Consider the following 72089-nt stretch of genomic DNA (forward strand, 5'->3'; position numbering starts at 1 on the left):
AAATGTGTTTCGATCCGGTTTTCGATTTTTCGGTAAATTTTGTACACCCCTAGTACAACATAGTTCAAAACTTCAGTAACTTGGCTCACGTAGAGCAGTTTATGGGAAAGAGAGGGAACAAACAAAGTATTAGATAAGAATAAAGTGGGTGACAAATTCACGGTTCCTACCCTTGTAACTAGACATATGACCCATTGGCATTAGCAATGCAGGTGCATCAAGGTTGAGATGTTTTGGAGAAATCATTTTCATCAAATGTCATGATCGGTAGCTCCTGAGTCAAGTATCCAAAAACTTCTGTCACCATCACGAGACAAACTAGAAAGAGCAGTACCACAGTTACGTGGTTCCGAGATTGGTGAATCACCCTGGGCGATCTCCATGTGGTGCGAGAGGGAGAGTTTGGGCTCGGATGCAACTACTGCAACCTGACCTATTCCTTCATTAGTAACGTCTCAATGTTTTTTTACCTGAAGTTCATTCCACCAATCAGGATATCCATGTAGTTTGAAGCAATTATCCCGGGTACGTTTCAGATTACCGCAATGGGAACACTTTGTGCCATCCGAGGGAGAGACTTTCTTCCTAAAAGAGGTTACAGTCTTCCCATTGCCTAGAGATAGACATTGGGTAGAATTTGAAGTTGAATGCCTAGTCTTGAAGCCTTTTGAGGCCAAAATTGCTCCTTGAGTCTCGGCGGATCCACCGGTGATCATAACAGCTTGCCAGACAGCTTCTCGGTGAACATGAGAATATGCTTGTTCAATTGTAAGGAATGGTTGCATCTGTAATATATTGTTGCGAATGTTATCAAGTCTATCATCTTGGCCATCCAAGAAGGCATACACTTGGTGTTTAAGAAGCATGTCATTAAAGTGCTGAATATCAACAGTGCATTCCATGGGGTTTGGGCGACGAAAATCAATCTCACGCCATAATGCTCGAAGATCACTGAAATATATCTAAGAGAGCTACCCACCTGTTTCAAACGAGTTACATGCCACCAGAGGTCATATACATGAGTCTCTTTCATCAAAATAAGTAGTAGCAATGGAGTCCCATACCTGTTTTGCAGTTAGAAACAGAATGAAGTTGCCGATTAGTGATGAGTCCAAGGAGTTAATTAGCCATCACTTGACAATGCTGTTGTTTGTGCGCCACTTTCAGAAGTATGGATCAGTATGTGGAGGTTGAGTAACATCGCCATTGATAAATCCCAACTTGTCTTCGCTGGAGATACATATCTCGACAATTTGGAACCAAAGAGCATAATTGGAACCGTCCAATTTAATACCAATTGGAGCAGCAACACCTTCGATGGTTTGGGTAGGGGCTGAAGTTCTATTCAAGACTTCAGTCATTTTTGTGGTTAGTTCTGCGATGATGGTAGTGGAGTGAGGGTTGTTGGATTCGGCTATGGGCGCGATAGAGGTGTTAGGTTCGGCCATGGGTGCAGTAGAAGAGAAATACTGCAACAGAGAAGAGAAATACCGCAGCAGCTGAGAAATACCGCAACAGCAGAAGAGAAATACCACAACAGTAGAGAAATACCGCAACAACAGAAGATAAATACTGCATCAGCAAAGAAGGAAAAAAAGGAATCTTCGTCAGGGGTTGGGTGCGGCAGAATGAGTGCTCTCTCTCAACTGGATCGCATGGCGAATCGGGTGGGCACCAATGTGGCTTTGGCCTTCTTCGCATCGCTCGAGCGCTGTTACTGTATCAAAAAATAGCACCGCTGACGTTGATGACGAGGACGGAGAGGAGGCCAAGGATCGTCCTCTCAAGCGTTCAAGAAACTCCTTCTCGTAACGCCGTCGATGCCTTGCTCGTCTGATCTTCACATCGTCGGGAGTCGAAGCATTGTTGCAGATGGTCGAGGATGAGTTGCTAGAGTCTATCAAGGGATTCAAATTTTCGACCCTCAGCAGATGATGACCAGAGTCACCGAGGCTATAGACGACGCCAATTGCTAAAGATTAGGGAAAAAAGTTAAGGTTGGAACCTTGCTCTGATACATATTAAAATCTAGGGAAAAATTCACTCTTTATTTCACAAAAGCTAATTACATGGAATAGTAGGTAATTATATAAAAAATTAAATTTTGGACTACACTAATTTTAAGGTTAAAATTAGGACTATCCCTTGTATCAAGGGATTTACAATCAAAGTCTTGATATAAAGGATTTACAATTAAGACTTTTCCTAAAGTCTCTCTAATTAATAATAACTCACGCCAACAATTAGTTTCCTTGTCAACAAAATGAAATTGATTAGGGCTAAAACTTGACTAATTTTTTTATCTTCTTAATGGCATGACCATATCTCCCGCTTGGAATTCCATGGTTTTGTTTAATTTCATCAATACTAGTTTTGGCATCTTCTTCTATTGCCACCCTTTCACCCTCAAAATCTTTTGCTTTACTTATAGTAAAGTTCATAACAAAAGCATAATATATTAGTTCTATAACTTACATGATTAAATGTAAGATTATGAGTCGAACTTTCACAAGCTATTCAATGCTAAACTCAATAAAACTTGTTCGACCTTGTTTGTTGAGATAATTGAGTCAAGTTCAAACTTAAATTTTAAATTCAAAAACTAAATGAGCCGAACATGAACTAGAAAATTCTCCACTTGCTAAGTTTGCGAGTAAGTTCATTTAAGTGGCTTACAACTTGGATTTTTAAAAACTCAATTAATAGTAGAAGCTAATTAATAAAGTAAGTTTATTGACTTTTTTTAGTACATACAATCTCTATTTGCTTGTTAGGAGGCTCATTAATTTATATGTTTGATTTCAAATTTATTTTAAATTGACATTATCTTACATACACATATATATTTTAAAAAAATTTTGTTTAATCACCACTAATCACATTTTTCATTCACCTTTTTATTTTTTTTAATGACATAATATATTAAACATAATCAAAATATTAATTTTACATTTTAAATCAACTGAATCATTTGTTTGTTTATGTCAATGAGCAATTTTAGATTTAAATTTTAAAGTTCATTAATATATAATTAAAATTTTATTAAGCTTAGTTTTGACTCGTTTATGCTCGTTTTAAGCTCGATCAATAAATGAGCCACATACAAACAAGCTTGAGCTTGGCTCGTTTACAACTTGAGCTTGATTTTATATGCTCATTTATTAAACAAGTTAAGTCTGAACATATTAAAACTTATCTTGACTCGACTTAATTGCAGTTCTATGCCTATTAGAGGTCGTTTGGTATTTTTGTCAAAAATTGTAGAAACGAAAACTTTTACAAGAATAAAAAATTAGAAACAAAAACTAAAAACTAGAAATTAGAAATCACCTGTTTGATTAATATTTATAAAACTAAAATAAATTAAAATTTTAATTTAAAAATGCTCATTTTTGCCTTTAAATTAAATAATATTATAAAAATATGATTAAAATAGTAAAATTTTAAAAAATAATACACGTTAAAAAGTACTATAATAAAAATAAAACGTATTATGATTATTTTATTTAATTGGTATATTTTTAAATTTTATTTTAAAATAAAAATTTTATTAGACACGACAATTGGAAAAATAGTAGAAAGATTTTGTAGTTGAATTTATTATTGTATCCAGAAGAACTATTTTGGATATTAAAATTTCTAGCAATAGGTTGCTAGAAAAATTGAAAACCATAAAATCAGATTTTTAATTATTTTTCTTGCAAATAGTGGAAAATCGACAACAAAAATAGAATAAAACGTTCATTTAAATAATCTATTTATTCACTATATAGAAAAAAAACAGAAAATAAAAAATAACAATGATATTTAATAGACCCTTAACTATTTTTAAAGTTTAATTAAAAAACTCACTCAAGTTCATATTTTGAATTTAAAATTTTAATAATACATGGCTTTAGTGTGTGGTAATTTTGGCAACAACCCTCATATATTTTGGACATTCCAAAATTTATTAAATACAAATTTCAGAAATAAAATTTAAAATAATCCACCTCAACTTTCAAATCCCTATGCTCAAACTACTATCACAAAATAAACCCATCAATTATTGGAATATAATTAAACTTTTAAAAACATTAAATATTAATCATGTGTAAAACCTATAATTTTATTTATTGATTTGCTGCATGCATCTTATTTTACATTTTTACTTTGTTTATTCCAAGTATATAAAAATAAAACCCTTATGTTATATTTGAGAGCATAGATATCGAGTCTCAAATTTAAATTTAAGTGGATTTGAACAAATTTTAATACAATTTTATATTACATTTTATCTAATTCAAATACAACTTCTAAGACCCCGAAACATAGGATTAATATTTTTTCCTTTATTTCAGATTTTTCAAATTATAAACATGCATTAGGGCTCTAAGTAAAAATTTATTTCAAAATCATTAAAAATAAAAAAAATTAAATAGATGTATAAAATAAAATTTATATATTTTATTCTCTTTTTTATTTTTCTTTAGAATGAATTCCTTCAACTTTTTAATTTTCTTTATGGGTTTTGTAATACAACTATAAATTTAGGATCTATTTGATATTGTTGCTGTTTTCAATATTTTGTTTCTCCACATTAAAAAAATATAATATAAAAACATGTTTACGTTGTCAATTTTTTGTTTTTATTGTTAGTATTCATTTGTTTACCAAAAAACTAAAAATTAGATTTTATAATTTTTAGTCATTTTTGCAACATGTGAAATTTTAATATTTCGGAATAGATTTTTTAGATTAAATTATTTATTTCATATACTTTTAAATTAAAATTAAAATTAAAAAATCATATAAATTTAAATATATTTAAAAATATACATAATTTTAAAAAAAAATAAGAATCTAATTACAAATATTATTTAATAAAATTTAAAATAAAACAATTAGGTAGAATAATTAAAATAAAATTTTTAATTATAGTATCTTTTAATTTGCATTATTTGTAATTTTATTTTTTTAATTATATTTTTATAATATTTTTTAATTTAAAGATGAAAATAGGTATTTTTTAATTAAAATTTCAATTTACATTAATTTATAAATATGTACCGAATATCTTTTTGATTTTTAATTCTTAGTTTCATATTTCTTTCCGTTTCTCAAAAATTTGAGCCTTAAAAGTTTTAAGACAGTACCTTCTATTTCTCTTTCCCCGCGCGCAGAACCCTAGTCGCATCCCATCGTCCCTCCTTGGCGCGCCGGCTCTGGTTTTGTTCCGTTCAGTAATGGGTCGTAAATTAGAAGAAGCTCTCACCGTCAGTGAACCAGAGTCCGTGGGACTCACCAACAACTTCCAAACCAAAACTAAGAATAAGACAGAAGAAAAAATGGGGAAGGCGAAGCTGAAGAGGAAGCTTGAAGTGACGGAGCTCGTAGTAGAAAGTCCAGATAACGTAGAGCCCGACGAGGAGAAGAAAAAGAAGAAGAAGAAGGATAAGAAACACAACAGAGAGAAGAAAGAGGAGGGTGAAGGAGATGGGTGTGTAGAGGAGAGAGCAAGTGATGGGGGCGAGAAGGGAACGGAAAGCCCAGGTGCTATAGAGAAGACGAAGAAGAAAAAGAAGAAAGAGAAAGGAAGAGAGAGAGAAAGTAATGGGTGTGCCGAAGAGAGAGAAATCGAAAACCCATATGGTATGGGGGGCGAAAGCAAGAAGAAGAAAGAGAAAAAAGAGAAGAAAGAGGAGAGTGAAAGTAATGGAATTAGGGAGGAAAGAGAAACAGATGGGGCTGCAGAGGAGAGAGAGTGTGATGGTGAAGTGGTGGTGACTGGGAAGAACATTAAACAATCGAAGTATGCAGCTCTGAAGTCGTTTGAAGACACCGACCTCTCTGCAGAAGTGCTTGAATGCTGTAAGGGTTTCAGCAAGCCGTCGCCGATACAATCCCATGCGTGGCCGTTCCTATTGGACGGTCGGGATTTCATTGGGATTGCAGCGACTGGGTCAGGTAATCTCTTGGGAATTGGGATTGTTCGCAGTTTGTTCTGTGAAATATACCCTTTTGGTGTGTGGATTGATTGTTTTTCCATGATTCTGTGATCAGGGAAAACTTTGGCGTTTGGGGTTCCGGCACTAATGCATGTTTTAGGCAAGCGGAAGGGCAAAGCGTCAAAGAAGGTGAATCCACTTTGCCTAGTAATGTCGCCGACGAGGGAGCTTGCTCAACAAGTATGTGTCCCATTACACAGTTCCATGTTGCGTTCCATACTGAGCTCTGTTAACGCCTTGTTTATAGCGTGTGATGCATTTTCAGTTTTCCTCATTAATTCAATACTCAAATTTCTTGCTTCTGTTATTGGCAAATTTTGGATATGCATTTGTCTTTCCAAGATAGGATTTTGGACCTTTGGAGTTGGCATTTTTATTATGAACTCTTGCAATACTATCAAAAAATTTGTAGGTCAATTTTAGTAGCCTTATATTGTTGTGCATGATGGAAAGTTTTTTGGGACTGATTTTTTGGGAGATAAATTCTATTCAAGCATAAGTGATGTGGTGGGCTTCAAGAGGATAAAATTCAGAACTTTGATGGTTTTTGCTCTGTGTAGCCTTAGGGAATAAAGGACATTATGAAATGTGTTTTTCTTTCAAAATCTTCATTTAGGTGGCTTGTTCACTTAAATATTAATTTTAAACTAGCTTCTTTTATTTTTAAACTACGTAGTTTTGAGTCTAGGTGCAATGGTAGAGTTGTCGTCGTGTCACCTAGAGGTCATGGGTTTGAGGCGTAGAAACAGTCTCTTACAAAAATGTAAGGTAAGTTTGAGTACTATAGACCCATCATGATTTGCCCCATTCACTGGACCCCACATATGCAAGAGCTTTGTGCATTGGGCCGCCCTTTACTATTTTGAGTCAAGGATGCCTTGATGATGGTCTCGGCCTGTAGCCTCAGCTGTTTGCTGTTTTCTTAATGATTGACAGAGTATGGAATTCACCTTGTGATGCAGAGCTGGGCAGTAAAATTTGCTGTCTAGTGATGTAGCATAAAAGTCTAGCATAAGTAAAGCAGAGGGGTAGCCAAATAATGCAAATGGGAATGAAAAGGGAACTAGAATAACAAGTTACTAGGATTTCTAATCCCAATAGAGAACTCAGTATGAATTTTATTTTAGTTTTTTCATCAACAAAGAGAGAATTCATAAATAGGGCATAAGAGGGTACGACCCATGTACAATCAAAGAAAAGATAAGAGTAAAACAAAAAAGATGGATCAATTGGGTGATAATTTATCCAAAGGGTCAAGAATTGCATGTGTTCAGCCTGTACTGCAGCTACTGCCCACTGAATTACTTTGAAAGAGTGGTCAGCCATCATTGGGGATTAGGGGAGAAGTAGTTGTTCCTTCAAAAGCTCTGGCATTGCTCTGTCTCCTCACAATCCAGAAGCTAGGGGATGGGATCAAGGACAGGCTTTTCCCTTTTTGTATTCATAGAAATAACCTTTCGTGCCCAGATTACTTTTCCCACAGTTTTAACAGTGAACCAGTTAGTTCTGTAAGAGCAGTGACGGTATTTCAAAAAATATTCTGGTCCAGGGCAGTGGAGCAGTAAATGGTCTACAATTTTAGCATCTTCTTTGCATAGAAAGCATGTTTTGACCAAGGAGAAACCCCTTTCTTTGATGGTTAAAGTGTGGATCCTCCACAAAGTTGCCTCGCAAGAAAAAAAGTGGTTTTGGTAGGTGCAAGAGTTTTCAAAATGGCTTCCCATGGGAAATTAGGCGTGACCTCGTAGGGGCTGTCTAGCCTGGCTGCTTGTAGTAGGAGCTGAATGTGAGGTAGCCATTATGTTTAGCTTCCATAAAGGCACATTTGGATTGGATCAGACCAATTGGGGACATTTCTGCAAAGACAGCTGTAAAAATCGGCAAAAGAATCAAGTTCTCAATCATGGGTATTTCTAGTAAACAAGATGCTTCAAATGTGCCCCATACAGTGGTCCACATAAATGCTCACCAAAGCATCTTTTTTGCAGGAAAGATTGAAAATGGCAGGAAATTGAGAACTGAGAGGAGATGAGCTGCACTGGCTATCATGCCAAAAGAAAGTATTGTTCCCATTTCCAAGATGGAAGTGGATGAGTGTGAAGAAATCCTCCCACCCTTTACTTCCAATCACTTACCCCATAGGATTGCATGGGCTCTTTGAATGCCCACCCATTATTATCGAGGTTGAACTTGAAGGAAATAATCTTTCTTCATAATAACTACCTTGTTCGTGAATCTCCATATTCATTTACCAAGGAAGACCTGTTGAAAAGCATGAGAAATTTGGCTCAACTTACTTCTTGGAATTGGTTGCTGAACACAGCGCATCTAACTAAATGGAACTTAACAAGCTTCCTGTATTTCCCCAAAGAAATCATATTTGAATGTCTTCCAATCTTTTGGTCATAGAGCAATGTATAGGAATAGAGGGATGTGAAGTAAATTGGGTGGTTGGAGCAGGTGCTTTTGATGAGAATGAGTCTACCCCCTAAAGAGAGGTAATTATGCTTCCAATCAGTCATATATATATATATTTCAAATCTTTCAACAATAGGTTCCAAAATCCTCCCCCCCTCCTTGACAATTGCACAAAAAGGCAGACCAAGATAGTTCAAAGGAAAGGTCGTTAGCTTGCAACCTTGCAACCCATGATACCATTGTTACAAGGGTCTCCATAGAATGGTTTTACTGTAAAATTCAGAAAATGAGAAACTCTACAATCCTCACCCTTAATCTATCTTGAAAATTTTTAATCTTAGGCTTCTGTTTATTTAATTGGTCACATACTAGTCTATAGTCATGTGGCTTCTCAGGAACATTAGGGCAAAATAGCCCATATAAGGAATTAAATTAAATGCTGCTAAAAGGAGAAAAAAGAATAAAATGCTCCAATAGCATATATAGTATTCTGCTACTTCAACATGAATAGTAAATAATGGGCTTTTTGGCCTTTAGTTTGGATCTAGATGCTCACGCATCAAACTCCCAATGTTGCAAGAAAGAGCTTGTCCTTAAGTTTGAATTGATTTTCCGTGACAGAACGTTATTCCTTGCCATCCTTTCCGTTTATCTACAAAAGCAACACTGTATGCTTCCAAGAAATTTGAATGTGGTTATGAGGCTCTTGAGAATTGGATTTCCATTGAAGCTTTAGTTTCCAAACTTTCCTGCAAACTCGCTTAATCATGTAGCAAACCACTCCATGCACATAAAGTAAACATAAATAGTATATATATATATATATACATATATTTTGGGGGTGGGAGTGGGGGAGGATTTGGTGGAAAACCCCTTCTGCTTTTTTTTTTTTTTGTCTTGGAGTTAGGGATGAGCATTTGGTCGGCGTAATTAATTCAGTTAGTTAACTGAATTAACCAAAAAATTTCGGTTAATGAATCTTGTTAACTGACTGAACCAAAATTCTATATTAATTGAACTCAGAATTGATTGAATAGAATTTCAGTTAAATCGGTTAACTGATTTTATATTTTAATATATATAATATATAAATAATATATATAATTTTAATATATATAATGTATACAAAGTATATATCAAATTTTTAGTATATATAATATGTAAAATATTGTAACATATATAATTATTAATTATTTATTTATACTATTTGGTTAATTTGATTAATCGAACATATAAAACTATAAAACCGGACTGAAAATCAAAAGCTGAAGTTCAATGAAAATGAAAACCGAACTGAGCCGAATAAATTTTTAACCGAACCAAACTGACCGAATTTACTTAGTTAATTTGGTTAATTTGGTTTTGACCGAATTATGCTCACCCCTACTTGCAGTAACACTGGAGGGGGAGGGAAGAACCTTAGCTGCCATCATGGATGCCCACTGCACAGGTTCCATCTCGCTGCCATCACTCTGATGCTGCTGGTGAGTCTCTCTCTCTCTCTCTCTCTGCTGTGTCTTCTTCTTTTTCTCTTTACTTTTTTTCTTTTTTTCTCTTTTCTCAAGAAACCAGCACCCGCTATCAGTTTTTTTTTTTCCCCTCATTTTTTGTGTTCTCTTTCTTGGTTTCCAAACAATTCAAGCCCCCTCTTTGTTTTTTTTTTCTTCCTTCTTTTCCCTCATATTTTCTCTCCATGCTTTTCTGTTTCATTCCTTTTCTTACTCAGTGATCAAATACGTAACCCCTCAAGACCATACCCCTAGTTCCTTTACCTTTTCTTTTCCTGCTCTTTCTCTTAGAACCAAACATCCTAGGCAATGTTAACCTGTACTTATAGATTTACGGTTGGGGGACATGTAATTGATGGCTCTCTCTTGCTCTCCTTTCCTTAATCAGAGCCAAGGAGTTCTCTTTGGCATCTATAACAGACATTAATTTGCCCCTCCCCCAGGTTTTTGCTTTCTTCAATTGTTAAATTTCTCCTTAGTTTTGCAATGGCAATTTTTATCACACATTAGACCAGACCTAAAGTTGTGCAAGCAATTTCAAGGACCCTCCCTAGAGAAAAATTAAATTTTCTATATTAAATTTCAATTTTTGATTTTGCTCAAGTTGTAAATTTTTGTGCAGTCAGAGCAAAATTAAATTTTCTGTCTCCAATTGTTAACTCTCTCTCTCTCTGATTGCTTGAATTTTAAAGAGGAATCATTTTGCATAACAGCACATGTGGGTTGCAATTTTAAGGATTAAGATTAGCAACCCACACTTTAAATTTTCCATGGAGAGATTGTGTGAACAAGACAGATTTGTGGAGTTCTTAGTGATATAATTAATAAGACCTAAAAATCATTTAAGAGTCGATAATATTTTGTATTTTTTTTATAATTTTAATTCAAAATTAGGGAAAAATAGGATTGTTTGTTGGAGGATTCTCAACACAGTTGACATGAACTGCCTTTGGTGCACATATATGCATGTGCAGACATACATACATATATATATATATATATATATAATTATATATATATAACTGAAATTTGTTTTGTTTTATTCCTGAATATTGAAGCTCGGCAGGAGGGTGGTGGTTGGACTGTTGGAGTGCCTTGGGCAATTGGTCCTGGCTATACTAGATCAGGGATTGGAGAAGCCTAGCATTTTCAGTCCTAAAGGAGCTATTGGTCGTTTTGTCAGTTTTTATAGAGGTGTTAAAAATGGGGAGGATGACTCAATAATGCTCTTAGTAGTATGGAACGGCAATGATGTGGCTGAGTTGATATTCCAATTATGCAAGCTCTTTTTTCCTTTTTGTGATAGGTGAGTGAAGAAGAGGTATGGTAAGGTTTGAACAGCCCACTCATATGTAGGATGCAATGAGCAGTGAGCAATGATGATACCTTACCCACTGTTTGATCCAATACTTACATATTCCTTCTGAATGGATCTATTGAATATTATTTTGCTCGGTGAAATGATCCCGGATTAGGGATTCCACTTTCAGGTTTCTCAGGAATGAAGTGATGTGCTAATGAGATCTAAATTCCTTGCCTTCTCAACTATGATATGAAACTATTGCATATGCTTGTGATAATTGTTTTGCCAGGCTGCACTGTTCTCACTAAAGTTGAACTTTTTGTCCTATACATTTGTGTGTGGTTTTGTTTTGAAGTTATATGACACTGGTGTGCTTTCGGGATATATGTGTGTGTGTGTGTGTGTGTGTGTTGTATACACACACATATTTACATGTTAGATGATTAATTTAATTGGTCAGGTGAATTTTTTTTAATTGTGTTACTGCTCTTACTAACTTCTATTGCCATTTTTTTTTTTTATAATTTTGTTGCATTATGTATAAATATGGTCATTTGATTCATATAGCTTATGTGTTGAAAAATAGGACCAAATGTTGACATTTGGCGCTGGTTGCAGATATCAGATGTTCTTTGTGATGCTGGGAGACCTTGTGGTGTGAAAACAGTTTGTTTATATGGGGGAACTTCGAAAAGACCACAGATTTCTGCTCTGAAGTTTGGTGTTGTAAGATATTTCAAATTTTTATCCCAGTGATGTTTTAGATTTTAAGATGGATGATTTTATTTATTATGTACTAAATCTTCGAAGAATGGTTCAGAATTTTAGATCAAATGTATAATTTCCCATATGATATTCTGAATAATGAATGACTGTATTTACTGTCCTTAATCTCTAAGAATGTTTCAGAACTCTAGATCAAGTGCAGTCCTTATTTTCAGTGGTAGATGCTCCAACAAGTAGGAGGCTGTCTTCTTCAAGCGCAGTTAGAAAATAGAAGGATAATTATATGAAGTTCTACAAGAAAATTAGGATATGGTCTCAGAATTTTAGGGTTGAAAACCTTTTTCATTTTTAAGCGCACTGCATTTTAAGTTAAAGTAACACTTAATATGTCTTACTTTAGGACTGTTTATTGGTCACTTACCCATGAGGCAGTGGGTTGTGAATTGCTGTGAGGAGATGATGATGTGATTTCTTCAAGGGGTCTCCAAGACTTTTGAATTCCATTAGACTGAGTTTGGAAAGAGATTTGGATTATCAAACAAATGAAAGATAGGGTAAATCATTTAAAGCTGACAAAGAATGAAGCAAGATGGATGGTCTAGGTCTTGGGTTAGGGCTGCTCATGGGTCAGGTTTGGCACAAAATTCCAACCAACCCAACCTGGTGGATTTGATGAAAAGCCAATTCTAGGTTGAACTGTGAAGGGTATGGTTTGGTCGATTTGTATGACTGGGTGGGTTGGGTCACATTGGCGGTTTGATTGGATTTTTTTTAATGAAAAAAATGAAACTTTAATCTGAGTAAGATTAAAATTGTAAAGCATTTTCTAGCTTGAAAATACTAGTGTCATTCTGCACTTACCCAAATGGCAAACCTTGGGCCATTGTTAATTTGAGACCAAAAGAATTTTTGCAACATTCATGACTGCAAAAAAAGAGTATTATGGGAGAGACAGTTGGACACTATGACACACATAGACTTTAATCTGAGTAAGATTAAAATTGTAAAACATTTTCTAGCTTGAAAATACTAGTGTTACTTGTTGCTTACCCAAACGGCAAACCTAGGGCCATTGTTAATTTGAGACCAAAAGAATTTTTGCAACACTTATGATTGCAAAAAAAAAAAAAAAAAAAAAACAAGAGTATTGAGGGAGAGACAATTGGACACTGGGACACAGATAGTGTAGATGTATGTAAGAAGGTTAGAGAGAGAGAGACTGTCTTGACTTTTACTGTTGTCATCATTGTCACTGGCTGATGGTTGCATAGACTGATGGGTTGCAGCCTTGCCTTGCCTGGTTGCGCTAATGGGGAACAAGCAACTTGATTTGGTGGAGCAGGAAGGAGGGTGGAGGTGTGGAATTGTGGAGATTGTGTTGGGAGTGGAAGCAGTGTGGAATGTTAGAAGAGAATGAGAAGTGAGAACAAAGGGCTCTGAGCCCTAATTTGAACCTTATTCCCTTCCCCCCAACTCACAATTTTTTTTGGAGCTTCCCCACCGCCTTCACCCCCCTCCCCCCAATTATATGCGGTTTGGGTGTTGCCATGTATTAAAAAATACTGGCAGTCTGCATGGTGGTAATGGTTGTGTCCATCATGGATTTTATGTAATGGGTGATTGATGGACCTTGTGTCCATGAATTCATTTTTTGCATTAGTAAACTTGTTAAAACATATGGATTCAAATGTTTTGACCCTAGAATCCTACATATTAATGCACTAGATGATTTAAAATAAATTTTAATCAATTTAAATATAATGAACATGCTACATGCATTTGCTACTTTTTTTTTTTTACTACTTATTATTGTCAAAAATTATAGAGACGAAAACCAAGAAACGAAAACTAGAAACAAAAACAAAAAACCAAAAACAAAAATTAAAAATCAGAAACCAACAACATATTTGGTTAATATTTATAAAACTAAAATAAATTTAAAACTTAATTAAAAAATGTTGTTTTTGTCTTTAAATCAAATAATATTATAAAAATAGGATTAAAATAATAAAATTGCAAAATTATACACATTAAAAAAACATTACAATAAAAAAACTATTATAATTATTTTATTTTAATTATTATATTTTCAAAATTTACTTTACAATAAATTATTGGGCATGACAATTGAAAAATAGTAAAAATATTTTGTAATGGGCTTTATTATTATTTTTTTAAATTTATGTATATTTTTATTTCAATTATATTTAAATTCATATAATCATTTATTTTAATTTTAATTTAAAAGTGTATAAAATGAATGATTTGATTCAAAAGAACTATTTCTGAATATTAAATTTCTGACAATAGGTTGCCAAAACAGCAGAAAACCATAAAATTTGGTTTTCAATTTTTTTTTTGCAAACGGTAGAAAACTCATAACAGAAATAAAAAATTGGCTACATAAACAAATGCATTCTTATAATCTGTTTCCTCAATATGCAGAGACAAAAACAGAAAACAGAAAACAATAACGGTACCAAACAGGCCCTTATTGATTATAAGGTATTAATGTTGAAGTGGTTAATCCTGTTCTAGATCAGTTCTAGGGTTTCTTGTTGCTAACAGGAGTAGAAGGAAAACTAAGCTTTTTATTAATTGAAAAAATGGTGTCCCTGGCCCAGCAGCCTTACAACTGGCCAGCAGCCTTACAAGATTATTTATAGCTCCCCACTAAGGAACTTCTGATCTCGGTCAGCTGTGATCGACATGACCGCTCCTTGCAGTAGGACCAACTCGCGAAAGAATAAACTGGCTACCTTCCAATGTTTTCTTACATGATATGAAGTGTGCCATCATTTAGTCTCTGTCGACCACAACAAAAATATAGTTCATGCTGATTTCGCTGAAGACCCAAAACAAAATGTACAGAAATATCCTCCCAAGGTCTGGATGGGATAGGTGTGTGGCATGTAATGTATTCTGAGACTGTCCCTTGGAAGTCTGACAAATCACATGCTTCTGGATTTACTTGGTCACATCTCTCTTCCACTATGGTCAGAAATAACACTTCTCCACTAAAACCACTGTTTTATTGCAACCCAAGAGCTCATTAGTGTTGTCACCATGTAATTCTGAGATCCAGCTTCTCCCTCAATGAACCATGAGGGATGCACAGCCTGCTACCAAAGAACAAACATCCTTCCTGCAAGGTCAATAATTCGATTGATTGGATTGACAATTATGACACCACTCATGAAAATCTGCATATTCCAGACACCACTCTTTCTACTAATTGAAACCGACTACTTTTTTCTGTGTAAAACCTGTAGGGAAGCTCGTCAGCCACCTTGTTCTGTTGGCCCGACTTATGTCGAAGAAGAAAATTGAATTGTTGTAGGAAATTGAACGAGCATGCATCCTGCTCAAATTTTTCTGATGATTGAAGTGCTTCAAAGCAAGGTCTTAAATTTCGATTTTGACTCAAATTTCGAAGCTCCAAAAGTACGGAAATTTCGACAGAAAATAATATTTCAATGTCTATTTCAATTTCTATTTGAAAAAATAATGGAAATCAGTGGTAAGTCATGGAATTCTTTTATGAAACTTTAGAAATGGTTAATAGAGGTAATAACGTAAGTTTTAGGACTAATATATTACAAATTAAATACATCTATGCTGTGTATGAGGTGGAAAAGTTGTAATATAGTTTGTGTATAAGATAATGTGCATTAAAATTATTCAGTTAATACAAATGAAATTTCTGAATTATTTAAATATTATTTATTATACAAATAATGATAATTTAGACATGAATGCTTAGATAAAAGATGTTGTTGCAAGTTTATTTTTTCATATAATTTCAAAATCCCTTGTAATAATCTTTTTGTTTCAATAAAAAAAATACAGAAATTAAAAAAGAAATTTTGTTTTGCTCCTAAATCTTTCATTTGAATTCTGAGGAAATTTTGTTCTATAGTTAAAATTTTGACAAATTTTTCTAAAATTTATAGATTTTGATAAATTTCAAATGATTCGTTGAAATTTCGATGGAAATTATGTAAAATGGAAATCGGCTGCCATTTTGATTTCGAGGGTGACAGAAATCAGAAATTTCGACGGAAATTTCGTGGAAATTTACGACCATGCTTCAAAGCTTTGGTGGTCTGCTGAGTACGAACTTCCACTGGAATATGTACTAAGTGTTTGATGGCTTTGCCAATTGCATAGAACTCCAACTCATATGTGGACCACTTCTACATAGCCTCACACTAAACTGTAAATGCTGCTGGTGGGCCTTCTTGAGAAAGAACACCAACTCCCACAAGTGAAGCTACACAATCCACCTTGAACATGTTCTCAAAGTTCTGCACTACTAGAGTTGGAGCTGTAGAACTATTCCTTAATTTTTGTGTGACTTTTTCCTTGTTCTTCCTCCTATTGGAACTTAACCTTCGTCAGACTCTCAGTAATCGGTACCATGATTGAGCTGAAGCCTGTGAAAGCTTGTCAACCCGTGGAAGTTTCGTACATCACTGATAATTTTAGGAGGGGCCAATCTTTGATCTTGCAAACCTAATCATCATCCACATTTATTTCTGCTGCAATCACAACAAATCCTAAGAAGAGAGTGTTTTTGTCATAGAACACTTATTAAGGTCAACGTGTAGCTTACTCTCCTTCTGTCAATACTTTCCTCAAGCGATGCAAATGATTGTCTTCACTTCAATTATAAATGAGTGGATTGATAAACTGATTAAGCAAGCACATAAAAGGTGTTGGGTGTGCTGATAGATCTGAAGGGCATCACCAACCACTTGTGCAAGCCTCCTGTAGTTTTGAAGGTTATCTTTCGTTCATCTTCTTACCAAACGCAAATCGGGTGATAGCTGCTCCTTAGATCAATTTTTTTTAACACTACAGAACCTACCAACATACCTGGCATGTTTTTTGGGTGCGAAATGAGAATTTGATATTTCATTGTGATTTTGTTGATCGCCCTGCTATCAACACACATTTTCCTGCTACCATCCTTCTTTGGGGTTAATAATGCAGGCACTGCACACGGGGTTATGCTTTCTTGGTTCTTACCTTGTTGAAGTAGGCCCTCCACAATCCTGTGTTGTGCTGTATTTTCCTATGGGCTCATATGGTAGTGTGGTAGGTTTGCTTTGGGAACAAGATGGATGTGCTGTTGAATATCTCCTATAGGTGGTAATCATGCAGGTTAGCCGCCTAGCATTATTTCCTTGAGCTCATCTAGTAAAGTTCGTACTATGGTTGGAACCTTAGCTGGGATAGTCTTTTTTGATCCTTTACCACAAGATCATTACTCTGAGGTTTTCTTTACTTCTACATTGAATGTTAGACTGGGAATAATTGAGAATTCTAATCTTCCATTGGATTTTGTGGCCTTGGGATAAGTAAGATCAGTCAAAGGGCAAAGGGTAATTTTTGTCCCGTCCCTTAGAAATTGATAGACATTATCTTACCCTTTTGACTAGCATTCTTGTCAAAATGCCATGGACCTAATAGTAGGTGATATGCTTCCTAATGCCACAACATTCTCCCAATAGAAAAAGGATTAGATTGTTCTATGGAAATTGCAATTTCTTGAAGATGTCTTGGACATGATATTGCTCCCACTCTCTATCATGACATCATATATATTCTGCCTGATTTTGCATGAAGTTGGAAGAATGTTGTGGCATTAGGGGCCCATCTTGCCTGATTTGGTTTCAAATGAAATCAATCTCCTATCTTTGAAGGAATGAGATTCTCCGTCCGCATTCTACACATCATTTGGGTCAATGTACAATTCTTGTTGTTCATCTTCACACTTTCTTTGGGTTGAGTTGTTCACATTCCATGACATTGACTTGCCTTCGATCTCTTCCCGTATCTATGTTTGAGTACTTGTCAGATCAATGCCCATACTCTTGACAGAGGAAACATTAATCAAGGACTGGCTTGGCATAAGATTTCTTGGTGCTTCTTCCATCAAGTTGGGCCCCAGGTCTGTTGGTATTATTTTCCTCTCAGTTCCAATAACACGTGGTTTGGGTTTGGTCCCTAGAACTTGCTCCCCATCACTAGTTGTGCTGGCTATATCATGATTTGACTGATGAACCAAAGGGGCCCTCTCCACCTACATCTCTACCTTTAAAGCCAAGTTATATGCTTCCTCTAACGTCTCGAGTGTATCTAGGGAAACTTGATCATGTATTGCTAGATGGAGACCATTCACATACCTTGCAACTTTATTGGAGCCTCGGTTTTTGCTAAATTGTTGTAAGATGAAAAATTAATTAACTCGTTTGTAGATTATTAGATGGATTCAAAATCCTTGTGGGAATTCTGGAGCTTTTGAAATGTACATCTTTCATAGTTGGTTGCTAGGAATCAGGCAAATAGCAATTGATTCATTTGTTACCATGATCCATATGTTGCTTCCTTTTTGGCTGTTCAGTTGACTAGCATCTGATCCTACCATGCCACAGCATCTTGCATGATTTTGATACCTGCTTGTCTTCTGGGATGTATGGTCGAAAAATGCTTATCCAACCCAAGAATTCCTCTATTCCCAAATTCCTGTTGAAGCTAGGTAGATCCAATTTGATATTGTAGTCGGTATGGCTTCTTGATGGTTGTTGGTTGGATCAACTATCAAAATAACATCCTCTTCATACAAGTCAGCGTTAACCACAAACTTTTGCCAGGGTGGCTAAGTGTTTGGTTTGGCCTGCCTATTGGACAACCCTTAACGCCCATACCCATGCAAGCATGTTGTGCAGGGTTACTTGGGTGTTGATTAGGATCAATTGTGAGGCCTTCTATTGTAGCTCTCATTTTGCTGCATATTTTTCATGAACTTGACTCTCGTAAGAGTTTTATTGCCCACCGTCTCGTTGTTTCCTCCTCCATTATTCGCGATCAGTCAAGTAAGCTTGCACAGCGTAGGGTGTTTACGATATTAGTGTCAGTCATTTTGTCCTAAATCAGTTTTAGGGTTCATGCAAACAAGGATGGAAGGAAAATTAAGGGCCCGTTTAGTTGTGGCAAACATTTTATGTTTTCCAATTTTTGGTTTTCCAAAGAATTATAAAATTTTTTGCTTATTTTTAAATTTTTTTAGGATTCATATTAAAAAGGTAGAAATAAAGAGTTTTATTTTAATGTACAAAACAATTTTTCTTTTTTTATTTCTAGATTTCAAAATATCATAAAAAAGATTACTTGTTTTCTAATTTTCCAAAATTTATGTAAGGTAATATTTAGAATCATGGATTTTGGAGCTTGAAATTGGATTTGTGTGGATTTAGAAGAAATTCTATACATAATCCATAAATTAAAGTCCAAGATCTGAATTTCATGCTCCTATACACAAAGTAAGAGTTATAAATCTAGAAAGATAATGAAAAGATGTTTTCCATCTTTTCTGCATTAAGTTGGAAAATTGGAAAAAAAAAAAGGTGACATTTTTTGTAATTATTTGAAAAATTAGAAATGCAAAATGAAACTATTTCCACAAGGAAACAATGCCAAAACTGTTTATTGTTCATTTATTTCATACAAATGTTGTAAAAATGAAAAATTATCTTACTTTTTGATAATTTTTTAAAAAACTACAATGGAAAATGAAAATTGTTTTCCACAACTAAACGGGCCCTAAACGTTTTATAAGCATAGCTATTTGTAGCCCCCAAAACCTAAAATAAGCATAGATTTAATAAAATCAGGCCTTCTAGTCAACTCGTTAAAACCTTCTATTCAACTCATGAAATCCCTAAATAGAATAAAACAATGCCTAAAATTATGGCTTTCTAGCATAAAATTAGGTCATCAAGATATCAATTCTATATATGTCCCACAAAAATCTAAGATAATTACAGTCTCTTTATTAGGAAGTGCAGTGATCCCCAAGATTAGAGCAGCGCAAGCCTATGTATTATGGAATGCAGAGAATCTGAATGCAGAACCTTGCAAACGCATAGAAGCACCAAAGTCTTTGCTAATGGGCGAAAAGAAACTGAAAATAGAAGCATAGAACAAGAATCACTTATGAAGAGACTAATTAGCATTTCTATAAATTTTAGAACCCATATAATCAGTTGCAACATTGAGATTTGTCCATCTCCCTCTCATTTTTCATATGTTTCTGACATACTATTGGATACTATCCTGAATAAAAATATGTCTATGCAGATATTTAATTACCTTTACCTTTACTAGCCTGTTCTCATTGCTGTTGTTTTTCTTCTTTGTTTCCATGGAAAATGGAAGTGGGGCTTTTGGTTTTGAATTGTTTGGAAATGGATAGAACTCAGTGCACTTCCATATTCTCACATCCAAGGCTGCAATACCATGTTTCTAAATGCAGCATAAGATTTATTTTTTTTATGTAATTAGCAACATGTTCACTTTGTTTGATGTTTGTTTTTGCTGCAACCCTGTGCTATAGTTGTTTATTTGTGCTTGCTTGCGAAGTTATGTTTTTCTTTATGTGCTCAGGACATTGTTATTGGCACTCCTGGCCGTTTGAAGGATTTAATAGAGGCAGGCATATGCTGTCTAAAGGAGGTATCTTTTGTGGTGAGTATTGATTTTAATATCTTTATAATTATTTTCTCTTCAATGGTTGATAGGTAGTTACTTTAATGTTGAAAGAACTACGCATATTTTTGCACTTGTGTTGACAACAAAATCAGCAGACTGATTTTTTCTCTTTTTTTGTTTTTAATATGTTAAACTGCTATATTCATTAAAAGGATCCTGAAAGTCATTAAGCGTATGATAAACTTACATTATTTTTTATCAAACAAAGACAAGTATTTTTTATCAAACAAAAAACATACTGTCATTATGACCATAAGTGAAACTAATGGGAGAGATGGCTATTAACAAATTCAGGACTTAGTTATACTAATTTTACTTCCTAAAAAAAATACAGAATTTGGATTCATTGTTTTAAGGTTCCATTTGTTGTGGTTAATGGTATTTTTAATTTTGCCTGGTATGGAAACAATGCAAGCTTGGGGGAGAACCTTAGTGATGCATGACTGGCTATTGGTGATAAATAAGCCAGCATTGTTATCTAATAAATAAACAACAGCTGCAGCAGCAACAACAATTTGGGTTTGACCGAATGAATCCTTTTCTATCACCCTGCTTAATTGAACACAACATCCTCTGAGAGTTAGAGGACCATCACATCCATCTTGGCTACCATAATCATGTTATTTTGAATGCCTACCCCTCTACATTTTACAGCCTATATGCCCAAATCATCGTAAATGTTCCATAATCTTACTTTTTGCAAGAGTTTCTCCTAATTTACTAGGGCTATGCTCATTTCTTACATCAAATTTAGAGCCATACTGCTTATCCATCTAGATGATAAATAGTAAATGAAAAAAAATTCGTCTCTCTCCGACGACTCCTTCTGACCTATCATCTCTCTCCGACGACTCCTTCTGACCTATCGTCTCTCTCCATCGACCCCTTCTGACCACTTGCCTCTCTCCAATGACTCCTTTTGACCTATCGTCTCTCTCCAGCGACCCCTTCTGACCACTCATCTCTCTTCGACGACTCCTTCTTACCACTTGTCTCTCTCCAGCGATTCCGTACAGCCTCTCATCCCTCTTCGATACCCTACAACCTCTCTGCTTCGAGGTCTCTTCTCAGTCTGAGCTTCAAGGTTTCTGTCAATGTTTCTAAAAGTCGAGGTGGTAATCACTGCAACGCCATGTTCACGGAGGATGATAATCCCGAAGGTTCTTGTAGTTTTTGAGAAAGTTTGAAGATTAAGTTGATAATGCTCAAGAATGGGGGGTTCTATTTTCTTTTTCGTAGAATCCAAGATTTTTGAATTCTCAGTTGGGGAGGGTGGTTCTTATTTCATGTTAACGCATTTTTGAGCGAAATCGATACTCTCTCCAATCTGTTTGCATGGGCAAAGAGAGTGCAAAACGTTTGCTAGCTATTGTGGAGGAGCTAATGTCCAATGTAATTCTTGGTAATTTTGCACGAACATTCAGAGATGGTGAGAAAGTATTTATTTTGCAGTTGGGATCCAATGCACATGGTTGTTTTTTAATGATCTCGGAACTTATACATGGCCGTCGGAAAGGATTTCTGGTGGTGCTGGAAGGAAAACTGGGCAGTGGGTGGAGAGGGTTTGGATTTCATCTACGGAAAGCCATTGCTTCTGAGACGTTAGCCAGCAAACAGACATTAGCCAGCAAACAAACATCCCAATCAGCACTTAAAACTCACAAGGGAGAATTCCAAAACCTTTCTGTTGGCATCGGTGGAGGGGGGTCGGAGAGATGATGATGGTAGAAAGAATGGAAAGCAATTAATGCCATATTCTCAAAATTCAAAATTGAGAAATCATAGCCACGATAGTTGTGATTTGGGTACTAGGAAGGAACAAGCAAAATCAAATGCTCATGTTTCTGTGGAAATTACTGAAAACGTTAGTGGTAACGCAAACTATTATGTATCTTTGAATACAAGCCTTAGATTGCATGGTAGGCTGGATGGAGAATGGGAGGTAATATGGTCCAAAGTTACTCAAGCTCAGGAAGTGGGTTGTACAAAGAATATCATGGAAAACAATAAAAATTTTAAGCCTAAAGCTCCCTTCAAGCCAAAGCCCCATACCTAATTCGAAGCCCATCTTAATCTGGAGGCCCAAACCAACACAAGCCTTTCAAAACGATAAGACCTAGAATCCAGAATCGTCATCTTCAGCCTTGGGGAGTTTGGTGAGAAGGGGCGATGTTGTGGTTCTCGATTCGAAGCAATCTGAAGTTGATCACCGAAGCACGTCGATGCTAGCCTAGTCGATGAAGTCTTCCGATAACGTCGGGACTGACAGTATCGGCACTGATGAGACCGATACTCAGCTTGTAGGCTTTGACAAGACCGATACGGAGCATTTAGACTATGATGAGGCCGATAAAGAGTGCCTCGGCACCGGTGAGTTAGCAAACACATCTGATGGTGAGGAAAACTTGCAGCGAGACACCCAATTGATTCTTCAAGAACATTCCGACAATATTTTCAGGAAGTGGGGAAATTTTGAGCAGTGGGTGCTTGAGCTGTGAGATGGAAGAAGAGTTGCGGTTCCAATTCAGACTTCTTTGCCATCTAGTGAAGTCACAGAGGGTTTAGAAGGGCAAAACCAATTGTCCTTGGTTCTGTTGAAGCTTGCAGATACTCTGGAGGTGTTACTAGCTTAGTTTTATGGGAATGATGTACTTGTGGAGGATTGGGCCTCGGACAACGATACAGAGGTTGCTGAGCTACCTAACGAAAGGGGTTTGTCACCCTTAGCAGTGGAACCACTAGCTTATTCTTTACCCTCGACTATGGAAGGACAGGAAGTTGTCGATGTGGAGAGCCCAGTGAGGGAAGTACCTTATTCCGAGTGGTTCCAAAGAAGATTTAAAGGGTTTGAAAAATTCCTGGGCATGTCCTTACAAGGTTTGGAAAATCAAGTAACCACTTTTTTGCTGGCTGTTGAGGCTGAATTACACTGTAGGGCTACTTTGGAAAAAAATGCACGTCACTTGAAGAGAATTGGTGCGAAAGGTTTAAGAGAGCTGAAAGGTTTATTCAGTTCAGTTAATTATGGTTCTACTTCATCTAGACGCAGTGGTTTTAATAGGGAGCGGGCTCTCTTTGTTTCTAAATGAATTTGAAGATACCTTCATTGAATGTCAGAGGATTGAATGAGGTTGAGAAGAGGCTTCAGATTCATAATTTGTTGCGTACATGGAAACCTGATATTTTATGTTTGCAAGAGACTAAATTTGAATGGATTACTAGAAGAATTGTCCGAAGTATATGGAGTTGTCCATATGTGGATTGGTTGTACTTGGGTTTAGAAGGTGCTTTTGGAGGTATTGTCCTGATGTGGGATCGAAGGGTGTAGTGGAAAAGGTGGAGGAAGCAGTGGGGTATTTTTCTGTTTCATGCAAATTTAAAAATGTCGGTGATAAATTTGAGTGGGCTTTCACAGGTGTTTATGGGCCAAATTTGAACAAGAGGCATAGGAAAATGTGGGAGGAGCTGTCAAGGCTGATTAATTGGTGGGATTCTCCATGGTGGCTAGGTGGTGATTTTAATATAATCTGCTTCCCATCAGAAAGACTAGGGGCTGTAAGTTATACTTGGGCTATGCATGAATTTTTGGATTTTATCTCATTTCATGGGCTGATGGATATATCTATGGAAGGAGGCCTTTACACATGGTCCAACTCTTCCTCCGCTTCTAGAATAGATCGGTTTCTTTTCTCTCTGTTCTTGGCGGATCACTTCACTTAATTTTCACAGAGAAGACTGTCCAAGATACTTTCTGATCACTACCCAATTCTGTTGGGGGGGGGGGGGAAGTCAACAAAGAGGTAGAACTCCTTTTCGCTTTGAAAATATGTGGTTGAGGGTGGAGAACTTTGTTGATAAAGTGAAGGAGTGGTGGGCATCCTATTCGTTCCAAGCAAATCCTAGTTTCATACTAGCTAAAAAATTGGCAGCTTTGAAGTTGGATTTAAAAAAGTGGAACGAGGCGGAATTTGGGAATGTCACTGTTAAGATACAACAACTTTGGAACAAATTGAATGACTTGGATGTTCAAGAGGAAACTCATCTTTTAATAGCTGAGGAAAAGTTAGAACAAGCTACTCTCCGCACTGATATTGAAAAGCTCACTCTTTTAGAAGAGATTAGTTGGAGGCAGAAGTCTAGGGTGCTACATTTGAAGGAGGGGATGCAAATACCAAATTTTTCCATAGAATGGCTAATTCTAATAGAAGAAATAATGGTATTGAGAGCCTTGTGGTTTATGGTCCCTTGTCTTCTGATCAAGGTATGATTGTTGATTACATCACTCAATTTTTCATGAATTTATACTCTGAGCAACAAGTTAGTCGATCATTCCCAGAAGTCTTAGTATTCCCAAGAATATCCGGTGATAATGCAGATTGGCTAGATAGACCATTTGAGGAGGCGGAAATTTTTGATGTCATACAAAATTTTAATGGTGATAAATCGCCTGGACCAGATGGATTTACAATGGCTTTCTTCCAAGCTTGTTGGGGGATTCTCAAACCTGATCTTATGGCTGTGTTCCATCATTTTTTTGATAAAGGTCAGTTTGAGAAAAGCCTGAATGCTACTTTCATCACTCTCATCCCTAAAAAAAATGAAGCAATTGAAGTAAAGGATTTTCGCCCTATTAGTCTTGTTGTTGGGGGGGGGGGGGGGGGGGTTATAAGATCATTGCTAAAGTCTTAGCCACCAGAATATGGAAGATATAATTTCAACTTCTCAGAATGCTTTTGTGAGGAACAGGCAGATTCTTCACCCTGTACTTATTGCTAATGAATGCCTTGATGGTAGATTGAAAAATGGGATGCTAGGGCTTCTTTGCAAATTCGATGTTGAGAAGGCGTTTGATCATTTAAATTGGGGTTTTCTTATGCAGTTACTAGAACAAGGTGGGTTCTTTGCAAAATAGAGGCGGTGGATTTTCTTTTGTATATCTACAGTTCGTTTCTCCATTTTGATAAATGGCACTCCTTGTGGTTTTTTTGAGAGCTCTAGGGGGTTGAGACAAGGTGACCCATTATCTCCTTTGTTGTTTGTCTTGGTTATGGAAGCCCTGGGGAGAATGTTGGATAAAGCTGTCCATGATGGTCACATGTAAGGCTTTGGTGTGGGACGTATAGAGGGAAGAGCTTTGGTGGTGCCTCATCTTCTCTTTGCGGACGACACTCTATTTTTTTGTGACTCTGATCTGGATCAGATTTTGTTTCTCCGTGTGATACTTTTGTGGTTTGAGGCGGTCTCTGGTTTAAAGATAAATTTGGGCAAGTCAGAGTTGGTTCCTGTTGGTACGGTGTTTAATTTTGACTTATTCTTGCACGTCGTTGGCTGTAAACAAGGTAATCTTCCTATGAAATATTTGGGTCTTCCTTTGGGAGCCAAATTCAAGGATAAGACAATATGGAACCCAATTTTGGAGAAGATAGAACGAAGGTTGTCAGGGTGGAAATGTTTGTACTTATCTAAGGGAGGTAGAGTCATGTTAATTAAAAGCACTCTATCTAATTTACCTACTTACTTTCTATCTTTATTTCCTATTCCTGCTGCTGTGGCTAACCGTATTGAGAAACTTCAAAGGAATTTTTTATGGGGTGCATTGGTGATGAACCAAAATTCCATTTGGTTAAATGGGATACTGTTTGCTATCCCATTTCTTCAGGTGGTTTGGGGATAAGGAAGGTAAGACAGTTTAATGAAGCTTTGCTTGGGAAGTGGTTATGGAGATTTGGGATGGAGAAGGCTGCTCTTTGGAGGCAAGTGATAGAGGTGAAATACAGCTGTGAATGGGGTAGTTGGTGTACTAGGCCTGTTAATGGTCCACATGGTGTTGGCTTGTGGAAAAATATTAGTCAGGAATGGTCTTCTTTTTCTTGCCACGTTCTATATGATATTGGAAATGGGTCTAAGGTGAAATTTTGGCAAGACCATTGGTGTGGTGAGACGTCTCATGCAGTCAGCTATCCTGATTTGTATAGATTTTGCTGAGATAAAGAAGCTAGCATGGCTGAGCTTATGAAGTTTGATAATGGAGTCTTGTTTTGGGATGTAAGTTTCTTTAGGGGTATGCATCTTCGGGAATTAGAGGCCTAGGCTGGTTTTATGGATACCATATATGTTGCTTCGGTGAAGGGGTCTGGTGAGGATAAGATGTGCTGGAAATCTGATAGAGAGAAGGGCTTCTTGGTTAAAGGTTATTATGGTATTTTAATGGGCTCCAAAGATTGTGGCTTTCCTTGGAAAAGTATTTGGAATCAGAAAATTCCATCTAGAGTAGCTTTTTTCGTTTGGACTGCTGCTTTAAGGAAATGCTTGACGATTGACAATTTACGAAAAAGAAAGGTTTGGATATTGGATTGGTGCTACATGTGCAAGTGTAATAATGAGATGGTTGATCATCTTTTTATTCATTGTCCGGTTACAATGGACTTGTGCGTTATGGTATTTGGTTTGTTTGGAGTGAGCTGGGTTATGCCACAATCTGTAGTGGGACTTCTAGCATGTTGGAAATGGGTTTATTTGGTTGATGGTTCCTCATTGTTTAATGTGGTGTCTTTGGAGGGAGTGAAATAGTAGGTGTTTTGAAGATAAGGAAAGATCATTTTGGACCTGAAGCTATTTTTCTTTACAACTTTGATGGATTGGTTGGCTGCTTTGCGAAACCAATCATATGCTTCTGTTTTTGATTTACTAGATTCTTGTAATTTCTGTTTTTGATTTGTTTACCCCATGTACACTCCTTGTGTAATTGGTGTTCATTTTTGTTATCAATAAACTTATTACTTATCAAAAAAAGTAAATGAAAAATATGTTAATTGAAATTGATAGACATGTAAAAATGGTAGTTCATGAATAATACGCAAAGCTTAAAAGGGTATTAATTGTTTTTTGTTTTTTCAAATGGATTTATAGTATTAAAATTTTAAGGACCTGAAAAATTACACAGTGAGATCACCCTGATAACATGCTCGAGAGTCGTGACATTGCATAATGTGGGTACTGGGTAGAGTTCTCCACTCCTTATAAATACATGTGTTTCTCTGTTTTTGCCCCCCTACACAGCCCACAGGGTAGAAATATGAATGCTTTCCAAATGAATTGGCCCATGGCTGTTGTGTGTTGGCTTCCGACTATTAAGCAAAATGATGAATGTTTTGTGCACTTTCGTTTTATCCAAGATCATCAAAAGTGGTTCTGTGAGAAAGAAATCGTCTCTCTTAATCAAGGATTCCTATTGCCTTTCTTTAATGATGGGTCTTAATTTTTTTGTGGGTTTGTAGATGGTCAATTGAGAATATTTTTGCCTAGGTGGCAGCTCCGTTTATGGTTAAATTTTGGTAGTCTTCATGGCAATCCTTTCAATTGGTTGCTTTAATACCACTTCTTTGTAAGTATAGAGGCGTGCTGATGTGGGACAAGAAGCAAAACATTGGGAATATCCTTACTGGAGAACAACTAAGAAGAAGGAATTGTTGGGTTTAATTAGTATATTATTTGTTTAGTTTAATTAGTATTGGATTATGTGTATTTTGTGGGCTTGTTTGTAGTATTTGTGTATCCTAGGGGTATGTTTGTAATGTAATTTAATTTTTGGGGTTTGTGTGTAGTTTCATGTGAAGAGACTTTCTTATAAATAGTGTGTGAGAGCCATGTTGTAGGCAGCAGTTGATGAATTTGAATTGAATTGAACTTGAGTTTTCCCCCTGGTATCTCCTCATTCTTCCCTTCCCCTTCCTTCCTCTCTTCTAATTTCTCTCTGACTGCAGAACCTTTATGCTGCCCCTGTATCACGTGCTCTTTTTGAAGACTTAAACTTTGGAAGATAACTAAATTCTGTTGCTTCTCACCTTTGGTATATGGTGATAAAAGTAAATGTGGTTTCTAGAAGAATGGTTGGAATTATAATGATGGCTCTAGGGTTTCCCATGAAATTCCTCCAAAACTTGGTTCACTGATTTTCTTGTTTGTTCTTGCTTTTTGTCAAATGTGGAATATGGCTGTTGGATCAGGTTTGGGGAAGATTTGTGGTTGGAGGGATGCTCCTTCTTCTATTGCTTTTTTTTCAGCTGTATTATCCTTCTATTCTTCATTATGATCCTACTTCTTTCTAGGTCATCACATGGGAGTTGGTTTGATAAAATATGTTGTTGAAGAATCCATTTAGAATGTGTCTCCTCTTTTAGCTATATCCATTGCCAGAGTAGCTGTTCATTCTTTCTTCCTTGATGCTTTGAATATTCCTGTAACATTGATTGGCTTTATTACTGGATTACTAGCATCTTAATATTGAAATTTTAGGGAAATTACATTCTTAATACACTATAATTGTAATGAAAAAAGGGTGTTAGAATTTTCTCTTTATTACATTGTTGGTGCTGGGGACGAGCCATGACTCAACAATAAGGGCGTTTATATCCAGACCTTAAGGTCAGAGGTTCACATTGCAGAAAATTCTCTCTAAATGTGTGGATAAGACTGCTTACACCATGCCCTTGCTGGACCCCAGTGGTGTGGGAGCCTTGTGCATTGGGTGTTACATTTTCACATTGTTGGTGCTTAAAAATCTTTGGCTAGTGAAAGTTCTTTGCGATTTCTAAATCATTTGAACAATGAATTCATGAGCCAAACAGGGTGAGTTTTCCTCCTAATGAGTATACAATGCCTACAAAGATTTCACAGCATAGACATCACCAAATTCTTCAATTTTTATCCCTTATAATTATTTTTTACTTGTCTGTAAAGTGAATGCATAGGTAGCAATTTACGCTTTCATGAAAAATGTAAAGAAGTTAGGATCCTTTTCTGTAGGTATTAGATGAAGCTGATCGAATGCTTGACATGGGATTTGAACCTGAAGTACGCTCTATATTGAGCCAGACATGCTCTGGTACGTGGCATGAACTTGTATTATACTTATTTTTATATTCTTTTTTTGCATCTTTCTTTTCTTCTCCTCGCTCATTCCTGTCGGAATATAATTAATAGCACCAGGTGATTTGTTGATGATGTTTATTTTCACTGTTATCATATTTTGGATGCAGTTACACGTAGTTTTTAACTATTAATTTGGCACAATTTTCTTTTAATTTAATGATTGTGTGGGTTGAGGTATAAGATAGTTGCTCAACAGTTGTCTTTAACGTATTTCAAGACTTATCCGAAAGTTGTCTCTAGGTTATGTTGGCCATTTTTTTTTTGTTTTCCTAATGAATGTTGAGGCTGAGGGATTGTTAAGATTAAAAATGTAGGCCTTCAGTCAAGTATTAGTTCTTTCCTTGGGATAATTAAAAGAGAGATTAATGGGTGTAAACCCATGTAACCCATTTAAATATCCAAAAAACAACAAAATAGGAAGCAATTAATTATCCTCTTACATAGAAAAAACAAAAGACACTTAGCTGACTACCTCTGATCTCGATGAGGGATTAGTGTACTATCTTTCTTCTTCACTGGACAAGCACTGAATCCTAGTGAATCCCATAAACTCATGAAAATCCGATTCTGTGACTGCCTTAGACAAACCCGTCATCAGAATACCGAATTTTCAGAACTCCCTCGGTCCTTTAAAATGGAGAATATGATGAACTAATTTTTTTTGTTCCATTCATGGATTACATATGTTTTATTTTTTATTTATTTTTTAATTTTTTTATCATTATCTTTCCCCTCAAAAACATGTTGATAGTTAAGATTCTCCGCTGTTTTATCTCAATTGAAGAAGCTTTCTGCTGAGACTCGCAACTTTTCAACAAATTTTTTGGAGGAAATTGGACTGCCTTTGCTCATATTCTTCTTGTCAGTCTCCTTGTGATAAGAGTCAGCCTTAGAATTGCCTGCTGATGTGAGCCTCCATTCCCCCTTTGCAAATCCAATGTTTCCATATAGAAACTGAGATGGTTGAAAAAGCTTCCATGACCCCATCCAGACCATTCCTTTCAAAAGTTGCACTCCAAAACCTCTATCAACAGGAGTTGTGGCAAGAACTGACCTGCAGATTGATTTCCTTGGGCAGCCCATAGATGTGTGGAAGAGTGTTTACAAGGGGCTGTTGCCAACTCACTTTTTTTTTTCTTTTAATAATAAAAGAAGGTATATTAGATAGAGAAAGAGAAGTTACAGTGAAATAGGACAAGAAGTTGAGCCTAAAAAAAAAAAAAGATGAAAAAAATTAAGAAAGAAAAAGTAATAATTAAACAAGGAAAGCCCGTTTCAATCCTTTCCCTTCAAGTTAGCTAACTCCCTTTGACCCTTTTTAGCTCTGTTTTTACACCATCACAGTAAACCCCCACCACAATCAAATTCACTAAGACAATCACTTTCATTATTTGATGAATCCCCCCATTTCATTGCCTTCCTTCCTTTGTTAATCCCATCACAAGAATTGTCCATCTTTTTCTTGGCATTTATGTCTTCCAGAATAACTAACTCTCCTACTAAATTCCTCTTTAAAATCTTTGGCACTGCCTCACCAGAGTGCTCTCTCTCTTTTTCGGACAATGAAATTTTCATATCTGCACCCATCTGTGCAATATTTAAGGAGTATAAACCTCGGGACTCTTAGATCCCTTTGCCTTGAGGTCTGAGGCATCAGATATCCTACCCAAAAGACCATCACCTTTTTAAACCTTTGCTGCAGCATCCTCTTGCTCCAGAACACAATCATTGACCAAAACTTCAGAATTGTTTGAAACAAGACTTTCCTTCATTGTCTCTTTCCCTCTAACCCTTTCAATACAGTTGCTTCTTTCTAATGAAGATGGCAAACCCTCTTGGCCATCAAGAATCTGATTAGAAACTGAGCATTGCAAGGTAGGGGTTGTACCTGGATTCAGCTTGGAAGACAGTGTACCTGTTAAGTCCCTTGTCTGCCTACACAATGGGAGAATTATGGGTTTGAAATGCAGGAATCTTCTGAACTTCCTCAATTTGACCTCCAATTACTGGTAGCTCCTGCTGCGGCTGAGAAGATCCTTCTATTACAGCTTCACGCAAGTGCTCTCTTTTAAATCTATCATTCCAGTCAAACAAGTCAAACATCCCTGGTCTTTAGAAACTCCATTGGAATTATCCTCCTGGACATTTTTTGAGATCTGAAGAGTTCCTTGAACATTTACACCAGCCTCTTGGGCCTGGTCTGCATTTTCATACAATGGGCCTGTTTTAAGGAGTGGCCCATCTGAGAATGACCCAATTCAGAAGAAACCTCCTTTGTTTCCAAAGAATGGCCCAATACATTTTTACCAAGACTAAGGGCCTGTTCAATAAGTTGGCCCAGCTTAGTTAAAAGATAAACCCCTCATTTTTTCAATTATCTAGCGTAGGTCCAAGATGAAAACCAAACTTCCCAGTCCAATATTCTTTCCTTGTCTTTCCCAAGCACACAACCCTAGCCGCCTTTGCTAGCTTCAAAGCTCCTTCTGAAACCCTAGATACCTGGACTCTGTGGACATTCTTCTCAGATTGAACAGCTGCGGTTTCTGGTAATGAAGCCCAAGGCTCCTTCAGTTACAACTCTCCCCCACTACGCAAGAAGATTTTGTCTTTCCCATACTCCATGCTCTGATTCCATGCTTGGTCCCGACTTTACCGCCTTAACCTTTGGTAATCTTCCCTTCCATCACCACCTGACTCCAAGGTGTGGGAGCCAAAAGACTTGCTTTACCTTTGCCTCCAGATTCAGTATGAAATTCCTTAGCTACCACACAAAAATCATTCAGAAAGCTTTGCCATCCTCTGCTTTTAGCACCACTAGGGATGAGCATAGAGAAGTTCTTACCGTTCCACCCCAATCCTAACTCAATAAATTTCCCCACTTTTGTCCACCTATTCGACAACCAGTACTGCATGTTCGCCAGATGAACACTTTGATTTCCCCTTTCCATCCAATGAAAGATTGATAAACCATTAGAAAACCAGATTACAACCACTTCGGAAAGCCGTACTCACCTATTTTGAGAAAATATTGTTCTCCAACACGAGCAAATAAGGGCCCTCTCTCACCTTGTCCAATCTAAGATTGAAAGTCTTTTCCTTCGATCTGAATCAAACGAGTTCTCATCGTCTACTTCTGTCGAGGCCATAGTGTGTGTGTGTGTGTGGGAGAGTATAGTTTTATGAGAGGACATTCTTCATAGTGTCCCCAACTTATTTATCATGCCAATAAACACCGACTCCCTTTTGCCTACAACAGAATCAAAATAATAAATTTGCTCCTACAGCTCTCCACATATTATGCTTCTCCGCCAATGTTTTAAAAAGCAAAGGCGTAAGGCGAGGCGCTCTAACCTTTAAGAGGTGAGGCGTAAGCCTTAAGGCGTTGGGGCGTATGCCTTTTGAGATTTTATTTTTAAACATAAAAAAAAGGGGCAGCCCGGTGCACAAATATATTGTACAAAAAAGTCAAATATAATTTGCAAACTACTTGTTGGCCATTCAAAAGAATAGCTAACTTAAATTCGTTATGTAAATCATGACAAGAGATACCTATAACATTACAAAGTTCAAATTATTTTTCAAGATTTAAGATACAACTAAATTGTTTTGGAAAGGTTGAGGTTCAAGAGTTTTAGAAATCAACTCATATTATGGGATTCCTTTAATATAAAAATAGAGTTAATATTTTCTAGCTAAATCTTACTTGAGAATCACACTCCCAAAATGCGTAAGCCTCAAGTAAAAAGGCGTAAAAGGCGTGCCTTTTGTGCAAATGCGTAAGCCTTAGTGTGTAATGCATTAGCCTTTTTGAGATTTGGTATTTTAGATTAAGCCTCAAGGTGTTTTAGGCATGCCTTGAGGCGAGCCTCAATTAAGCCTTTCAAAACATTGTTCTCCACTATGAAGCTCCATCCGCTACTTTTAGCGCCACCAGGGATGAACACAAAGAAGTTCTTACCTTTCCACCCTATCCTAACTCAAGAAATTTCCTCACCTTTGTCCGCCTAGTTGACAACAAATATTGCATGTTCCCCAAATGAACACTTCGATGCCCTTTTTCCATTCGACTGAAGATTGATAAACCATCAGCAAACCAGATTATAGCCTCTTTGGAAAGTCGTAAGCACCTATTCCAAGAAATATTGTCCTCTGACATGAACAAATAAGGGCTCTCCCCCACCTTGTCCAATCTAAGATCAAAAAGTCTTTCCTTCGATCTGAATTGAATGAGTTTTCATTGTCTACTTCTGTTGGGGCCATAGTTCTGTTTGTGTGTGTGAGAGAGAGGAGAGTTTTGAGAGAGGCCATCCTTCGTAGTGTTCCTACGAACCATTAGGGTTGACTTTCACAGAACCATTAGGATTGACTTTCACATTGTACACCCAATGACAATCAACCAAAAACTTATTAGGAGGAAGAGGTACCAAATCCCAAGTATCATTATCATGTGGCACATGCATCTCTTCAACCATTGCAGTCCTCCACCCAAAATGGGATATGGCTTCATAAATAGATTTTGGAAGAGCAACATAAGATAGAGTATTAACGAAATAGTAATATTAGGGTGATAAGAAATCATAACAAACAAAATTAGAGATCGGATGTTGGGTACACGTGCGTTTGCCTTTCCAAACAGCTATAAGAATATCAACATCATGGGAAATAGGATCATCTGTTTTGGGAACTATCATGGGAAATAAGATCATCTGATGAGGGAACTAGAGGCACAATAGTAGGAGCTGGAGGTGGCTCTCCTCCCTTGAGTTGTTGTGTGATACCTACAAATTGGGATGATCCAAGCGACAAGGACTCAAATTAGATGAAGATGTAGAGGATTGGGAATAGATAATAGGTTAGGATTTGGAAGGCAAGGCAGAGGAAAGGACTCATCAAGGTCAATAGAACTCAAGGAATTAGAGTAGTATAGTGTAGATTCAAAAAAGGTGATATTAGTAGAGACAAAGAATCGATGTAAAGTAGGCTATGACATTGGTATCTCTTTTGAGTATAGGAATAGCCTAGAAAAATATATTTGACAGCATGAGGATCCAACTTATCTGTTCTTGGGGTAATTGATGAACAAGGGACACACAACCATATATACGAGGAGAAGGGAGAACAAAGGATCTTTGGGAAGATAACTGAATATGAGATTTTACCACCAAGGACAAAGGATGACATTTTATTGATGAGGGAGCATGCTGTGAGCACGACCTCACTCCAAAAAACTTTGAGGACATTCATTTGGTACAATAGAGTATAAATGATTTCATGAATATGTTTGTTTTTCTGCCCTGCAACTCCATTTTGTTGTGGAGTGTGGGCACAAGAGAACTGATGAATCATACAAGAAGTAGTCATACAGGTAATGAATTGGGTACGAAAGTACTCCTTAGCATTATCACTACGAAGTATAAGGACTGGCATATCAAATTGAGGCCTTATTTGAGAACAGGAGGCACAAAAGATATTAAACAACTCAGAACGATCTTTCATTAAATATAACCAAGTCTTGGAGTAGTCATCAACAAATGTAATAAATTATCGAAACCCAACTTCGACCTCACACGACTAGGACCCTAAATATCGGAATGGACTAGCATGAAAGGACTAACCACCCATTTGTCGACTTGGGACGCAAATGGAACATGACGATGTTTTCCCAATTGGCAAGACTCGCACTCAAGACTAAACATAGAACTCAATGTAGAAACTATCTATTTCAACTTGTCCAAGGACGGATGACTAAGGCAACAGTGGATTTGAAGTGGTGTAGCTGTGGCTGTGCAGGCAATGGGAGGGAAAGCGACTCAAAGCAGTAAAGTCCAGAAGCCTCACCTCTTGTGCCAATTGTCTTCCTCGTATTCAGATCTTAAATAACTGCAAAATCAAGAAAGAAAGTGATAGAACAATTTAACAACTTTGTAAGCATATAATTGACATAGATTGAAAGGGAATTTAGGAATGTACAAAACAAAAGAAAGAGAGATGGAAGGAGTAGGATTTATTGTTCCTATCCCCTTAACAGCAATACTGAACCCATCAGCAAGGGTAACTTGAGTTGAGGTAGATTTTTAGGATATTGGAGGACAAAAAAGAAGTTGATTGCACCTGTTATATGATCAATGGAAACAACATTGATAACCTAAGGGCTAGTGGGAAAGATACTAGATGACGTACAGATTGTAGGATTACCTTTCTAGGCAAAAGATGCATTGATAAGATGCTGCTTGAGACGATTGGTACTGTAGAAACCTAGAATTATCGTCCTCTGATATAGTCACAGTATGCAGTCCACTCAAACAAGTGACTAATGAGGGAACCATACTTTTGGGATTTGCAAACTCCATCCCAACACTCACAAACTTAGACCAATGATAACGAGATTAATTGCTGGAACAATCGGAACAACCATGAACAAAGTGACCCACCAGGAATGAGTCACAAGTAAATCAAAACAAGGCTACCACAGCACCAAGAAACTCAGATGCAGCCCCAAGAAACCAACACAAAGCACTGGAGCAATTGGAGAGGGGAACCACCGAAATCACCATGGACAAATTACCTATAAACTTATATAACACTGCCACAGCCTCACAAAAACAACTTATGAAACACTGCAGGAAACCAACACACATTACTAAAACAGTTAAAGAGGTGAACCACCGAAACTACCACGAACAAATCACCAACAAACTTAACACTGCCACAGTCTCTCAAAAGCAGCTTAAGAACACTATGACTGCTCCAAGAGAGTCACCAATGACATTTACAAACACAGGACAATGACTAATGAATTACCACGAGTGCATGGTAACAAAGATTGGATCTTTGAGTAAAACACATGCCCAACAGCTTGATATTTTGGTGTATGGAAGGAATTAGAATAATGAATAAAAAACACAGCAAATCCCACTGTTTGAAGCCCGGTAAACCCAATAACCATTGACAACAGCTTCAATAAGGCATCAAACAACGATTCCTCAGGTGCTGCACCCAAGCAATTAGAAAAGGTGAGATCTTTGTACAAAAAACATCACGAAAAACTCCATTAATATGTTTCTAGAGGGATTCAAGCACTGCTGGGTGAATTCAGGTAAAAACATGCCCGAAAGTAGCTTCACACATCAGCATGTGAGGGCGCATGGGACACTGCCTGGAGATGGGATTTCAGTGGGGGACAGATTGGCAGTGTATGTGGGTGACTATGGTATTGTTTCTGCAAAATCTATAGTAGATTTTGTGTTCTTGAACTGGCAGTGTCGCACAGGAAATCTCCAGCTACTGGTCTGATGTCCGGCAGCTGCTGGCTGTTTTCTGGGGCTAAAGTGTTGCTGAAAATTCTTCTATGATGGTAGACATGCAGTGGATTTAATGTTTTAGGCTTTGGTTTTGATGGTGGTTGTAACAATTAGGGTTTAGGTTTCAGAATCATGCTTGATACCATGTTGAATGATTGGGTAAAATGGAAGACCTAACTTCAATTATAGACCTAACTTCAATTATAGGTCTGTCCCTCCATTTATAATATATGTCCAGTACAATACCCCATTGACCATAATACCATCACTCTAACACATAATGATAATGCTAAATGACTAAATAACCATTAACACCACCCACAATAAAATATGTCCTTATTTTTTGTTTTTGTTCTTATATCGGTGGAGTCACTTGTAGCTATTCTAATGCCAGAATGTTTTCCAAATTTCTGGAACCTCTCTCTTGATTAGAAACTCCTAAAATTGTGCAGATCGTCAAATGGTAATGTTCAGTGCAACTTGGCCTTTGCCAGTTCATCAATTAGCTCAAGAATTCATGGATCCAAACCCAGTTAAGGTGTGAATTTAGTATATAATAACAGCCTTTCAATATTTTCTTGTTTTCCTCTTTCCAAATGATGATCTTTATTTCAGGTGGTTGTGGGTTCAGAAGATTTAGCTGCCAACCATGATGTTATGCAGATTGTGGAGGTGTGGTTAGTCATCAATCTGGCTGATGAATGACGTATATAAATATTAGATGTATTCATTACACGTGCAGATATTTTATTTTGCTATCATTTTTATTTTTAGGTCTTGGATGATCGATCACGTGATGAACGTCTGATAAATTTGCTAGGAAAATACCACAAGGATCAAAGGTATCTATTGCTGATTATCTTTTGAGATTTATTACAGAGTTTCTGTGAATCTTGATGGATGCTTTACCAGCACTTGTGATTTTGCTGAAATTGTGAAGTAGAGAACTGAAGGGTTCGGTTGTAGAACTTCTCTATGCAAATTCTGGGTCTATCTTTTGCCCACACTAACTGCTGTATTAAAATGCTGCTCATTTAATTGTAAATGTATTATTTTGACTCTCCCCTCCAACCCCACCCCCCGCCCCACACATTGACCTTGAATATGCTGAATATTTTGGTGTTGTAAAAGATTGAAAAAGGAAAAAAAAGCATACGTATTACCTGATCATTTGTTTAATCTGATTGTATCACATGCTTACTGATGCATAAATAACCTGAGCAGGAACAGGGTATTGGTTTTTGTTTTGTACAAGAAGGAAGCAAGTCGTGTTGAAAATATGCTGCAACGAAGGTAGTGTCTTGTTCAGTTTCACATTCACTTATGGTTTCGTGCATGGCACTTCCTACCCAATACACCCTTGGAGGAAAGACACTTTTGAAAGGAAAGATGTTGTTAGGATTGTGTTGGAAACCAACATTATGAGTCTTTGGGCTCTGTACATCATGTCTTGCCCCTGGGCCACATTATGAGTCTTTTACTTTCAAGTGTCATTGTTTTCTTTTCCAAATTTTACAATCTGACTGTTTTGTGACATGTTGGCAAGTGTTCTTGTCCGTGTTTATGCAGCATGGTTTAGCTGTTTTAGAATGTCCAGTCATTGCTGAAGATGTAGTTGACACTTGATATTCTTATTAGTTCTTGCTATTGAATATGTTTAAGATGGATTTTGACATGTTCCTTTCTCCCTACTTTTTATGTGCTTCCAGGGGTTGGAAAGCTGTTTCCATACATGGTGACAAAGCACAACATGCACGTACAGAAGCACTAACTTTATTCAAGGAGGGTAGCTGCCCTTTAATGGTATGTGGTCATTGAGAAAGTTATTTCCTGACATTTTAAATCTGTTATACTAGAGATTTGTCAATATGTGCATTTACTATCATGAATATAGTGTTCCTATGATTTTGAAGAACTGCTTTCCCAGCAACTAGTCAACATCTGTTGCCTGATGGATGTGACAAAAAAACTAAAACTAATCACAATTGATGCGGTTATATGTGTTCCACATTTACCTGAAGGACATATTCTCTTATTTTGCGCATTACAATCTCTCTTTTTCATTTGTACCATTGTAGCAAATGTCAGCAAAAGCATCAAAATAAAAAATAAAGAAAATAAGCACTAAGCAATTGTGGTTTGACTGTCTCATGTTCCTATGATTTTGAAGAGCTGCTTTCCCTGCAACTGGTCAACGTCTGTTGCCTGAATGATGCGACTTATATCTGTTCCACATTCGATTGAGGGACATATCTTATTTTGTGCATTACATTCTCCTCTCTCTCTTTTTATTGTTGTTTTTTTATTTGTGCCATTGCAGCAACTGCAGAAAAAGCATTAAAAAATAATAATAATAATAAGAACATGATAACACTAAGCAATTGTGGTTTGGCTGTCTCATGGCCTTTGTCCGCGACCCATACAAAAATGGTTCACTTCAATGGGTAAACGTTTTAGTCAGTTGTAAATCTCTTAAGTCCTCATAAAGCCTAATCTTGCAGTGCAGTTTAATGCCATGCAGTTTCTATTTAGTGTAGTGCCAAGCCCTTTACTTGTGCAAAAGCTATCAAATCTCCTCATACCTATTAATAGGCTTCACAAAAGCTTACCGTGCTCCCCAAGTTGTTGCCTTCTGCACATGTCGTCTAGTTGCTCAATAACCTGGTCATCAACCACCTTAAGGCATCAACTGCTCCCCCTAAGGCATTTCTTGTGCCACTCAAGATGGTTGACTGTTCAGGACACACCTCTTGATTTCGTGCAAATACATTGGCTAGTTGACCACCCCTCCTGAGGCAGTTGATTGGCCACTTCCATGTTCTTCCCTTCGCCTTTTTTTTTTTTTTTCTCTCTGATGCAGTATGAAGCAAGATTAATAGTCTTTTTGTAATTTATATTTTATTGTCGTTTTCTTTATTTCTATCTATAGGATTCTAAAATATTTCCTTTATATTGTAGGGCATTTTTTATCTAAGAAACTAATATTTAAGTTTATTTAGCTTTATATAAGGCCTCTCTGTATTAGTTTTAGGGAAGGTTGAATTCTAGTTACTTTGTATTGGAAATTGGCCCTTCATCAAGTGGTGTCAGAAAAGAATCTGGTCTGACAGGACTGTCAGTGGTTATTATATGGCTTGCAATTTAACTCAAATTACCATGGCTTTGACAGGTTATCTGTAACGTTCAACTCAAACATTTTGGGTTTACGATTTTAACTTAAATTGCCTTGCCATCTTGACCACCATCACCATTCAACACCAACATCTGCAGCCCTCAACCACTTCCTGCCATCATTTACAGGTGCAATAAAAAAAAAGTGGTGCTGCCATGAAGAATGAATGGACAATTACAACAACAACAAAGGGACAATTGCAAGAAGAAAAATGACTCTCACTCTCACTCTCTCTTGTGTGTGCCTTCCTCTTCTCTTTCTATGTCTCTGACTGAAGGAAGGTATGGAGGAGAATCTTCTTGAGTCAGTGTGGTGCGGATAAAAGCAAGACCTTCGATCTGCGTATGGAAATGGTTGCAAGGGAGGTTTGTTGGCAATGAGTCTCTGCAACCAAATGATCAACGGGTTTGGAAGGATACCTTGGAGGGATAGTCTTTGCCAAAGGTCTATCAGGGTGGGTGACGTTGCAGCACCTGTGGAGGTGTGGTTCGTCTCTTATGGATGTCGAGGCATTTCCTAGTCTTGAGGACTTTGTTGCAGCCAAGGTTTGTGCTGGGTAGAGGGCTAGAGTCCGGGAGTCCAGCAATGGAGTAGGCTTGGAGTTGAGTGGGCTGGTATTATGCACATTAAATTTGAACATGGATGATGGATGCTGTTGGGCTAGATCCAACTGAACTAAATGGGCAGCTCATGGTTTCAACTAAAGTATATTCTCTGGAGCAGGCCCTATACACATCTCAGGCTTTGCAAGATTTTCCGGTTAGAAATTAGGCCCAAAGCCCACTGAATGATTTCAATGAGCTGCCCATGGATTCAGGTAAAAAAAAAAATCCTCGCAAACAGGTCCAATGCCTATTTAATAATTCGAACAGGCAGCCCATGGATTCACTCAATTCTTTCCCTCTGAAGCAGGTGCAGTCTCTTTACCTGACTGAGAAATATGTTGGGAGACAATTAGTTCTGTTTGCAGCTAGAAAAAGAGCAATCAGCTAATTCCTCTTTACTGGAAAGAGATCAATTCATCCCATTATGAGATGGGCCAATCTAAGGATCAAACCCATTCTTCAACTGTTTTTGTCAAAAGCCCAAGAGCCAGGTATTAAAACCAAGGGTCTGATTTACTTTCTAACAAGGGCCAGAAAGTTTTCTTTTAGCATGGGTCAGGCAGCAAGGCCCAAGGAGATTCTTACAGCAAAAACCAAGAATTGAGAGGAAAGCTTGAGCAGAATATTTTGGAAGGGAATAATGGTTTGAGAAGGGAGTTTTTAGCCAATGACATAAAAGTGGTAAATCTGTCAGATGGAGTAGAAAAATCAATCACATGGAGGAGACCATGCTGAGTTTTAGCAGTGGTTAGTGTCTAGGAAAGCATTTCTGGGAATTCAGAGAATGGAATAAATGTAAGACAGATATGGTTATGAAGGTGTATGTGCTTTGATCAGAAGAGGGGATAGATTAGAAAGATATGCTTGTAAAAAATTGCATGAACTCAAATATGCAGGGAGGCGAATTTGTAGAAGAGAAATTTTTTATTTTTTATTTTTTTGGGGGGGGGGGGGGGGGGTGGTTGTATATTGGGAAGGGATAGTGAATTTGATAGTGACTTTTCTTGTGATAGTGGTTTATTGTTGGGTGAGATTAATGAAAATTTGGATTATGCTTCCGATTTTTCTGATGTACTGGGGGGATATTTCTTATGTGCCCCCTTCTCAGCTTGAAGGTCTAGAGAATGTATCTATTCTTGAGAAGTGGAGTCTCAGTGAGAATTTGGCTGAGTAATAAGTATAAGAATAGGACTTTTCCTACTCCTGTGGGGAAGATCTGTGAGCAGGATGTTGCTGCCCAAAATCTTTTGGATGGAATGGGATTGTGTTTGGCTGGTCCTGGAGGAAATGAAGTTCAATTGGAAGGAACTAAAAGAAGTGAATAAACCTCTGTGTGAATTAGCAACATTGCAGAGCTCTATCAATTATGAAGGGTTTAAATAGGGGTTTTCTTATTTAGGGTTTACTACTTCAATTTTCTGCCGTTTTATCTTATTTTTGATTTATTATTATTATTATTATTATTATTATTTGTAATTTTTTGTTTTCCTTGCTATGAGGATCTCTTGTCCTTTCCTAGTTCTTTCTTAATATGTTTCTTTTGCAATATAAAAAAAAAAAAAAAAAAATATCTGTGCTGCCACACGGAACAAAGAAAGAGTGTGCGACTGCTGCCATCATTTGTAGAAATCCTTGTTGGCGAATGGAGAAACCTCATCATCAGAGAACAAAGATCCACATTCTTGCCCAACCAAAGCTCTGCACTATTGTTGGAATGGGCCACAGTGTCGTCATTGCCAGAGCAGGTTTATCTAATCTCTTTTGCAGATCGGCACCCTCACTAGAACAAAACTCTACTTTGTTTTTGGAGTAGCACACGCATCATCATTGCAAGAGCAGGTTGATCTGTTTGTCCTTGCAGATCAGCTTCCTTTTCTAGTTGTTCATGTTCTCTGTTCATCATCTAGTCATTGATGTTCATCAACTCAATATAGCTGTTTTGCCCTCTTCAACTAGGCATTCCCAGCCCCTCATTAAAATCCTACATGGTCTTGAAACTTTTGATCAAGGAAGAAGCTAGGTGTCACGGACCCCCAAAATGGGACTCAAGTAAGGGCCGTGTGGCACTCGTTGAGAGCTCTCTCTCGACAAGTCAATAAAATCTCACACATTCAAGCCTGCAAGCACAAGCACTTGGTGAGTCTCAATACTCAAGAAAAACAAGGAACAATATGATATCACACGAGCAATGTATTCAAGTACACGACATAAGGCTATAACAATCAGGGATATCACAATCCAAGGCAACAAAACACCATAATGAAAAGGACTACTTGTATTATTCAAATTCAAGAGAATAACCATACAAACGTTAACACACATAATCATATATTCATTCTAAATTCCTGGAGAATACAATTATAGCAGTATCTCTCTCCCCCTTTTCCCCGTTACATTGTTACTCCCTAACATCCTCCCCTACTCATTTTATCGACGTCCTCGTCGATGTGTTGTAGAAGGCCTTCTTACTCTGCTGATGTTGAAACTGATGTCGTTGTCTTCGAATTTATGAAATCTTCAATCTTTTGTATGGCATGTTGAAGGTTTTCTGCCTTTTCCCAACTATACTCTTCTTCCCCCAGCCCCATCCACTGAACTAGACATTGTTGTTGTTGACGACCTTCGGCATTGACGACTCCGTCTGCAATGATCTCCTGAACATCTTTGTTTACAGGCTGCCTTCTGGAGATTGCTGATCTCCTTATTTTTTGTTGGTGCGGATCTGCTTCATCTGTGTGGAATGACTTTAAATTGCTTACATGAAACACGGGATGGACTGGTCTTCTGTGGCTTTTCATCCACTCTGGTTGTTCAAGCCGATAAGATGCATGTCCCACCTTCTCGATCACTCTGATTTGACCTTCGTAACGGCGTAAAGGCCTTTTATCCTTGCTGCGAAGAAATCAAAATGTCTTTGGCGGCACTTTTATAAGAACCAAATCTCTAGTTTCAAATTGTTGTCGTCGTCTCCCTTTGTCAACCCATTTCTTCATGCGCTTCGATGCTTTTTCTAACTGAGCTTGGGTGGCTTCGATGTTTTGCAACCAATTCTTTATGAATTGGTATGCTTTTGGGCAATTTCCTTTGTATGGACCATCCAGAGTATGCGGGATAGTCGGTTGTTGACCTATCACAATCTCGAAAGGGCTTTTATTAGTCGCAGAAGATTTCATAGAGTTAAAACAGAATTGTGCCATGTCCAGTAAAGTAACCCAATTCTTCTGATTAGAGTTAACAAAATGTCACAAGTATTCTTCTAGCATCCCATTAAAATGTTCCGTCTGACCATCTGTCTGCGGGTGGTAAGCAAATTAAAGCCATTCCACACAGATGAAGGAGATCTGCAACGACAAAAGATAAGGAGATCAGCAATCTCCAGAACGTAGCCTGTAAATAAAGATGTTCAGGAGATCATTGCAGACATAGTCGTCAATGCCGAAGGTCGTCAACAACAATATCTAGTTTAGTGGATGGGGATGGAAGAAGAGAATACTTGGGAAAAGGCAGAAAACCTTCAGCATGCCATACAAAAGATTGAAGATTTCATAAATTCGAAGACAACGACATCAACTTCAACATTAGCAGAGTGAGAAGGCCTTCTACAACACATCGACGAGGACGCTGATAAAATGAGGGGGGGAGGATGTTAGGGAGTGACAATGTAATGGAGAAAAGGGGGAGAGAGATATTGCTATAATTGTATTCTCTAGGGATCTAGAATGAATATATGATTATGTGTGTTAATGTTTGTATGGTTATTCTCTTGGATTTGAATAATACAAGTAGTTCTTTTCATTATGGTGTTTTGTTGCCTTGGATTGTGATATCCCCGATTGTTATAGCCTTATTTGGTGTACTTGAATACATTGCTCGTGTGATATTATATTGTTCCTTGTTTTTCTTGAGTATTGAGACTCATCGGGTGCTCGTGCTTACAGGCTTAAACATGTGAGATTTGACTGACTTGTCGAGGGAGAGCTATCAACGAGTGCCACACGACCCTTACTTGAGTCCCATTTTGGGGGTCCGTGACACTATAACAATTAGGGATATCACAATCCAAGGCAACAAAACACCATAATGAAAAGGACTACTTGTATTATTCAAATCCAAGAGAATAACCATACAAACGTTAACACACATAATCATATATTCATTCTAAATCCCTGGAGAATACAGTTATAGCAGTATCTCTCTCTCCCCCTTTTACCCATTACATTGTCACTCCCTAACATCTAGCCTTATTTTGTGTACTTGAATACATTGCTCGTGTGATATCATATTGTTCCTTGTTTTTCTTGAGTATTGAGACTCACCGGGTGCTCGTGCTTGCAGGCTTGAACGTGTGAGATTTGGCTGACTGGTCGAGGGAGAGCTTTCAACGAGTGCCACACGACCCTTACTTGAGTCCCATTTTGGGGGTCCGTGACAATTGGTATTAGAGCACAGTGTGTGTGAGCACCATGAGTGGTAATATGAGAAACAAGTCGGGAAAAGTGGGACGCACAAAGGCGCTTTGAGACAAAACTTGTAACCTTGGAGACGACGTGTTGTGAACTCCAAGGGTTGGTGGCAACATTGATAAAGGAGAAAGGCGTGCCAACAAAGTTTGAGGCCGTTGAAGAAAACCTTAGAGAAAATCTCTATGGGGTATCAAAATTTGTAGAGAGACTTGAGGAACATGAAAAATTCATTCCACGTGTGAAATCCCTAGAGAAAAGGCTAAGAGAGCTTGAGGCCTTCTAGAGGAGTATCGAGCAGTTGGAAGCCTTTGAGAGTAGGCTGGAACATATTGAGGGCATATTGTCATCTCTTTCGTCCCAACGGGGAGAGCCAATAGAGCTTGAGGCCTCCTTACGGGAGCTAACGGATAATTTTGATTTTCTTACAAAAGATGTTAAGGAATCCATTACTGCTTTGAAGGAAGATTTGAAGGAGATGGGCAATGTCCAAAGTGCTGTGGACCAGGTTGAGAGGGATTTACAAGAGATGACAGTGAAAGTAAATGCAGTAGCACAGATAGCCCGAAGACCGATTGCAGATCCAAGTGAGGGTTTTCGATTGAAGGTACCGAAACCTAAAAGTTTTGGGAGTACCCGAGATGCAAAGAAACTGGATAATTTCTTCTTTGATATGGAGCACTACTTCATGTGCTCACGAGAGGATCTAGAAGTGAACCGGGTAAATATGGCAACCGTATACTTGGTTGGGGATGCCAAATTGTAGTGGAGAACTAAATGGAATGATATTCAACACAATAAGTGCGTCATTAACACTTGGGAGGGGTTGAAATAGGCGTTGAAGTCCCAGTTCTAACCGAAAAATGTGGAGTACATAGCATGGTGCAAAGTAATGAAGTTGCAACAAACCGGCTCAATAAGGAGTTACGTACGAGAATATCAAGCCTTGATGCTGGACATCATAGACATGACCGAATTAGATAGACTTTCATTTTCTTCGGGGTTTGAAGACATGGCCAAAAATGAACTGCGCCAGCAAGGTGCTAGTGATCTCTCTTCCGCCCTCGCTGCTGCTGAACGGTTGGATGATTTTTTTGGAAAATTCTGGGAAGCGAAATTTCCCCACATCCGCCAATAATGATTCCAGTTCCAATAAAGTGTATAAGCCTACAAATGGGGGAAGTGATAGGGAGACTAATAGTTCTTGGAAGGATAAAAGAACGCCCATGAATAGGGAGTGGTGGGCGGACGAACAGGTGGTGGAGAGCATCAGGTGCAGATCTCATGTTTTCTTTGCATGGGACCGCATCGAGTGGCGGAGTGCCCTGAACGAAAGGCTTTGAATGCTCTAAGGGCCCTTTGAGAGGAAACTGAAACCCCAATGGCAACCCCAGAAGAACAACAGAATATGGTGGGGGCATTGAGATTTTTGGGGGCATTAGAGCGCCAAGTAGTGACCAACAAGTCTCAGGATAAGGGTTTAATGTATGTTTATCTACTTTTGAACGGAAAGAAAATCAAGGCCATGATTGATAAAGTGGTCACCTATAATTTCATTGCTGATTCAGAAGCCCAACGGTTAGAATTACAAGTAGATAAGGATGTGGTGAAGTTAAAAGCAGTGAATTCTCAAGCGTTAACCACTGTGGGAGTGACACCTAAAGTAGCCTGCCAAATGGGGTCGTGGTCTGGAACAATTAATTTCACCGTGGCACCCTTCGATGACTTTGATGTAGTATTGGGGATGAATTTTCTTAAAGTGACACGCTCGATGCCGATCCCAGCTGCGGATTGTCTTGTGATAATGGGAGATACACCTTGTACAGTCCTCGCAGCCTACAATAATTTTGATGAGAGAAAGTTGCTTTCAGCCCTCCAATTCAAGAAGGGAGTAAAAAGAGGAGAACCTTCTTTCGTAGTTCTACCAGTAGTTTCAGAAAATGAAGAGAAAGGAGAATATCCAGTTGAAATTAAGGAAGCTTTAGAAGAGTTCAGAGAGGTAATCCCAGAACAGCTACCTAGGATTTTACCACCTCAACGACAGATTGACCACGAAATTGAGCTTTTGTAGGGGGTAAAATCGCCAGCACGTGCCCCTTGTCGAATGGCGCCGTCTGAGTTAGCTGAACTTAGAAGGCAACTAAATGACCTAATTGCAGCAGGATTCATTTGCCCATCAAAAACACCTTTTGGGGCCCCAGTGTTATTCTAGAAGAAATAAGATGGCAGTTTGCATTTGTGTGTAGATTATCGAGCTCTTAATAAGGTGACAGTTCGCAACAAGTATTCCATTCCACTGATTGCCGATATTTTTGATTAGTTAAATACAGCTAAATATTTCACTAAACTAGACTTGAGATCGGGATATCATCAAGTGCGCATTGTAGAGAGAGATGAACCTAAGACCACTTGTGTCACCCGGTATGGAGCATTTGAATTCCTTGTCATGTCTTTTGGGCTAACAAATGCACCGATTACCTTTTATTCTTTAATGAATCTGGTTTTTCGAGACTACCTTGATCAATTTGTGGTCGTTTACCTTGATGACATAATGATTTTTTGAGCATCCTTAGAAGAGCATAAAGATCACCTTCGGAAGGTTTTTCAAAAATTATGAGAAAATCAGTTATATGTAAAAGGGGAGAAGTGTGCTTTCGCTCAAAATTGTAATAAATTCTTGGGTCATATCATTGAAGAGGGTCAGATAATGATGGATTCAGCAAAAGTACAAACTATCAATGAATGGCGAGCACCTACATCCTTTAAAGAACTACGATCCTTCTTTGGCCTAGCCAACTACAATCGAAAGTTTATAGAGGGGTACTCTAGAAGAGTTGTGTTGTTAACAAATTTATTGAGGAAGGGGGCACCATGAGGGTGGTCAGAAGAATGCCAATCAGCATTTGTTGAATTAAAGGAAAAGATTGTAAGAGATCTTGTGCCCCTTTTACATATAACTGATTTTCTCGGAGTTTTTGAAAAACCTTCCGAAGGTGATCTTTATGCTCTTCTAAGGATGCGCTGAAAACCATTATGTCATCAAGGTAAACGACCACAAATTGATCAAGGTAGTCCTGAAAAACCTGATTCATTAAAGAACAAAAGGTAGCCGGTGCATTTGTTAGCCCAAAAGGCATGACAAGGAATTCAAATGCTCCATACCGGATGACAAGTGGTCTTAGGTTCATCTCCCTCTATAATGCGCACTTGATGATATCCCGATCTCAAGTCTAGTTTAGTGAAATATTTACCTGTATTTAACTGGTCAAAAATATCGGCAATTAGTGGAATGGGATACTTGTTGTGAACCGTCACCTTATTAAGAGTTCGATAATCTACACACAAATGCAAACTACCATTTTATTTCTTCTGGAATAACATTGGGGCCCAAAAAGGTGTTTTTGATGGGCGGATGAATCCTGCTGCAATTAGGTCATTTAGTTGCCTTCTAAATTCAGCTAACTCAGGCGGTGCCATTCGACAAGGGGCACATGCTAATGGTTTTACCCCCGGCAAAAGCTCGATTTCGTGGTCAATCTGTCGTCGAGGTGGGAAAACCCTAGGTAGCTGTTCTGGGATTACCTCTCTGAATTCTTCTAAAACTTCCTTAATTTCAACTGGATATTCTCCTTTCTCTTCATTTTCTGAAAATACTGGTAGAACTACGAAAGAAGGTTCTCCTCTTTTTACTCCCTTCTTGAATTGGAGGGCTGAAAGCAACTTTCTTTCATCGAAATTGTTGTAAGTTGCAGGGACCGTACAAGGTATATCTCCCATTATCACAAGACAATCCGCAGCTGGGATCTGCATTGAGCGTGTCACTTTAAGAAAATCCATCCCCAATACTGCATCAAAGTCATTGAGGGGTGCCACAGTGAAATCAATTGTTCCAGACCACGACCCCATTTGGCAGGCTACTTTAGGTGCCACTCCCACTGTGGTTAACGCTTGAGAATTTGCTGCTTTTAACTTCCCCACATCCTTATCTACTTGTAATTCTAACCGTTGGGCTTCTGAATTAGCAATGAAATTATGTGTGGCCCCTGTATCAATCATGGCCTTGATTTTCTTTCCGTTCAAAAGTAGATAAACATACATTAAACCCTTATCTTGAGACTTGTTGGTCACTACTTGACGCTCTAATGCCCCCAAAAATCTCAATGCCCCCACCATATTCGAGGGTTGCTGTTGGGGTTTCAGTTTCCCTTCGAAGGGCCGTTAGAGCATTCAAAGCCTTTCGTTTAGGGCACTCTGCCACTCGATGCGGTCCCATGCAAAGAAAACATGAGATCGGCACCCGATGCTCTCCACCACCTATTCGTCCGCCCCTCCACTCCCTATTCATGGGCACTCTTTTATCCTTCCAAGAACTATTAGTCTCCCTGTCTCTTCCCCCATTTGTGGGCTTATACACTTTATTGAGCCTGGAATTATTATTGGTGGATGTGGGGAAATTTCGCTTACCAGAATTTTTCGAAAAAATCATCCAACCATTCAGCAGCAGCGAGGGCGGAAGAGAGATCACTAGCACCTTGCCGACGCAGTTCATTCTTTGGCCATGTCTTCAAATCCCGAAGAAAATGAACTAGTCTATCCGATTCGATCATGTCTATGATGTCCAACATCAAGGCCTGATATTCTCATACATAACTCCTTATTGAGCCGGTTTGTTGTAACTTCATTACTTTGCACCGTGCTATGTACCCCACATTTTTCAGTTAGAATTGGGACTTCAACGCCTGTTTCAACCCCTACCAAGTGTTAATGACGCATGTATTGTGTTGAATATCATTCCATTTAGTTTTCCGCTACAATTTGGCATCCCTAACTAGGTATACAGTTGCCAAATTTACCCGGTTCACTTCTAGATCCTCTCGTGAGCACATGAAGTAGTGCTCTATATCAAAGAAGAAATTATCCAGTTCCTTTGCATCTCGGGTACTCCCAAAACTTTTAGGCTCCGGTACCTTCAATCGAAAACCCTCACTCGGATCTGGAATCGGCGTCCGGGCTATCTGTGCCACTGCATTCACTTTCACTGTCATCTCTTGTAAATCTCACTGAACCTGGTCCACAACACTTTGGACATTGCCCATCTCCTTCAAATCTTTCTTCAAAGCAGTAATGGATTCTTTAACATCTTCTGCAAGGAAATCAAAATTATCCGTTAGCTCCCGTAAGGAGGCCTCAAGCTCTATTGGCTCTCCCCGTTGGGACGAAAGAGATGACAATATGCCCTCAATATGTTCCAGCCTACTCTCAAAGGCTTCCGACTGCTCGATACTCATTTGGAAGGCCTCAAGCTCTCTTGGCCTTTTCTCCAAGGATTTCACACGTGGAATGAATTTTTCATGTTCCTCTTCTCTACAAATTTTGATACCCCATAGAGATTTTCTCTAAGGTTTTCTTCAGCGGCCTCAAACTCTGTTGACACGCCTTTCTCCTTTATCAATGTTGCCACCAACCCTTGGAGTTCACAACACGTTGTCTTCAAGGTTACAAGTTTTGTCTTAAGCGCCTCTGTGCGCTCCACTTTTCCCGACTTGATTCTCATATTACCACTCATGGTGCTCGCACATACTGTGCTCTGGTACCAACTGTCACGGACCCCCAAAATGAAACTCAAGTAAGGGCCGTGTGGCACTCGTTGAGAGCTCTCCCTCGACCAGTCAGCCAAATCTCACATGTTCAAGCCTGCAAGCACGAGCACCCGGTGAGTCTCAATACACAAGAAAAACAAGGAACAATATGATATCACACGAGCAATGTATTCAAGTACACGAAATAAGGCTATAATAATTAGGATACCAGGATATCACAATCCAAGGCAACAAAGTGCCATAATGAAAAGGACTACTTGTATTATTCAAATCCAAGAGAATAAGCATACAAACGTTAAAACACATAATCATATATTCATTCTAAATCCTTGGAGAATACAATTATAGCAGTATCTCTCTCCCCCTTTTCCCCATTACATTGTCACTCCCTAACACTAGGCCTAAGTCTGTTTGAAGAAGTGACTTGTAAAACCAATTCAGTCAAAGCAGATTTGAGCCTTCAACCAGTATCTAAACAAGCTCGATGTCACATTTGAAAAATATAAAAGGAACATTACAGGGAAAAATGGTTCTTTCCTTCACTTCTTAATCGAACAAGTTTGATGATAGGATGAACAAACTTGATAGCATGCTTTGCAGTCTCATATCCATATTTAATCCCAATTGAATTTGTCAAAAAGGTGTGAACGTGAAGAGAGGCTTCCCTTTGAGCTTACAGTGGAGGTGGTAGTTCATTGCAGAAATTTTGTATTGAAATTCAAGTCACATGATGAAATTGGGTATGCATAGAAATTGGTCTCCAAGCCCCAACTAGACTTTATCATTCTCAATAATTTTTTCATCTGTACATCCAATGGCTTTGTCATTATACACTGATTTTTTTTAAGCCAGCAAATTGCATTAGTCTCCATGTTTACTCACAGTTTTTGTCTTTTTTAAATTTGAGGTTAAATTTTTCTGAATGGGGAGAATGATGCATTGTGCAAGCAAGACCAATTATATTTTTTTAATATTTTTTAATTTTTAATTTTATTTATTTCAATTAATTTATTTAGGTAAATTCCTTCAGATTCTACAGTATGCTTATTTAAGAAGCTAGTATTTTAGTTTATTTAGGTTTCTAAAATTAATTTTCTTGTTCCACAAGCATAGTAAGCCTCTAAAAGGCATCTATATATTTGTTTAGGAAAGGTTGAATTGTGGTTATTTTGTGTTGGACGTTAATCCTCGTCATTCTCTAGCAGCATTTCTTTGTTGCTGTGGTGTTTTCAATTTTCAAAATCCTTTGTAGCTATCAGCACACACACAATAGCAACACCTTAACACATGGATGATATGATTGATTTTTTGGTTTGTTTTGATCATAGATCTCAACGACAGCTTATATCTATGTTTCTTTTTTACTGATGTAGCCCATACTTTTTTATCCACACAAGAAAAAAAGAGCATCACCTTAACTCATCGATGATAAGTTGGTGTTTTGGTTTGTTTTGTCATGGATCTCTCTGACATAGCTCATAACTATGTTTCTTTTTTACTGATGTAGCTCATACCTATAAAAATTCAAAACTTCCGAAAAATTGGATGAGTAAAAATGTATCCCACATTATTTGGGTTATTTTTTATATTCAAGGAAAACTTATTCGGTAAGACATTGACAACCAAAAACTAATCATTTACTGAGAATATGACCTGTATATGTACAGTGCCCAAATATAGGAATGATAAAGATTTTAAAACATTAAGAATGGATGTAATTAAACTAATTGAAGAGTGTACATGTACAAATCATACCAAAACCCAACACTTACAGAATAGCTCAAGGTAGATGGATGTGAGTTTCGTTCCTAGCTGCTTTTATTTTGATAATAATTATTATTTATACTTAATAATCACGTTCTTTATAAAGCCTGCAGGCAAGGCCGACCATTACAGTGCCCCAAACCTCGACTAGTTTTAGAGACTGCAAATCTGAATCCAATTCTTTCAGGCTTAAGTCAGTATAACGACCCAGTTAATTCTTCTAAAATATTTTAAAAGCTCGAAGCCTGTATTTGGAGACAGTACATCAACTAAAATATAAATTAATGTGCTTGATTTTGAATTGGCACGTTGGGATCATTAATCTGAATTCTGGACCCAAATGTCTGGTTAGCTTCAAGCGTTGCAAATTGCCAAATACTGCCTTGCTATTGCCACCTTTGTTAAAATGCGAAGTTCTACAAGAAAGTTTCATTATGGATGAAACATTTAATCAGGTTGATAATTATTGTCAACAAGTATCCTTGTTTGGCTGATCTTCTTATTGTATCTTTTTTTTTTTTTGGTTGTTCATTATATTTATATTTCTTTCTTTTCTTTTGTTTTCCCTTAAAATTTAGATGATACTGCCTCATCCTTTTTGTATCACTTTCTTCTCAGTATATTATATATATATATATGCATATGCATATGTATATAGGAGCTACAGAAACAAGCTTCTTGCATGCATATTCTTTGCGCAAAAATATCAGCCATACGTTTCATTCTCTTCCATTTAATCTGACTGTCTATTAATCCTCCTTCATGCTTCCTCCCATTTTCTGCGACAACATCGAGTTCCAGTGATGTTGTCTACGAGAACCAGGGACTCATCCCGCTGTTTTCAATCTGGCGAAATTTCAGTCAAAATTCCTGTCTTCTTTCTTATGTGTTAACCCTGCAGCTTTCAAACCGGCATTTTGTGGCATGCTCTCCTGCAATATTGCATTCTTTCATATTGAGAAGATTTGTCATGGTTACTGGGGAAGCCTAGGTCACCCCCTGAAACCGTCTGCTATTTACCGGCGTCCATTCCTCATCGTTTCCTTGCAAAATTAGTTGTCTCCTGCAGAATTTCTTTCTTCCTTACTGGTTAATCCAGCAGCTTCCAAACCTTGCTGTTTTGTGGCACGTTCTTTGGCAAAATTGCAGTCTTATTCCTTAATTAGAATATTTGGTACTGCAGCTGTGGGGAGACTGTCTGGGATTTACACTGAATATTCTGTAGAAGAGAGAGGGAGGGAGAGAGAGAAAGAGAGATTTACCGCTGAAATTGTTGTATGCAGAGTCTGTGTCCAAGAATCTCATTCCTGATACCTCCTGGTTCTGCACATGCGCGCATGTATGTATAAAATGGAAATTGATGGAAGAGATGAGAGGATCTTTTGGGATAAATTTTTCTTTCCTATTCTGTTAACAATCAGCTTCCAAACCGCACCATTTCATGGCACATCTCCTGTGGAATTGCGTTCTTTCATATTGAGAAGATTTGTCAGTGACTGGGCAAGCCCAAGTTACCCCTTGAAACCATCTTCCATTTATCAATGGCCATCTCTCACTGGCTCCTTGCGAAATCAGTCTTCTCCCCATTTTTTTTTTCTTCCATACTGGTTAATTTAGCAGCTTCCAAACCTTGCTGTTTGTGGCACTATCTTTGGCAAAGTTGCTGTCTTCTTAATTAGAAGATTTGGTATGACAGCTGCAGGGAGATGGTCTGGGATAGTCACTGAATATCCAGAGAGAGAGAGAGAGAGAGAGAGAGAGAGAGAGGGGTTTACCACTGATATTGTTGCGTGCAGAGTGGGTGTGCAAAGCTCATTGCTGTTATCTCTTGTCTGTTTGTGTGTGTAAAATTGAAATTGATGGGAGAAATGTGAGGATCTTTTGGGATAAATTTACTTCTCATTTTCTTAAGATAATGTTGTGTTCTTAACCTTGCTTTGGGGTTTTTCTTTGCTGTTTTTCGGGTATTTCGGTGTTGACTTGCAATGTGATTGGACAGCATGCTATTTTTTTTTTTTGGATTTGAGAGTATTTTGTCCTCCTTTTTGTTTTTTCAGGAGGCCTTGCCCTCTCCATTATGTCTGTATGGCGGTCTTAATAAATTTCCTTTTCTAGCAATTTTTTTTTCTCTCATGCTATACCAAAAAAAACTAGGAAAACAATGGAACTTTATTTTTTTCACTGAAAATAATGCTTAGGAAAAAAAATTCTCTCAAAGATACTCTAGAAAATGGATAGAAGAACCTATAGGGAAATCAAAAGTCTGCCTCCATAACAAAATAAAGCTACTAATTTTCTTGTATATTTGTCATTGTATTGGGTCAATAGCACAAATAAGAAAGATTTCAATGATTTATGATTTTTTATCTCCCATCCGTTCTGCAAGTCAATCAGTTTTTGTAAGTGAAAGTTGTATGCAATTAACTTTGTCCTTTCTGATAACCTTGGTACTACAGATATGACTTTTGGCTTTCTGCCAATGCCATTTAGCAATGATTTGATGGTTTTCTTCTTCAAGGGTACATTTGTTTTGGTGGCTAAGGATCATGCAATTGACTAGTTGTATTGTCTATGATAGATATCCTATTTCGTATTTGAATTGCCATGTATAAAGGTTATGCTAATCATTTAAAAAAAACTAAAAATCCTTAATGAAAGGAACAATATAACCAAAAAGGGAAAAAGGAAAAAAAACATAAGGCAGTCTAGTCCATTTATTGCTTAGCCATGCCTAGCCCATGGTGAGGGTCTAGCCAGCCTTGTACCTATATAAATGGGCTAAGGCCCTCCCTCTCTGCCAGTCCTATCTCATTCCTTTGTTGCACCAAAAATAAGGGTGCTTAGCCTGGCCAAGTTACCAAGTCAAAACACATCCTAGAGTAGCAAATGCAATAACACTGCATTTGGGGGAGTGGATTTCTTTGGATTTGGATGTGTAAAATTGAACAATATGTTTCATACAAATCAAAACAATGCAAAATCCAACCCCTGAGCATCCAAAAGCAGTGTAATCGTATTTGGTTTATCTGTGATAACATTTACATACTCTGTTATGTCTGTTTTTGTTCCTCTCCAGTACAATTAGTAATCTGTCAGCATAGTGCGTGAAGATGATATTATATTTCTGCAGATTGCTACTGATGTTGCTGCTCGTGGATTGGATATTCCTGATGTTGAAGTAGTGATAAATTACAGTTTTCCTCTTACAACAGAGGACTATGTCCACAGAATAGGGAGAACTGGACGTGCTGGCAAGAAGGGTGTTGCCCACACATTCTTCATGCAGGAAAACAAGGTACAGCTAGAAGTATTTTGGGATACCTTCAATAATGTAACCTGTCCTATTCATTTTCTGGAAAATAATGACTGCATCACTGCAGGGATTGGCTGGGGAGCTGGTGAATGTCCTCAGAGAAGCTGGACAGATTGTGCCTGCTGCTCTTCTGAAATTTGGAACTCATGTCAAGAAGAAGGTGTGTGCTTGTCTGCTTATCATTTTAGAGAAACTGATAGACGTAAATATATGGAAAAACTAGAGGTAGTTGCAGGACCGGAATGGTGGTGCTATGCATGTAATATCTAAGCCTTTACACTTAGGGATGTCTTCCAGAATAATGCCTTTCGTATCTATGACAATGAATTTAAATGTGAAAAATTGCTTTTTGAAGGGCTGCATGGCCATCTATAGCCTTATTGCCTTAAAAGCCAATAGCATGTTCATAAAAATGGTTTATGTTGTATTGTGTTCATCTTCTAACTGGCGTGCATTGTATAATTGCATCCATAAATTAGGTCTATTCAGGTTCTATTAAAAAAATTTGAGATTACACCTTCCTCTGCTGACACAGTCTAGGGTGGGATCTTGTGTCTTATGGAGAATTGACACGGTCCATGATGAAATTATGCCAGCAATTTTTTTCTGTCGTCTTGAACTGAGGCTTTCCAACTTGGATTTTATTTATGCTTGGGAATATAGGATTGCATTTGTTGTGCCCTCTTTTGCATGTTTACTTGGCTGGTTTTTCTAAAAGTTGTTTTCATTGTATTGTTTTAGTTACATTATCATGACTCTCATGCAGCCGTTAATTTCATTGTATTGTTTTAAGTTTACATTACTATGGCTCTATCCCATGTACTTGTATTAAATGCTGTGTCTTATGTGCAGGAGTCCAAGCTTTATGGAGCTCATTTCAGAGAAATTTCTGCTAATGCTCCCAAGGCAATAAAAATTACATTCGAGAACTCAGATGATGATTAATTCTTGAGGCTACCTCTACTCTTGCTGGTAGTCTGCATAAATAAAAGCCACATCTAGTGGAAAATTTTGCATGTGCAGCTAGAACAGAGAATGGCAGATTTTGAGTGTAAATTACAGATGGCGTATCTGTCATGATGTAATTTTTATAATTATTTTTATTTTATTTTTTCAGCCTGAAAATTTAATGAACTGGCACAATTTTCAGAGTACTGGAAGACCTAGTATTTATTTATTTTGATTAGGTAACATATCATGTATTCTTCTGATTCTTGAGGAAATCAGCAAGCAAACTGAAATATGATTTATATTTTCTGATCTGTCATTGCCAGTAATTCATCTTGGGGCCTCTCGTGAGTTAGCCAACAGCCTTTTCCTCTTGGATTAGATTTTAATGGAATCTCATTTTTTTTGTTGGAAGCAAGATGCATCATTGGAACTTGGGGATCTCCTATATGAGTAATCATTCACAATTCACATTAGCTCTTCAATCATGGATGTATATGTACGCACACCTAAGCACCAAGCTGGATGATGGCAAATAACCAAATAGTTCAAAAACTAGGTACGGCATTAAACTAGAGGTATAGCAAAACATTTTGTCAGTTCTCAGCAAAACAGAGCCACAGCAAGACGAAAAACAGACTGAAGATGATAACTATCACAGTAACTGCCTTTTCTCAGGAAAATTTCGACCCAGAAACAACTTCGGAGTTTCGGAAAACCAACAGCATCAAATTTCAACTAGAAAAAGAGCCACAACAGAAATAAATAAATAAAATAAGCAGCCTATAAATAAAATAAGCAGCCTATGTAAGATATCTGCACACATTCTTGCCAAAATGGTCCAGAAAACCCCTTTTCTCATGAAAGCAACAACCCAGAAACAAAGGCAATAGAAACCCCAGAAAAAAATGAAGTAGATGTCTTGAAGACTATAAAGCAAGCTGAAGAAGCTTCAGAAAACCCATAGCATCAGCTTTCACCTGGCAAAAGAGGCAACAACAGCAGAACAGTAAGCAGGCTGCACAAGAAATCTGCTCACCATATCATCTATATCTCTATAATCCAATATTTGCTTTGACATCACTAGCAAGTTGGATAGCAATCATATCAGATTTCACACTTTCCCTTCAAAAATCAATTTATTCCTTGCTTTCCATGAATGATAAATTGTTGCAGCCCAAATAAGTGTTTGAACCTCCTCTCTTTTAGAGGAACCCATGGCTATAAAGTCATCAAATATTATCTTCCCATTTCATCAAGTCAATATGAAACTTCAGCATTTCATTAGCTTTTTGATATGCCAAGAAAATCTCAGAACATTCAGAGAACAAGTGTTCTCTAGATTATGAACATAGATCACAAACTTTACATGCTAGATCAATATTTATTCCCTATTTAGCTATTCTGTTCATAGTATTCAATCTATTTTTAATAGCCAGCCAAGGAACAAAAGCATGCCTTGGGACATAATGCTTAAACCACAACACTCCAGTGGGGGCTTATAGGACTTCTAATACTACTTTCTTAGGCAGGGTGAAAAGTGAAAGGTCCTGACTGTAAATTGCCATTTGCATTCATCCTCCCTTCACCAATTTGATAGTTCTCTAGAGTATCAATTAATGAAGTTCTAGCAGTAGTTCTTCTAAGAAGGCTCCATCAGTTCTCTCTCATTAAAGAAGATAGCAAACCATTGATAAGAATACCCAACTCTACTGGGAAGTGTAAGCCATAGTGCATAATAAGAGGTCTAAAGTGATGCCAGTTGTCATGGAACAGATGTGTTTCATGTCCATTACCAGTGCTAACATTTATGTTAGGGTATGCAAGATCTCTCAGCTTTAAAATATTTCTCCTTGTCCAAGAATAGTCTGGAGTAATCTTAGCAGCTCAGGTGCTCTTCCTTTTAAGTTTGTATGTGTGAATCTAAATCACCCAAAAAAAAAAGATTTTGAAATTTTGAAGCACAAATATTCCATAAAATTTTAATAGCAGAGGCTACACACCATTCTTTGAGAAGCTTAATGCCCAGTCCACCCTCATTCAAAGGTTTACGCACATTTTTCCATTTGATCTTACAATTTTGAGTCTTCCAATCATTGCTTCTCCATAAAAAGGCCTTTAGTTTCCTTTCCAACTCAGAAATAACAGTCTTGAGGGAGAAAAAATGCCGAGGACAAGTAACCAAAAATACTCATTATTAGCTGTAATCTGCCTGAGTAAGTCAATATTTATGAGTCCAGGTGTGAGTTCTGTTTGAAATTCTTTCAGCTAACTGCTCACAATCAGCTTTTCCCTTCTTTTTTTTTAAGTCATCAATGGCAGACCTAAGTACTTTGCTGGCAGAATCCATATTCTAATATGAAGAATCACATAAATATCCTTCTTCAGATCTTCACCTAACCCAGAACAAAAAATTTCAGATTTTGAAGGATTGCTCTCAAGACCTATAACACATGTAATGCATGTTTAATACTAAGATCAGAATCAACATCTCCATGAATTAGAATCAACAAATCATCAGCAGAGCATAGATTGTGCAGATTAATCTTCTTACACTTGGAATGAAACTTCAGCTTACAATGTTAGGCTGAATATAACAGGATTCTCGACAAAACTTCCATCAACATGACAAAATAAGGATAAATAGGATCTCCTTGCCTAATTTCCCTATTTCCTCTAGAAAAACCTACAACAAAACCATTGATTAAAATTAAAAATGAAAGTGTTTTTTTTTTTTTTTTTGGTAAAAAAGGGCGGCACCTCCTAACTTTATTAGAAAACCCCTCACTTATGGGTTATACACTTCATAACCCATCCAATAAAAGTGAAGGAGTTTCAATGCTTTCAAAAAGCTGAATCAGAAAATTCCAGTGCATTGTATAAAAAAAATTCATTAAATTAATCTTGAGAACAATTTTAGGAGAGCTTGCATTCTTGTCATACCCTCACATAAGTTCTTCAGCTAACAAAATATTATCATGAATACTTCTGTCCTTTATAAAAGCTGCTCAATTCATATTGAAAAAGGAACAACGCATTGCTAAAGTCTATTTGTCAAGATCTTAGTTATATATTTATATACTAAATTACAGCAAGCTATAGATCAAAAATCCTTTGGATAATCTGGGTTCTTTACCTTAGGAACCAGAGTCAGCATTGTTGTATTAACTTGCTTAAGAAGCTTAGAATCCTAGAAGAAAGAAATAATAGCTTCTATAACATCATTATCCACAATTTGCCAGCAACTTTTGAAGAATTTTGCATTATGGCCATCATGTCTTGAAGATTTATCACCTGAAAATAATAACAAATCCTTTTTAACTTCATTACTATCAACCTCCTTGTTGGGAATATTCTTCTCATCTTCTGACCAAACAAAATTAACTAACTCCTTGAGATAAATAGGACTACAAGGTTGTGACTATTCATCCTAGGTTGCCAAAAGCTTCATATAAAAGCCCAAGATTAAGTAGAAATTTCATCAGAAAAATGATGTTTTACTCTCATTTTCTTCATGTAAAGTTTTGATCTGATTTCTAACTCTTTTTTCAGTCATCAATTTGAAGAGAAACTTATTATTTTTTATCCCCTAATTTTAGCCAGTTAGCTTTAGCTTTCCACGGAAGGATTTCCTCTTCCAATGGTAAGGTTGTCGCCGTGTGACTTGGAGGTCACGGGTTTGAGGCGTGGAAACAATCTCTTGCAAAAATGCAAGGTAAAGCTGCCTACTATAGACCCATTATGGTCCGCTCCTTCCCCGGACCTATCATATGCAGGAGCTTTGTGCACCAGCTGGCCATTTTTTTTTTTAGAGGATCCTCTTAAAGCTAGCAAGTCAGTTTGAGCTTGAAGTAAATCTTGTTAAGCAGAATGAACCTTTTCCTGCATTCTTGAGAACTGCCTTTAATGAAAGCTCTTAAGAATCTTCAGCTTCTGATACAATACGGACATTGGAGTTTCATTGATAGTAATATCCCAAGAATTCGCAATAATTTTATAGAACTCTTCATGTCTGCACCAACAGTTCAAAATATGAAAGGACAATTCCTGATATCCACCCAATTTTCCATTCTGAAGGTTGTCAAGGCTAGACAATGATCAGAGATGCATGACAACAAAAATTCAACCATCAGATTACTGTAAAAACTTATGCAATTTCGTGAAGCCAAGACCCTATCCAGTTTCCTTGCAATATGGTGCTCATCTCTTATTAGACAATAGACCATGTAAAATAGGCCCTGTAAACGGGTAATCATCCAAACCAGTACTGAATAGGAAATCCTTAAAATCAGATATGCCAACTCTGCCTCCAAAATTGATCTCATTATTACTCACAAACTGCTTTGATAGTATTAAAATCACCAAGCACAAGCCAAGGATCCTCTCAACTCACTTGGGAGTGTTTTACTTAGTCATTCAACAAAAATCTCCTTTCCATGTATCATTTGAAGTATGCAAAAAAATTAGCCAACGATATGCTTCCCCAAACAAATATAGTGAAGATACAGCTTGCTCATGCTTTTTAATCTCCTTGATAAAACCAATCCGAACCCTATGAGTATGATTAGTATTCTGATAGTTATTCAAGAACACCAAATATTTCTGGAATATTTGCACAATTTTACGGAAGTTTGGAGGTTTTATTTTGGTTTCATACAAACCAATCATGCTGATCTTATTTAAAATTATAAACCCCTTATATTCCAATTGGAATAAAAATCATTTCAACTTTTTATTTGGTGATTCCTCATGCATAACATGAATTTTAAGAGGCCTGCCTTTCCTTCTTCCTTTAGCTTCCTCCTCGTGATTTCCTTTTTCCTCTTTATTCTTACCCTTCATTTGTTTCTGCTTTGTATTAGATACTGAGCCAGAAACCTTGCTGTCTGAGTTCTTATTATTCTCCTCATTTTCATTCTTGCTTCATTGCCTTTACTACAGGTGCTTGAACCATTTGAATAAGACTTCACATTCAATCAGAAATCTTACCTTCTTCAATCTTATTGAGAATCTCAAAAGAATTCACACTTTTCTGAATGATTTCTCTAACATCATCTAACAGCTTTATCTTTCCTATTGTCTTCACTTATTTGGAGATCAAAATCAGCTATAATATCTTTCCCCTTCATTTTAGGGTCAATACGAATCTCAAGATTCTGAATTTGATTCATTTTAGATTGGATTCCCAGTTTTTTATCCTTCTCATCAACATTAGGTTTAGCTACCCATTTCTTATGCAAATTGCAATTCCTTATGCCATGTCCAAATGTCTTGCAATTATCACATTTTACAGGAGTTCACTCATGTTCCAAATCAATAGTAAAAATACCACCATTTGGAATTTTAATATCAACAAAATGGGGTAAAACATCTTGAATATCTATTTCAACACACATCCTAGAATAAGAAAAATTCTTCATTTGCTTTGTAATATGATCCACATATAGAGTTCTTCCTACTGCACTAGCTATATAGTTGAGTCCAATTACAGTCGAGTACACTGGAAGTGTCATGCCCTGAACTCTTAGATGGGTCCCAGGTGTGAATATAGTAACCTAACCTATCTCTGTATCAATTAAAACATCTGTGATACTACTCTGAACGAGGGTCAGACCCCGTGGGGTACACGTACACCCTATACACCTTCACATACACATACATACACATCAAATACGCCTCAAATACGCAACGAAAATATTCTTACTAATACATACAAAGTACTATATAGCGTACCATACCAGAGTCTATACATGACTAGAGTCTATGCTCCAAAATACAGTACATATCTCGGGTGTCTACAAAACCCAACAATGACAACCCGGTTACAAAATCTGTACTTGCATAAATACTCTACGTAGCTAACCGATACCCACACTTCCGAACGCTAGGATGCTAGTTACGGCTACTCGAAGGACCTAAAAAACATTTGTATATTGGGGGTGAGACACCCCTCGGTAAGTAAGAAAACGAGTTATATGAGTGTGTGACATACAAGTGTTATTTTGGCGTAAAACATAACAAAATACAATACAATACAATACAATACAGTTCCAGTATTTTTCATAATCCAGTCCCAGTAGATACGATGCCCAAACATATGGTCAGTGTCGTCACATTAAGCACCCAATTACCCTGTGATAACCAAAGCCTCACAGCGATAACATTGCCAATATGAGCACCTGATAACCTGTGATAACTGAAGCCTCACGGCGATATCGTTGCCACTACGGTGTCAACTCACACCCATCGATGACCAGCCGAAAAGATCAGGTGATATTTCACACCCTCGAATATAGAGTCGGACACTCTCGCCCACGGTAATTAGTTGAGACATGGCGTCAGCGTACAAGAATTAGACGCCCCTAGCTGATTTACAAAACCTGGAACAATTTTGGAATTCATGTCCCTATACTCATCAGCGTACGGTAATTAGCCACCCTTAACTGTTTTACAAAACCCTGGAACATTCTACATACAACATTTAATTCCACACTTATATTTGAGTATACAACAATCATATTGTTTTCAATTCGAGAAATATTGTTTAATACAAATATAGGTACGATTATCTCATTACTACCATTTTATACAACATACGATTTTTCAAGAGAAATAGAGATGATACCTGAAACCCCCAATTTTCCCAAAAACTGTAACCTGAAAATCCCGCATTTTCACCTAATAGATTTTCCTAAATAAGTAACCAAAACATACATATGATTGTAAACTATAGGTTTATCGATCCCAATTTAAAAAATAACTGATATGAACAGAATTCCCTTACCTTTTCTCGAATATCGAAATACGAACTCTACGGCTCCAAAACTACGAACCGAGTTCCCAAAACCTAAACATCCAAGAACTATACTTCATTATAATTCTTACTACTACATATATACCGAAACGAAACTGAATTCGGACCCTTACGTTGGTTTTGGTTCAAAACCCAAAAATACTCGAAACGAATTTTTGATCCGCTAAAAACGTAGAGATTCTCCTCCTGATCCATGTGGTAACGTCGATTCTGGAAACTAAAGGCCTGAAATCCTAGAGAGAGAGAGAGAGAGAGAGAGAGGAAGGATTTATATTTCTTAACCATGAAGTAATGGAAAAAGATATTTATAAGCCTTTGATCTGGCCAACCTCATCGATGAGACGACGTCTTCGTCGAGGAGCCACAGAAGGAAGTTCGTTGACGCCAAGGTGGTCTCATAGACAAGCCTGAGATTTCAGGATTTCCCAAAATCCCTCAGCATCTCCTTGTCGACGGGCCACTGAAACACATCGCCGAGCTACACAAGGGACTTCGTCAACAAGCAAGGAAGCCTTGTCGACGAGCCCTGCAGATTTTTACCTTTTAAATTTTCCTTCTCTTTTCGTTATTTATTTAATACACTTATCTCGGGTTAGGTTCTTATGACCTCCCCTCCTTATAAAAATTTCATCCTCGAAATTTGTAATCTCTCATTTACCAACTCAACAACATACTCAAACGCATACCCAACTCTAGAAAGAGCCAGCGGCCACTCACATAGCAGCCCCATCCCAAATACATACATACCCTCACTTATGACAGATGAATATCGTGGTTACATACATACCATCTCGGGAGCTCACAATATTAAATACTCTCCGAGAGACTAACTACACATACCATTACTATGATAACATATACATACATACCCATACCGATCCTGCTATCAAAACTACTGTTTAGAACAAATGTGGATATTTCCGGCGTATTTCCGTCTCTAATTCCCAAGAAGCTTCCTCAACCGCATGATTCTGCCACAGTACCTTCACTAACGGTATCTCCTTGGTACGCAGCTTCTGAACTTTACTGTCCAAGATCTGAACTAGTATCTCCTCATATGCCAACGTATCCCCAATCTCTAAAGGTTCATAACTAATCACATGCGACAGATCTGACACGTACCTCCTCAACATGGATACGTGAAACACATCATGGATCCTCGAGAGCGCTGGGGGCAGTGCAATCCTGTAGGCCACTGAACCCACTCGTTCCAATACCTAGAATGGTCCGATATACCTCGGGCTCGGCTTGCCCTTCTTCCCGAATCTCATCACCCCTTTCATCAAAGCGATTCTCAAGAATATCTTACCCCTTACCTCAAATTCCAACTCACGGTGGCGAACATCCGCGTAACTCTTCTGTCGACTCTGAGCCAATTTAATCCTATCCCTGATCAATATGACCTTCTTAGAAGCCTGTTGTACAAGCTTGGGATCCAACACTTGTCGTTCACCGACCTCATCCCAATATAGAGGAGACCGACACCTCTGACCATACAATGCCTCAAACAATGCCATCTCGATACTAGCTTGGAAGCTATTGTTATAGGCAAATTCCACTAATGGTAGAAACTGAATCCAACTACCACCGAAGTCTAATACACAAGCCTGTAATATATCCTCCAAGATCTGTATTTTCCTCTCTGACTGTCCGTCAGTTTGGGTGTAGAACGATGTACTGAAAGTAAGCTTCGTCCCTAGTGTTTCCTACAAGCTCTTCCAGAATTGAGAAGTGAACCTCGGATCTCGATATGAAACAATGGATACCGGTACCCCGTGCATTCTGACTATCTCCTGCACGTATAGATCTACTAGCCTACTCAAGGAGTAGCTAACCTTCATCGGTACAAAGTGAGTAGATTTAGTCAACCTGTCCATGATTACCCAAATGACATTCTACCCGTGAACTGCTGGTGGCAACCCGGTGACAAAGTCCATGGAAATATGCTCCAATTTCCACTCCGAAATACTCAATGGCTGCAACAGCCCTGCCGGCCTCTAATGTTCAGATTTTACCTGCTGACATAGTAGACATTGCTCCACAAATCGAGCAATCTCTCTTTTCAAGTCACTCCATCAGAAAGATTTGTGCAAATCCTAATACATCTTCATACTATCCAGATGTACCGTATACAAAGAACGATGCTCCTCTTCTAGTATTGTCCTCTTTATACCCTCATCGTTTGGAACGCACAGCCTGGTCCCAAACCTTAGCACACCTCCCTTAGAGATGTTAAAATCTGCAGCTAACTTTTGCTGCACTTTCTCCACAATCTCAACCAACTCCAGATCACTAGCCTACGCGGCTTTGATCCTCTTAAATAAGGTTAGTTGGATCACCAAGCTAACAATGAAAGCCTGATGATTACCAACCACCAACTCCACCCCTAGACTCTCTAGATTCCGTCTGATATGATGTTGACCTACTATTGTAGATACTGACGCGTGCTCTGACTTCCGACTCAACGCATTAGCTACCATGTTAGCTTTCCCTGGGTGATAGCTAATGGTGCAATCATAGTCCTTAATCAGTTCAAGCTACCTTCTATGCCTCATGTTCAACTCCTTCTGCGTGAAAAAGTATTTGAGGCTCTTGTGGTCCGTGAAGATCTCACACTGTTCTCCATACAAATAGTGTGTCTTGATCTTCAACGTGTATACCCAACTCCAGATCATGCGTAGGGTAATTCTTCTTATACTCCTTGAGTTGCTGAGAAGTATAAGCAATCACCTTACCCTGTTGTATAAGCACACATCCCAAATCCTTCAGCAATGCGTCACTGTATATCACAAAACCACCGTTCTCAAATGGGATGGTTAAAACCGGAGCAGTAACCAATTAGTGTTTCAACTCTTGGAAACTCTGCTCACACTCGTCAGTCCAATAAAATCTCACACCCTTCTTCATCAACTGTGTCAAAGGGCCAGATAACTTAGAGAATCCCTTCATGAACCGCCGATAATACCTAGCCAGTCCTAGGAAACTTCGAACATCCTACATGCTCTTCGGTTTCACCCAGTTAACCACTGCTTCTATCTTACTAGGATCAACTGAGATACCATCCTTCGACACGACATGGGCTAGAAACGCGGCTTGATTCAGCCAGAACTCGCATTTCTTCAGCTTAGCATACAACTTCTTTTTCCGTAGTACCTGAAGTACCAACCTCAGATGGCTTTTGTGCTCTTCCAAACTCTTAGAATATACTAGAATATCGTTGATAAACCCCACTATAAACTAATCTAGGTGTTCATGGAAAACCCTGTTCATCAGGTCCATAAATACTACCGGCGCGTTTTTCACCCCAAAAGGCATGACTAGAAACTCGTAGTGACCGTATCTGGTTCGAAAAGCTGTCTTCGCAACATCCTCAGTCCTTACCCTCACCTGATGATACCTTGATCATAGATCGATCTTCGAAAAGACCTGCGTTCCCTACAAATGGTCAAACAAATCGTCTATACGAGGCAACTGGTATTGGTTCTTCACTGTTACCTTGTTGATCTTGCCGTAATCAATGCACATTCGCATTGATCCATCCTTTTTCTTTACGAACAATTTTGGAGCTCCCCAGGGAGAAACACTAGGTCTGATAAAGCCCTTGTCTAATAATTCCTGCGACTGCTCCTTCAACTCCTTAAGTTCAACTGGAGCCACCCGGTATGTAGGTTTAGAAATTAGTGTCTTGCCTGGAAGCAGATCAATAGCGAAATCCACCTCACGATTACTAGGTAAATAAGGTAAGTCTTCCAGGAATACATCCGGAAATTCGTTAACCACTCAAATATCTTCAAGTTTCAAATAATCCCGTGGTGATTCCTTCACACAAGCTACGTACCCTTGACAACCGTCTCAGAGTAGCCTTCTCGCCTGTATAGCTGATAGAATTTGTGGCGTCAAACGCACACACAATCTCACGAACTCTTACTCCTGATCCTCAAGAGGTCTGAATACTACTACCTTTCTACGATAATCAATCGCATAACTAGAGAATAACCAATCCATCCTTAGTATGACGTTCCATACATGTCGTACACTACTAGGTTCCCCAGTAGCAGCCTTCCCTGGATAACCACCGGGCAGTTTCCCAACATCTTACTATAGATCGTTACACTCCTAGCCGGTATAGCCACAGACAACCATTCATATATCACTTAGGTTTCAACCCCACATAGTTTCACAAAACTAGCAGATATAAAAGAATGGGTTGCTCCCTAATCAAATATGACCACAACTTTATTCGAGAGCAATACCATGGTACCTGTCACCACGTTCCCAGCGTGTTCTGTATATGCTGGAGTAAGATAGTACACTCTTGCTAGAGCCGTGTTTGCCTAATAGTTCCCCCGAGGCATCTGATTACTCCTACGGTTTTGGCTCGATACTGGCGCACTACTCATCTGCGTAGGACAGTTTCAGGATATGTGGCCTGATTTGCCACAGTTGTAGTAGTTACCCCAAAACGGCAGACATTCACTATCATGACATTTACGGCACCTAGTGCATTGCACAGAAGACGGATCCTCCCTAAGAACCTTGCCGTTCGGTATTCTGGCGATAACCTGAACTATAATTATTCTTCTTCTTCGACTGTCCCTGTTGAGGACCAGTCTGAGAACCAGAAGGTACTGGCCTCTTCCTCTATTCCTATATCACCTCATCCCTCTGAAGGTCAGCCTCGACTATAGTGACTTTATCCACCAGAATAGAGAACTCTCGAATCTGTAGCATACTCATAAGCCTACATATATCCTTCCTTAGATCCTTCTCAAACCTCCGATTCTTCTCATACTCGTTCAAGACCAAACACGGCGCAAAGCGAGATAGCTCAATATATCTAGTAGCATATCTTTGCACCGTCAGGGTTCCCTAAGTCAGGCTCGAGAACTCATCAGTCTTCGCATCACGAGTGAACGCCAAGAAGTATCTCTCAAAAAATACTTCACGTCTCCAAGTCATCCCAAATGGACCAGCTCTCTACTTCTCAAACAAACTCACAACAGTCCACCATCTGTCAGCTTCTCCTGTCAATTGAAAAGTAGAATATAGAACCTTCTGCTGATCAGTGCAGTGCAGAACTTCCAATATCTTCTTAGGCTTCTGCACCCAGTTCTCTGCTACTATCGGATCAGGTCCTCCCGTAAACATCAGAGGGTGCATGCTGGTGAACCTCTCTATGGTACAACCTGTGGCAGTAGGAGAGCGCTCATGTCTCCTAACACTATGCCCGATCTCCCGTATAACCTGCCTTGTCAAACCTTGAGGCACAGAAGGAGACTCATCACTCGCAGTCCCTTGGAACTACTATCCAAGTTGTTATCCTTGGACTCCATTCTGAAAATAGGATAGGAATCGGTTAGAATTCCTATATCATACACAGTTAACACAATCATTAAAAGCTAATCATGTTAACTACAACTCTCACGGGTCCAAGTCTGTCCTTCCACATTGACATGAAACCATCAATGGTTTGCTGTGATTTTACTAAAATCGTCATTTTAGGAAAAACACAGAACATCGTCAATGAGTCCCCGTCTAGCAACAAGACAACTCTCGACCTACTCTACCCATTTCCTACATCCTATACTCTGGTATGTACACATAACTATGCCTAACCTAGTTTACAAGACCAAACAACCTAGTTAGCTCTAATACCACGCTGTCACGCCCCGAACCCGCAGATGGGTCCCAGGTGTGAATATAGTAACCTAACATCTGTCTGTATCAATTAAAACATCCACGATACTGCTATGAATGATAGTACGACCCCGTGGGGTACACGTACACCTTATACACCTTCACATACATATACATACACATCAAATACGCCTCAAATATGCAGCGGAAATATTCTTACTAATACATACAAAGTACTATACAACGTACCATACCAGAGTCTATACATGACTAGAGTCTATGCTCCAAAATACAGTACATACCCCGGGTGTCTACAAAACCCAACAATGACAGTTCGGTTACAAAATCTGTACTTACATAAATACTGTACGTAGCTAACTGATACCCACGCTTCTGAATGCTAGGATGCTAGTTACGGTTACTCGAAGGAACTAAAAAACATTTGTATATTCAGAGTGAGACACCTCTCAGTAAGGAAGAAAGCAAATTATATTAGTATGTGGCATACAAGTGTTATTTTGACGTAAAACATAACACAATACAATACAATACAATACAATAATAATTATTTTATTAGCTTCGGAGGAATGCGAAGGAGCATAGAAAGGGAGATAAACTACCTCCCAATATGTAGGTCAAGCCTAGTATGAACTTTCGACAGAGAAGAAAAAAAGGAAATTTACTAACACTATGCTATGAAACATGAATTTCGAGTTTTAAACTTAAATTTATGTAAATTTAATATCTCGAGTTTTCTAAAAAATATCATTGCATCGTGCTAGTTTTTGATAAAATACCACAAGATTTTTTGAAATGGTTTGTGGGATGAAGAAATTAATGTGTCACTAAGTGGACAATTTTACCGTTGCATAAATGACACTGTTTGGTGTAGGCAATTAAGTCCCCAAAAAAAAAAAAAAATTGCAAATTTTTTATCTTAGGTGAAATATGCACGATTAAAAGAGTGAAATATATTTTTAATAATATTTTGGTTAGTATTTTATCATTGCACTTATGCTTTAATTTATTATATTAATAGAATATGTATCATGCTATTGGAATATGCATATTTTTACCATATGAAGGTATTTTTAATCTACTTTTTTGTTAGCAATAACAACAACAGTTAGTTCATGGTTTTTTAGACTGAATTAGTACATGAATTTGTATGGTTGGCAATGGTAGCTTCCCCAAAAAATAGCTGTTTCTTTTTAATATATTTTTAATATTTTAAAGTGTTATTAACCCAACTTGACCCAATAAGTTGGACTAGAAACCCATTGATCCGATCTTGAAACTAGGTTGGGGTTTATATCCGATTGAAAATGTTTACAACCTAGTTAGAGCTGGTCTAGCCCCTATTTAGTTTGTTGTAGTTTTATTTTTATTTTATTTTTTTCAAAAAGTAAGGCTAAATTAGTATCTGAAAGTTGAAATCTTTAAATGCAAATGAATCAATGAAATTAAGAGTTAAAAATTTGAATTAAATTAGTATTGACCTATCATTTTCACAATTGACACCCAATCAGATCTTTAATCTTGTGAGCTAGTCTCTTCACTCGGTCGATATTTAATTCAAATTTTAATAATTTTTCTTTTAATTTCATTAATGTTTTGATTTATTATTGATATGGCCAAGATTAGTGGGCATATAAATAAGGAGCCACAATCAATGAATCGTCATTATTCCCTAATATAAATGTCCCTAAATTAATCCATAACCCCGGTAAGCGAAGTAATATACCCATAAATATTGAAATAAATAAGGGCATGTCACCACTACTATAAAAGGGGCATCCCAGGAGGAGGCAAGCATCTCATTCTTATCATTCTCATTCATTTCTTCTTACTATTGCAATCTAAACCTTCCTCGATTCCTAACTAGCATCAGAGTGATCCCCAAAGTACACCCGGATCCTCAAAGCTATTTTTGTTTGATTCCTTTCAGGTGGTCACGGTCGAAGGTCAATCCTTATGAGCCATTCAATTTTTGGTAGCAACAATTGGTGCTGTCTGTGGGAACTTGACAGATTTTCCATCTTTGACCATGACCACGTCACATAACTCCAAATAAGAACCCACTGTCGGAGACCAATCGCCCCAATCAATTCATTCTACTCCAGTAGACAATTCGTTACCGAGCGTCCCTTTAAGTGAATTTCTGACTTTCTAGAGGAGGTTATATTTATTTCTTAGCTGTTACTATTATAAGTGAAATTATCCATAAAGACCCAACTTGTTTTCCTGCCTTATATGAATTGGGCCTTTCAAATGCATTTTTATCTTTAGTAGTAGCTAGAATTCTTCATTCTTCAAAGGCTCTCACTTGTGTTCCCAATCGTTTTAATGCCATTTGCCTCAATGCCAAAGGCTTAGAGGCAGTGAAAGAAACTTCGGCATTACAGTTTCTTGTTGACATATTCACCACAAAGAAATATATAGGAGTAATGAATGATGGCATTTCTCCTTTGGCAAATGCATTGGAAGGGCTTTTGTGTCATGTATATTCATTGAGAAGCATCGGTGTTGATATAATTATTGTAATTGTTGATAGGATTGCTTCCATGGAGAATGGTAATGTTAAAGGGTCAATTGGAAAGGTCAATGGGGTTGCTACAATGGAAATGGATTATGAAGATGTATAAAATGAAAATAATTGCCCTGTGGTTAGTGCAATGGACTCAGCTGATGAAGGAATAAGTGATGAACATTTCATTTAGCTATGTGTATATCATGTGATGGTACTACTTTACAAAACTATGGAAAATTCTGAAACATGTTGATTATTTGTGGAGAAAGCTGGGATTGAATCTTTATTCAATGTTCTATTACGACCTAATATGCCATAGTCATTTGAAGGGATGGCTTTTGCTTTACACAACACTGTGGTTTTTAAGGGTTTTAGTCAATATCATTCTACTCCACTAGCGCGCCCCTTCTGTTCCTCTCTCAAGGACCAATTAAAGAAAGCTTTGACTGGTTTTAATGTGGTTTCAGGGTCCTTTTTGCTGGATCCTAGGGCAAAACTAGATAGTGGTATGTTTTC

The 72089-nt window shown here is 37.7% G+C and overlaps 1 protein-coding gene and 1 pseudogene across 1 annotated transcript; both read left to right on the forward strand.

The window, feature by feature from the left end:
- The first annotated feature begins 5069 nt into the window (after positions 1-5069).
- LOC131164520 (DEAD-box ATP-dependent RNA helicase 5) lies at positions 5070-56906 on the forward strand. Its single transcript, XM_058121781.1, has 13 exons — positions 5070-5946; positions 6043-6167; positions 11835-11942; positions 20394-20474; positions 29304-29382; positions 37183-37268; positions 37346-37402; positions 37505-37572; positions 37955-38023; positions 38440-38533; positions 55462-55626; positions 55712-55804; positions 56497-56906. The coding sequence occupies exons 1-13, from the start codon at positions 5226-5228 to the stop codon at positions 56587-56589; spliced, it is 1839 nt and encodes a 612-aa protein (XP_057977764.1). The 5' UTR covers positions 5070-5225; the 3' UTR covers positions 56590-56906.
- Positions 56907-67887: 10981 nt separating this feature from the next.
- Positions 67888-72089, forward strand: part of LOC131163417 (E3 ubiquitin-protein ligase UPL2-like) — an 8022-nt pseudogene continuing 3820 nt past the window's right edge.

The sequence above is a fragment of the Malania oleifera genome, chromosome 9 (assembly GCF_029873635.1).
Source record: "Malania oleifera isolate guangnan ecotype guangnan chromosome 9, ASM2987363v1, whole genome shotgun sequence".
NCBI classification, from domain to species: Eukaryota; Viridiplantae; Streptophyta; class Magnoliopsida; order Santalales; family Ximeniaceae; genus Malania; species Malania oleifera.

Excerpts from the sequence above, each read along its gene's own strand:
- LOC131164520 (XM_058121781.1), top strand. The coding sequence starts at position 5,226 with ATGGGTCGTAAATTAGAAGAAGCTCTCACCGTCAGTGAACCAGAGTCC. Across the intron at positions 20,475-29,303 it reads TAAAGGAGGTATCTTTTGTG|GTATTAGATGAAGCTGATCG; the intron begins GTGAGTATTGAT and ends CCTTTTCTGTAG. Across the intron at positions 37,573-37,954 it reads AAATACCACAAGGATCAAAG|GAACAGGGTATTGGTTTTTG; the intron begins GTATCTATTGCT and ends TAACCTGAGCAG.